Consider the following 65,362-nt stretch of genomic DNA (forward strand, 5'->3'; position numbering starts at 1 on the left):
GGATGCACAGGTGGGACTCAGGACCCATGGCAATTCAAATTAATTTCCAAGTACATATAGTTGTTGTTAATACTGATACACTCCCTTATAGATCAATTCTTCCAGAAATATGCTGTACGTAAGTCCGGAATATCAAGTAGCTGCATTGATACATGGTTTAGGCTATTATTGGCAAAAATAAGTTACAAAACCATCATACATTAAATAGTACTAATCAAAACTATCCCACGAAGTAATAATAATCCTTGCTTATTTTCGATTAAGATGCAAGGAGACTTTGGATTTCAGAATAAAAAAACAATCATACTACAAAATAAATGTTATTGTTAATAACATGAATTTTCTTTGCAACCAGTACTTGGTTTATTCCATGAAACCAAAAAGTCAGACTCAGCTGGAACAACAAATGCAGTTGAACGTAATAAGAGAGAAAACATGGAAAATATCCTTGCTCTTATGGTATAGATTTTCAAAGAAATCATCGCATGGGATGCCTGCAACAAGACATCAAGGGCTACATGCATTCCAAATTCAAAACATAGTGAAGCTTCTGGTCCAAATAACTAAGAGAAAGGAAAGAGAAGGTCCCAAACAGCATAACAGAGACGTATGCTACACTGCATCATAGCTAAAGAGATTCCTTATCTAGAAAAACCAACAAAACCAGCCTGCTGGTGGCCAGAGTTTCATGCAGATTTTGGTTTTCAAACTCATAACTTCCACTGCATTTTTTCAAGGGAAACAATTTCATGCAACATAAAATGGCGATTATTTTGTTTACAGACATTTGGAACTTCACTATTATTAGTGCTGACTTATCCAAAAGCTCAATTATAATGACAGTTTATGCATGTAGAGCATTTATCTTTGCAATGATAAGATAGAACCAAAAGAAAGTGGGCAAAGAAGGTATAGGAGCCCCTCAATCCTCAACCTCGACCCAAAATGTACCGCCCATGAGTTTGCCTTCTCTAGTAGGGTGGTCAAAATATTCTAGTGAAATGGCTAAAAAAGTAAAGGACGAATAGAAGTACATCCTACTCAATTATGACAAGCAGTGGTTCTGATTAACAGACACAGCATAAAGATGATTCCCAAACTGGTCCAATTGACATCTATTTCAATTGATAAATGCTGCTACAAATTCCTACATGAGACTAGTTTGCAAAAGGTTTACTAAATTTCATAATGCCGTCCTCGTAACTATATACACGGAAATACTGTTTACCTCTTACATTAGACTGTTGTTCAACAGAGAGAACTCAATTTGATTCTAGCCTTGCTACCTAGCACTTAAATGGACTTACAGCCCTTCTATAGCTACTCTACAATTGATCAAAATTCATTACCCTGCTTTATATATTTTTTGAAAGCAAGGGACCTGGGGACCTGCAAAAACTGTAAAATCTCCCAAGGAAATGTTACTGACAAGGAACTCAGCCTCCATTTAAATCCATCTGAAATCAAATGTCACAAGCTATTGCAAGACAGCTCATCCAAGGATGTTTAAGGAAAAATGTTCCATATGCATTCCAAGCCAAGCACTAAGGAACTGCCAATGAAACCAGTTGGTTCTCTACTTCTTGCCAATTATGAACCTTGGTCACCAGTGGGTGTGAAGCTGCAGAGTCAGACTTGCTCCAGGGATATGAGTTTTCATAGTCGAAGAGTAAGACTCTGATACCTACATCTGCACATTCAAGAGCATATCGGGGGTTGTCATCAATCAGAACTTGGGCTCCCAAAGACCTGTGAAGAGTACTTCAATATATCAGTATAAAACAATATGAAGTTTTGATGCCATTTGTGGAAATGAATGAGCAAAGACACATCTTGTTGGCGGAGGGAATGAATTCAACTCAAGAACTAGCCTGGTTTTTATGGTTGGAACTTGGGGTCATATTCAAGGAGTATTTTAGTTTGAGAAAAATAAAAGAAAATAGATGAAATGTGAAAGAGCTTGGACAAAAAACTCTTTAAGAGCATACCAGTACATGACATGAGTCGTGAAATTTATTAAAAAGGAATAGATGGTGAAAGAAGCATCAGATCAAACTTGACAAAAGACTAAAGTTACAGAACACCCTGTACTAAGACATGGTATTTGATTGTATTTTATTTACAAATCTTGAGCATGTGTTGGAATGAATCCTCATGTAGTCATGACCAATAGGTCATCAGATCAGGTGTATACCAATTTTATAGATAGAACACAAATTTGTAATATGCTTACATATAGAAGCTTACAGGGAGAATGAAAAGACAAAAATAAAGACACCAAGACCACACTCTGTGCTGTAACATAAGTACATTATATACAATTTCTTTAATAGTTCAATTCTACTTGTGCATTTATGAAGTCTATCAAGCACACTCATATTGCAGTACTAGCATCCATTGTCATGCCAGGCTTCTGAGAACATGGTCAGGAAATAAGTCCGCAAGTTGTGGGAGAAAAGCATGGTTCTAAAATTCGGTTGGTTGACAATATCTAATATGCCAGAAAAAATAGCTACTATAATTGGCAGTATCCAAATGTCTAGGATAAGGTTCATTTTCTAATAAGCATCTTTAAAATTTCCTACTCAAAACAATGAACAACATGCAAGCATACAGCATATAATAGAACTAATCATGTTTTAAGTTAAAGAGAGTATCAAACTCCATTAATATGGCTTACTTGCAAATCTCAGATTTTGGCCGTGACTGTCCATCCAAAGCAAAATGATTCCCAAAGTGAATCTCCTGAAACAACCCAGGATAATGCTCTTCAATCCACTTCAGTGTGTCATCTTTGATTGCATTCTGCCGAGATCTTTTCAAAGTAACAAGTCATTCAAAGAAATTGCATCACTTAAGGCAAGCAAAAACATAAATAGTTGCATGATTCAGAACAAAAATCCCATTAAAAATATCTATATAAAGAAGACGTACGTCACCACTGATAAATTGCAAAACGTGGACAGTTTGTGAAGAACATGTCGAGCACCTGGGATAGGATGGATACCCTCTTTGAAATAAACAGTTTTAAAGAACTCATGAACACGGATATCAGCTGCCACAATAAGCCAAAAAAAATGCTTTATACAATCAAAGAGAACAAGTGGTATATGTTGTCGAATACAAGAAATAAAATTCTACTAGTATGCATCAAATAACTCATTAATTTTGTATTACTTAAAATGTAACATGTAAAATATATGGGATATTGAGTGTGGTACCTTCCACTCGAGAACAATTCCATATCTGTTGAATTTCACATACAAATACATAAGCATTTGAGTTGCAACAGAGAACTGACCCAAGCTTCCATATACCCACCCGATCCAAAAAATAAAAAATAAAAATACAAAAGACATAAAAATGTGAAGCCATTGGATAATACCTTGAAAAACTCGTATACATAGTACTCTGTCAATGAATGATTTGAAGAGTAGTGATCCGCAATAAATTGGTTTAATGCTGAGAGAAAGCTTCCAAGGACTGCCGATCAAATAACCAGGGGAACCAAAAGATTAGACCATATATCCAGCAAAAGTTTTATAAAGAATACAGTCATTTAACCATGACATTAATACATAGCCTCATTTGGAAAATGGAACTATGATACTTAGAAAAACAAAGAAAACTTACCTCTTCATTTTTTGAGAAAATTACATCCTCAGCTTACAGCAAAAAATGCTGAATGACGAAATTAAATACTATAAAGTTCCATAAGAACACCAGTGCTCATATTTTACATTTGAAATAATCTACAACATCCATCAAAGAGCATAATGACACCAAGATGAGAACTTTCACATAATGTCAAAAAATTTATAAGCAATCAACTAACTCATACATATATCCAGAGTTTGCACCAAGACACTAGACACTGCACTAAAGGGACACCATTCTAACATGAACTGCTTAAAGTCAACTCTAGTTTTAGAGGCTTATTCCTTGCAAGTATGATTGCTGCATTAGCAATTAAAGTTGGACTTAAATACTTACAGGTCCTTGAACTTGTACTCAGGGGTTGCAGTTCCAAGGAACAGAAGGGATCAACAGATATCATGGATGGCTAGCATGCTATAGCACATGGCATGGACATTTTTTGTCAGATCTTGGATGGAGGTTTTTACTTGTGCAACTGACCCTGACTCACAAGTGACACTAAGTGTACAGCTTAAACATGACAATAAGGACCCAAGTAGAACTTCCAAGAATTCTGCCTTGCTCCTATAAAAGTTTCAAGACTTTTACAGTTTATTCACCATAAGCAAGAAAAATGCATTCAAAAAGAAGCCAACCCTCCTAAAGCATCAAAGCATGAAGAATTGAAGGCAAAGAGAACGGAAAGTAAAAAAATAATGCATAGAAAATGAATGCACATTTCAGCATGACAACTGCAAAATATGAATTCATTTTTTTACAAAAAAAAATGTTAATGTCGAAGTTGTCAAAAGCAAAAGGTGCCCTTATGTCGATGGAACCCCGTATCTCCTGATGCGCTAAGTACCAAAAAGACGCTCGCTTGAAGAAGGTGCTAATTCATGAGATAAATAAATTCATTTGCAACAAATGGCATGTGTATCTAAAACAACATAAATATCACAGAACTAATCGCTCGAGTTTTGACATCCTAAATCATAATCATCTTTAACAATGGATATAAAACTCCACATCCTTAAGAACATCACATCAAAATACCACTTTCTATTAGATGCTTTTAAAAAAGAGCAGCAAAAATAACCCACTAGAAATCCTAAAATAGCTTCAAAATTCAAATATGGCTACAAAGTAACCCTCCCCCCCCCCCCTCCTCAAGTTTTTTATTTAAAGAAAAGTAAATCATAGAGCATGTTAAAGTAACCCGTATTTATAAGGGCTCTACTAGAAGAAGATGCCCCTTAAAACAAAGTTGATGGAGCTCTAGAAGGATGACAAAAGAAGAATAATGATAAGACATTGGGGAGGCGCTCACTTGAATGCCTTTTGCTTTGTCCAAGGCAGTCACCTAGGCATTGCTTTAGTGAAGTCACCTCAATCAAGGATTGTCAAGGCACTCAAGTTTCCTCCTCACTTGAGCATTTAGGGAAATGAGCACAGCACCTTCGACAATAATGCTTGATGTTGTGTAAATAGACATCAAGGAACACGAATACTAGCTGTATCGGCCAGGACATAGTACAGAAGCCACGAACTAGTACCCACTAACCCATTGGAACAATTTGTGGGCAAATTGACCTGAACCAGCCCTAAGTTGACTCCATACAACTGAATACCAAGCCTAAAGTTATTTACACCCTCTATCTCCCCCCATTCTTTTTTTTTCTTCTTCTTTTCCTTTTTTTTTTTGGCTTCCACTTGATATCATGCCGGATGTACTATACTAGCCAGTGTTGAATATGGACCTATACTCTGCAATTTGTTAAAACCTAAACAGAAACTACATATAAGGACATATCCAGGAAATTACCTTTTGGTGGATTCTTCTTTCCAAGATGAGAGTTTAGAGATCTCTTAACAGAAAGCATGCCTGATTGTTAGAGGACATAAAAATTACAAGAGCATATGGCTAAAGTAATATCAACAGGATTATCATCCCAATCATTATGACATCTATGATAATAATCTTTCAAATAGGTCTACCATTGTATTGTGTCCTATAAAACATGATTGATAAATAATCATTAAATCACATTTAGCTTTTCCCAGAAATATTCTGTCACATAATTGCACAACAATAAACTTACAGATAAAAAGGGACAATTATGCTTACATATATTGCCAAATATAAGTAGATGACTATAAAAGGGTATCTCACCCAGATTTTAGACATATATATGAATCCAGTTAGAAACCCAAGCACAGAGTTGAGCCTTTTCCCTAAAATTAAAAAAAAAAAAAAAAGGCAAAATGCAGCATAGGTATTTAGTGCAAGACATCGGTATACTAAGATCTGAAAGAAGTTGATAATTTATTTTACAGCTCTAATTAGATGACCTTACCTACCTACTAAACTTATGGGCCAACCACCTAGACCTCCCCTGCATGCAAGCCAGCTGCTTATTGGGTGTCCAAGCACCATGCCAAGGCCGAGGCAGCCAAGGTAGATTAGACTATCTTTCAGGTGTCTGATATAGTGGGTAAGGCAATTTGAGGTAAGATGACCTATGCCTAAACATCTTACTTAGCTACAACTCATGAATATTAGTAATAATGGACTCATTGTTTGCTTCAAATTTCGCATTTATTATTCATTATTTGTTAGAGTTGCTTGCTAGGTTGCTACATAATTAATCCTATAGTATGCTATGCAAGACAAATTTGCATCGCTGCATGTTGATATGTCATGTTACACTAAAACAGGTCCTAAAATAAATGCCATCTTTCTAGAATATTTCCATATTTTGTATTTATGTTTTTAATCCACCTAGTCACTCACCCAAGCACTATGCAGTCCCTTGGCCACCTGTTTACAGGTAACATAGATCAACATTGACTAATTTGGATCGATGGTATGATTAACTTCACTTTTTTAATAACTATAGACTTACTAGTGATGCATATGATGAAGTTGACTTTGTTTCAATTATTGGCAAGCATGCCTTATATGATCTACCAAAAGTGGTTTGGCTTTGGTGGAAAATACCCAATTTGAAGCACAATATGTGGGTCAAGAAACCTTAAGGTCTAAGTTAATGTTTCTTGTTTGTCTTTACATTTTAGTTTTCTAAACAATACCTGTAACCAACTTCACATTCCAGTGGTGCCATGTAGGTACCACTGATGCTATTTAAATGCACATCAGTTCTCTGATAATAATTTAATTGATCATCACTTATGTCCATATTATTTGTAAATAAAGCCTACTGAAGGTGATTTGACATCCACTTGCCATCAAAGTTAAAATAAGGTTTTATCTGAATCAAAGTTTATTGCACTGATATTGCGCACCAAACTGGTACCTTACTAGTGTAGTAGGGTCAGCACAGCATGCTCCTGTACCGATACATGGTACACTGCTAGAGGTGAGATGCCAATTGTACCCTGTGTCAGTATAATGTCGTATCAAGCCCCTTTACCTAACTGATGCCTTGATGCCTTATCGGTATGATATGCCTAATTGCCTATTATGGAACGGGATGGCTTAGCAAAGCAAAACTTGATCTAAATAAAGAGGACAAGGTTGCAAAATCATTGTTATCAAAATCTTATGATTCTAATCTAAATCAAAATAACCCCAAATAATCTAGATCTCATCCTTTGATCAGAATCAATTATTATCTTATGACCCTCTGCAAACCCCATAGTGGCAGAAGCCTAGTGCACTGGGCTGCCGTTTGTATATATCTAGATCAATATTATAGATCTCGCAATCCTTTTAATCATCAGATCTCACTTAACCATTTTTATTTACATAATCATGTGAAAGTCCATTTCCTATTGTTCCATTTGGATTGCTGCGTTTAAAATTAATTATTTATCACTAATAAGCCTTGAGCAGATAGAATCGACGAGCCCATTGGAAGAGTTTTCAACTAAAAACATATAGAAAAGGAAAGTTTGAGTTCATGAATTAAAAGGAAAAGGCAAAATTTAATATTTTCACAACTGTTTGTTCAACTTGATACTCATTTTCCCTAAAGTATTGTACATAAAAGGATAACTTGGACTGCAAATAGTATGGCTACATAATCGAGCATGTTTATTTTTATCAAACATGCTACGTATGGGCTTATGATGGTGGAAAGTGGAAACATCTTATATCTATGGATTTTTATATTTAATTGATAGTAATTTAGCATACTCTTAATTTTGATGTGTCCCTTATCATTTTAAATTTCTAAAAGAAAATTATGAGGCAATCTAGGGTCCTCTTAAAATAAAATCAGCAGGGGGAAATCTTACCATCTGTGGTTTGATCTGTGATCCAATCTGATCTGACCACTCATAAGATTTGCAATTAAACCTGATCTTGACAACATTGTGCCAATGAAAATGATGCTTAGCTGAGAGAAATACTGGAAACAAAAAACAATACTTGTATGACCGGAAGAACAAGGACTCGACTACAGCCATAAAAGGCAAGAAACTTCCTATGCCTATATCACGTGATCATGCAACCACCATTTGCAAGGCCAAATTGGCCATTTAGAATTTTTCCTCCTCTAGGAGTGGAAGTTCTAATTATATTACCATAAAGGCTGAAACCATTTCAAAGCACCAGAAAGAGGACATGTTGCTCAGTTGAAAGGATGTAAGGGGATAGTAGTGTTTGATGAATTTTAGGCTAGAGTTAAGCTTCCTACTTTCTGAAATGCATATATACTACCACTTTCGAGAACAACAATTAAAAGAAATAGTGAAATAGGTCCACCTTCTGGACTTCAAGAAAAGCATTCAAATTGTTAACCACATTAGATGCCTGAGTCAAGAAGATCCCAAAACCTACTTTTTTTAGATATTTCAAAATCCAGTGCAGCAACATAAGGGGAAGGAAATCCCACTCAACATCTTCTACTAAATTCCTTATCCGTTCTTTGTTTCCTTTTCTTTTTCGTTTCTTCCTATTATCTTTACATTTATGAACTGCAAAAAAATCCCTTAGATTTTCATCTTCCTCCATTAAAAGCTCAAAGTTTGGTAGCAGTGTCAAAATCAATGTATAATCAACTCATACAAAGCATAGAATTGCTATCAACCAAATTACTATGGTAACAATAACAATGAATGTCTTTACCCCTGCAAAAGTAATCTGATTTAAAAAAGCAAAAAATTGAAGCTTTCAGAAGACAGGTTATGCACAACTAACAACCAGAAACTACTTGCAAAGGTCTATAAAAGCTATTCTAGTTGGAACATCTGTTGACAGTGTTCTCTAAAATAATAATTAAGCACAAGAACAAGTCAATCCCAGGTTGGTGCAGCCTATTTCAGTACAAGGGCAAAATGCTCTACAGGATAAAAGTAATCTCTTTTGCAAATATATAACGTGGCAAGGAATCATTCTTTTCTAAAATTTCCTTACAAGATCGAAGCATCAAACAGAACTTAACATGTAAAGAAAATGTTGTATGCATAGCAAGTTGCAAGCAACCTAGAACTACAGAACTTTATATATAGATAAAATACTTAATTCTTACTAAAGCTTCCGCAAATATTAGTACAGGCCATAATAAAAAGTTTATCATGGCAAAACAACCGCATGCCTCTCCCTCAACCAACAATGTACAACGAAAGGATTATATAAACAGTAATAATATCAGTGACAACAATAATCAAACACATGCCATAGAAGCAAATATACTAATGCATGCTAAGGGCTTATAACAGATACCTTCATCAACATCAACGGCAACCACCAATTTCTCCAGCATGGAATGGTCAGAGAATTCAAGGGGATTTCCATGTCTGCATGCTCCATTTCCATTCACCAATTCTGCACCCACCTCCTCTCTAAAGACCACTTCAGAATCATGAAGGGATAGGCAATACGGTGGCATAGCATGAGCCTTTCCTGTTTCATCATCTACTCTTCTAAAACCATCCTCATGGCGACCCATACAGCTTCTCAATCTCAAGGCATTGAACGAAATTTTTCTGGAACTAATTCCCATATCAACCCAACCCTGTCTACGGTGTCTACCCTGCTCGTAAGATTCACTCGACTGACTGAACCCACAGAAGCTTGCAGAAAATGGATGCTTGGTTGAAGCCATCGACGCACGAATACTCCAAAGGGTCTGGAATTGACAAAAGAATAATCGCAAAGCTTCTCTCTTTAACATTACTTGGTGCACATTCTAGTGAAATCCAAACCCTCCAAACACTCACTACAGCCCAAATATCCAGAACAAGAAAACCCCAAATAAAAATCAATAAAAATTCATCATAAAATCCATAATTTTTGCTGCAAAAAATACCAAAGAATCAAAACGCTAAAGAATCCAAAAGGTAGAGCAACAATGTATAAATCAAAAACGGCGGCTTGAATCAAAATTTTTTATTAAAAAAACACTCGCTATCCTTTCAAAAATCAATGATTTCTATCCTCAAAGCACCAACTTTCCGACTCAAATCAAGATTCTACAGCCAGAATCGAATAAATATCGCTTCAGACGCACTGAAAAAAATGGAAAAAATGGAAACCCAACTGAAAAACCTTCTGCTCCAGGGCAAATATAAAGAGAGACGGGATCGGTTGGTGCTATAGCAACGCAAAATCCCGCAATGTGGCAACACGGGAGACACCCGGGAAACAAAAATATCAGAAGAAAACAAAAGGAATAAAATTCGAATTAGAGACGGTGAATTGAGGGGCCGCAACTCCTCTGGAGGAAGAATTCTCTCTCCCAAGAGGCGTTTGGAAATCGAGAGTTTTTTTTTTTTTTTTTTCTTCTTTCTGTTTTAGGGTTTTGGGGCCTAATTTTTGTCACTGGTTTTGGAGATTTTCTCCGTGAATTTCGATCTCGTGCTTCTTCCGGACTCTTGGTTTTTTTTTTTTAATTTTGGAAAGAGAGAGGATGGTTGGTCCCCTGGAGGACGATCTGGACCGTACGATGCACGGGGACATCTATCTGCACAGCTGATCCGAAAAGGACATGGATGATCCAACGGTCAGGATCGGCAGAAGAGGTTGGATTCAGTGGGAGTTCTGATTCAAGTGGTCTCTTGAATGATATGAAATTCAAGGACAGCAAAACGGATCACAACCCTAGTTTTAAAAAATAAAAAAAAGAATAAAAATTATAAAATTAAGTAAAGGAAAAAAAATGATAGACAAAAGCTAAAAAAAATACTTGATTAATGAACTTTCCAAAAGCCTAAATTAGCTTGCACTAGCAAGTGGATTCCACATGCCATCAACAGCTTTTTGACTTGTATTCTGAAAAATGGGCTCCTTTGGTTTTGCTTGGGTTGACGTCAACTTGCAATTTTTTTAATAAAATATTTTAAGCACAATCCTATCGTCAAGAACATCTACAAATATCTTATTAGTTATTATGTGTGAAAAAAATGCAAACATTCATATGATATATTTTATGGTTCAAAGAGTATATGATATGGTACTCCTTAATGCTTAGTTATAGAGATTTAAGTTAAAACTTACATTTGATTGTAAGGGAATATATGAAAAAGAAAAAAATAAAAGTTTTTATAGAAAATCTGAAATACAATAATGGAATTTTTAAATTTATTAATTTTCAGAAAAATTGAGTTTTTTGCTTAATTTTTCTAACAACCAGATATATTTGGATATATTGAATCTAGTCGCTACTTTGTGAATGATCTTGACTCCAGTCACATGTCATTGTCTAAGATATTTCAAGGAAGATCGTTGTCTAAGATTCTCACAAGTTTTATTGCGTAATCATAATCATGTAAAAACATGTGTTACAAGTGATATATGGACTTTTGATTCCCACAATACAATTTGCATCATTCATTTTATACGACCCTTTATTTTAAGCAAAATATAAAGAATCAACATATAGAGTGATTTTTGCACCATATAACTTCAGGTTTTGGGATTTTGACAATAAGATAATTGGAAAGCATGCCCAGATTACCAAATACATTTATATGATTTTTTTCACTTAATAATGTTAAAACTTTTGTACATCAAATAGTCAAACGTAATACCATATTTGAAACTCCAATGCTAGTCGTAGAGATCAACTATTTTTTTTTCAATTTTATATGCAGTCTATATTCTCTTGTTCCATAGTGGCACCAACTATAAAGGAATATTATCCAAGAGTAGTGGAGGATATCTTCTATCGACCTTTGTCTTCGTTAATTCCCATGTCAAAGATGGCATTTTGGTCGTTATTATATTCAAAGTTTGCAATAAAGAAAAGACAAGATTAGCGGTTTGGTATCTTGTTGCATGAGGAAAATAGCTTTAATTTGACTTCAGTTATCATGAATCCTCTGTCAACAAGATAAAAAGCGGATTTCTTTCCCAAATAATTTAGAATTAAAAAAAATAAAAAAAATATTTGACCCTCTTATGTATCAATACATATAATAAAAATACTAGCTTAGAACTCCATGCGATGCACGGTATATATTTATTTTTTTTAAATCATATTTTTATAAATTAAAAATTTAATATAATATAAAAAATATCATATCAAATATTATAAATGATAATATAAATATTTAAAAATATTTTAAAAATATAATATTCAAAAAATATTTTATTTTATTTAACTATTCTATTTTATTTATTTTATATTTTAAACCCATACCAATTTTGAGACATGAAAAGGGTGTTGCTCTTCTCATCGCCCATAAGGGGGACGCCCCAGATGAACACCTCCTCCGGTGCCATCACGACCGTCGGCATTTTACCAGAGGCCTCCTTTTCCGACTCTGCAGCTAGCGCTGCCAGAGTCACCTCCTCTATGGCCAGTGGAGCGATGGGGACCATAGTCTCCTCGATCACCTCCACTGTCTTGGCCCCGTCCTCATCCACCACGATGGCCTTCTCCTCTATTGGTGGCAGCAGAGAAGCCTTCTTCTCGACCATCGCCGTCTTTGGGGGTTTCTTCAATTCTACTGGCTTTAGGAGCTCCTTTTCTGCTTCTACTATCTTTGGAGGCGAACACCTTCTCTGGTGCCACTATGACCGTCGGTGTTTCACCAGAGGCCTCCTTTTCCGGCTCTACAACCGACACTGTCGGAGTCACCTCCTCTATGGCCGGCGGAGCGATGGGGACCATAGTCTCCTCGATCACCTCCACTGTCTTGGCCCCATCCTTGTCCACCATAACGGCCTTCTCCTCCATTGGTGGCAGCGGAGAAGCCTTCTCCTCGACCATCGTCGTCTTTAGGGGTTCCTTCGATTCTGCTGGCTTCAGGGGCTCCTCCTCTGCTTCTATTGCCTTTGGAGGCTCTTCCGACTCCCTCTCGGCCAGAGCGGGGGCGAATGGCTCCTCGGCCTTGGTCTCCTCCTCCGGAGCGACAGCGACGGTGGGAGGTGGAGATGGCGGGGGAGGATAGGCTTCGGGTGGAAGGCTTGAAACGAACGAAGAGAAAGCACGTAACTCTCTCTCCTCCCCCACCGCCGCCGCCGCCGATGACGGAGAGGGAGAGGCCACTGCCAATGACGCACAACGGCTGCCGTGATGATGCACAATGGCCGGTATGTTGAGCTCAGCTGGCACTCCGACAATGGCTCCAGCGTGCGATGGCCTCCGCTCCTTTTCTATGAGCTTTTTTTTGTCTTTTACATGGTAACGTTGCCAAAAAAGACCTTGTATTGCTGCCACATGGTGGACGGGGGCTTCTCCATTGAGAGGCCTCCATATATATATATATAGAAAGAGAGAATAGTTGTTTTTTCTATATCTATTGGTAGTTTTTATTTTTATATTATTTTTAGCCACTATTTCTGTAAGAAAATTACATATTTATTTTAAAGCAACCATATCAACTTTGTGAAAAGGACCTGCACGTATCTTTACTTTGAAGATGAAAAGAAGAAAAGAGAATAAGTGGAGTTGCAGGGGATGTGTTATAGGTGGTCCATCGAGCGAAAAAGAGGATAAGTGGAGTTGTAGGGGATGCGTTATAGGTGGTCCAGCTGATGGCTCGGTGGACCCGGACCTGGAGCTGATATTTTAATGAGCTGTATGGACCTTGGGTCACATTCTCGAAGACAAGTTTAACTTTGGTTGCAAAATTCTCTGTACACCGCTCCCGATGCAAAAAATCTGACATGAAGCGCACTATATTATCTGATTAGTCCACATAGCATCCTCACAGTATAATGTGATAGGTCATCTAAAGACATTAAGAAAATGAAGACAGTATATTATTCCATCGTCGAATGTGCTTAATGTACATCACAATCTACTTTTCAAATTAAACATGATAAAAATGTGCTTTCCCTCCAAAATAAAATATTTTTAGTATTTTGAAGTTTGATTGGATATTACGAATACTATTCTTCTCTCTCTCTCCTTTCTCATTTTTTTTAGCTTCGACTTAAGCATCTTGATGTACTAGGTTTATTCTACGGTGATAATTATGCATCTGAGATTGTTGGCTAGTATATAGATAATATTATCCATCTAAGATATATATTCTACGGATCAAGAAGTAAAATACGATATGTAGATCCTTTATTATAATTTTTTTATAGTTTATTTATTATCGTAGCTCCTTTGGTAATTAAATGAAGTTAATCCGTTTGATAGATTCAAATAGAGTTCTTTTTTCAGTTTTTAATACAGTATATTATATAATTTTTTTAAAAAAATCATATAATAAGTCAAGATATCATGATTTCTATTCAATACAGTTTTTGATAATATTATGACATGCAAGATCAAAATTATGATATTATAGATTTATGTTATGATATTATAGGTTAAAATTACGACATCCTATATTTTAAACACCTTTCGAATATAGTTTTGACAATATTATGATATCTTATATCAAAATTATAATATTATAGATTGATGTTATAATTGTCTATACTTAAAACATCCATCGAGTATAATTTTTGATATTTTCATAATATTTTAGATCAAAATTATGATAATTTATGTTAAAATTATGATATCTTATATGTAAAACATCTTTTAAAGATAGTTTTGATAATATTATTACATTCTAAATCATAATTATAACATTATAAGTTAATATTATATCAATCCGTAGGTAAAATACTTTTTAGATATATTTTTTTTGATATTTTTATGATATTTTGGATCAAAATTATGATATTTTATGTTAAAATTATGACATCCTACAGGTAATACACTTTTTGAAGATAGTTTTAACAATATTATGATATCCTAAATTAAAATTATGATATTTTACATTAATATTATGATATCTTATAAGTAAAAGATCTTTCAAGTATATTTTTTGATAATTTTATGATATTCTGGCTCAAAATTATGATATTTTAGATTAAAATTATGACATTTTATAAGTAAAAAATATTTCTGAATGCAAGTTATGATATTTTAGATCAAAATTATGATATTATAGATTAAAATTGTGACATTCTAGTTTGAAATTATGATATTCTGTAAGAAAAATAACTCCCAAAGTAAGAATATGTTATAGTTATAATATTTTGAATTAAAATTATGATATTTTAGGTTAAAATTATGATATTTTGTAATATATTTTCAAAAAAAATTATTTTTTGAAGTAAGAATATATTATAATTATAATATTTTAGATTGAAATTATGATATTTTAAGTTAAAATTATGATAATTTATAGTATATATTCAAAAAAAATTATATTTTTATTTTTCATATACATTTTTTGACTTTAAAATTTTTTTGTATACTTTCTGCAGAAATTTTTATAAATGATCAGTTAGATGAGGTTTTATATAATGATTATTTTGAAAATCTATCTTCTTCTAGTGCATTGAATGTAGATAATAAATTTGTGGAGTGTGAGAAAGGAGGATCTGGATATCATTCTTTGTCACTACTGCAGGGCCACCAACAGACCAAAAGATCTAGTACCTAGTTTGTAAGAGTAATGGTTTATAACAAGAAAAGGAGCACAGAAGGAACAAAAGAGGAGATGGCCAAAGATGAAAATAATATATTATAAATTTTTTATTAGATGTCATAATTTATAAATCAAATATTTTAATTTCATCAAAATATAAAATATACTGTAACAGATGGTTTGAAAATTCTATTAGTTTAATAAAATATGATCATAAATTTAAAATATATTGCATGGATTGATCGTAATTATGTAATACTTTCTATTTCAAAAAAATTTTCTACATATGATTTCATAATTTTGATATAGGATATCATATTTCTGCAAGTACTGCATTCAAGGACGTTTTTTGTATCAAGATATCTTAATTTTATTTATAATATCATAATTTTGACTAAAGATGTCATAATTCTATATTCAGAGATGCTTTCTATACTAAGATGCCATAATTTTAAAATATAATGTCATAATTTTTACTTAGAATATCATAATTCTATGTTCGAAGATATTTATTATGTTGGATATCATTATTTCAACTTATAATATCATAATTTTAATTCAAAATATCATAATTTTAAATTTAATAATATTTTTTATATTAAAATATCATAATTTTAATTTATTATATCATAATTTTGATCCAGAATTTCATAATTCTACATTCAGCAACATTTTGTATGCCAGAATATCATAATTTTAACTTATAATGTCATAATTTTGATTTAGTATTTATAATTCTATATTCGGAGACTTTTCTATGCTAGGATGTCATAATTTTAACCTACAATGTCATAATTTTGATTTAAGATTTATAATTCTACGTTCAAAGATATTTTCTGTTTAAACTTAGTGCTTGGTGGGGGGCAACCTAGCTTTTACATTTGAATCTTCTTTTTATTTTTAGCTTACTTTTTTTTGAGTTTAGGATTAAATTGGAGGAAAAAATAATTTTGAAAAGATTTCGAGTAGAATCATGAATGCTAGACTGAACCAAGTATATATCTAGGTCAGGTGACATCTCTTCTTTTCTTCCTTTTTATCTTTCAGACTTTATTTTTTCTACTTTATCGAGGACAATGTCAATTAATTTGAAGAGAATAATTAAAAAAATATTTTAATAAATCCTCAACTAAGTTCGTTACAAGAAAAAGAACCATTTTCGAGAGATTTTTCGAAGGAAAAAAAAATCCATGAAAAATTTATATTTCCGACAAATTTTCAATGAAAATAAGGTCATTGGAAAAACCCTCCTCAAAAATATTTTTCGAGAGAATTTATTTTTTGAGGAATTTTGCGATGAAATTTTTTTCTTGAAAACTTTCGATGAATTTTCTGAGGGAAAGTTTCCAAAGAATTTTTCGAGAGAATCTTTCCGAGGAATTTTTTGAGAAAATCTTTTCAATGGATTTTTCAAAGAAATCTTTCCAAGAAATTTTTCAAGGGAAATTTTTTGAAGAATTTTTTGAAAAAAATTTTTCGAGAGATTTTTCAAGAAAATTTTTTCGAGGAAATCTTTTCGAGAGATTTTTTTAAAAAAAATTTTTGAGGAAATTTTCAAGTGAATCTTTTCAAGAGATTTTTCAAGGAATTTTGTTTGTATTTTCAAAGGATTGTTCAAATTTTCAAGTGACTTTTCTGTATTTTCGAAGAAATTATCCCTCGCTAAATAATTTTTCAAGGAAATAATCCTTCGCAAAATAACTTTTCGAAAAAATATAATAGTAAACTAGACAAAAATCTTCATTTTATATTTCAAATTAAAAACAGCCCCCCACTTGAGTTTAAATTAAAAATAGCTCCCCATTCCAAACATAAATTAAAAATAACTCCCTATTTTTAACTGAAATGACCGTTATATCCTTGTATCCTCATACGGTTATACAATAAAAAAATATTATTTTATAATAACACAGTACTGATTTATAATAAGATAGTACTATTTTTTAATATCACAGTATTATTTTATAATACGTAATGCAGTACTGATTTATAATAAGACAGTACTATTTTTTAATATCATAGAATTATTTTATAATGTGACAATGCTATTTTATAATAAAATAGTACTGTTTCATAATAGTATTATATTACAATAAGATAGTACTATTTTATAATAAGACAGTACTATATTATAATAAAAAAATATTATTTTATAATACCCTTGCATCATAATAAGATAGTATTGTTTTACACTAAATCAGTATTACTTTATAATAAAGCAGTACTATTTTTTAATATTACAGTATTATTTTAATATTAGTTTATAACTACGGAAGCAATTTGATCATTTATGCCAATTGAGGTGTTGCTTTTAAGTGAAACTCAACTGGAAAGCTACTTTTAAATTTAAACTCAAAATGAAAAATTTTCACTAATTTATCCAAAAAATAATCTTTAAGAAAAATATTTCACTATAATATTTAAATCTGACTATTAAAAAAAACTTAAAATATTATTTTTTTATACACTTGATCATATATAAATAATCCATATAACAGCAAATTCATATTCATAAATAGCACATTAATCTTAATAAAAAATTATAATCATCACAAATATCATTCATCTCATATATCCAAGTTCATAAATAAAAAAAATTCCACAAGAATCATCATCCTCATCGTATCAAGTCCATAACCAAAAAAAGGTATCTATAAGTATCATCATCCACATTATATCCATATCCATAACAAAACAAAAAGTATGACAAGCACCATCATCCCAATCATAGCAAAAAAAAAAAAAAAAAATCATAAGTGACCATCCTCCTCCTGATCATCATCATCATCATCATCACAATTATTGCAGGGGTAGCAGCTGGAGGCGGTGCTGAAACTATGGACGAAGATTACACTAAGATAGATGAATTGACCTGCATCTTTTCCATCATAAAGTGCATGAACTCTTTTGTTCACTCCAACTATTTCTTTCCATACATGTATCATGGACTGAAGCAATTGCTGTGATTTTTCTGCACCATCATCTCCAATCGAACTCTGATTTGATTGTACCTCTTACCACTTCTATGTAAAACTAGCCTGCGAAAGACATTAAATACAATAAGTAAACATATAGATTGTTAGATGGCCTTTTTGCATGCGGCTTGTAAGTGTGCCGGAACACAACAAACATGGTACGCATTAAAACCCAAACTTTTTCCAAATAGTTGAACAAGTTGCAGAATAAAAATTAAAAGTCAAGTCACATATATCCTGGCATTTACTTGTCTTTATCTAGCAAATACTTAATTAACATTCTGCAGAATAAGTTCCAACAGCTGCTACTAAAATAAATTATAATTAAAGAGAATTAATATGATGAGCATGGAACTCTTCAAAGAACAAAGATAGAAAGGACCAGATTAACAAGAATATTAGCGGTAACAACATAATTTTAACAGATGCAGTTCACTTTGGTCAGATTTATAATTCACTTCAGAAATATAAAATATATAACCTGAGGTAAGAAAACATATGCTAGTAAAAGAATTGGTCAACACCCCAAGGTGCAAGCATGAGGACTGCCAAAGAGGGTTGGGATCATGTCATGCCATGAAGAAGGTGCTTAGTCATTTCGCGTTTCGCCTGAGCCATTCCATGCATTGGATGCTTTTAGTGATCAGTCAGTGGAAAACCTACGTGTCAGAGCAAAAGGGCGACAGACTGTCTGGCAAAGGTGGCTAAGTTGTGGCGCATCAGGCCCATACTTTTAAGACAAAAACTTCCTTTATCATAAACATGCTTACTCTCACAGTTTCCTCAAATCTAAACTACATGAAACAAAAAGACCTCTCACAACCAATTCTAAAATGCTAGTGTTGGCTAGAGCCAACAACAACCCTTTAAGCCCCAAGACTGAACCAAATCAATTTCAGGCTTGTAAAATAATGCCCATCCATGAGCAAGTAACTCCAAGTTGCTAGCCTAAGGCCAAGAATTTTTTCCACTTGTAAACTTTTCCATGTCTCCAACACCTCTATGATGCACAGCTAAAAAGAAAACAACAGTAAGCATATTCTTAGAAGTTGCAGGATGCAGTGGTCTCCCTCTCAACTATGCAATCATAATGGACTTGAAGGATTAATTTATGATGACTAAACCTTAAAAAGGATTGACATGGAGAGAGGAGAGACAGATGAGAAATAAATTGTAATTTATTGAAAAAGTAAAGGATCCACCAATAAACGAAGGATGGAAACATAACTAATATATAAATAAAAAAAACACTATAATACCAAAGGCTTTTCCTTTTTAAAGTGGGCGGACACACAAAAAAACACAGTAGACTTCATGGCAACCTTTATATGACAGCCACATCTTAATAGAGGTTAAATCTGGTATTCAATCATGTGAATCCTTGAGCATGAATTCTATCACATCAAGAAAAAATGGAGTCAAGTGTACACAAAAGAGGAAGAAGTAAAAATTATAGTAAAAGGATTCTTAAAGAAGGTAGACCCACATAGGCACCTTGGTAAGCCTTCCCATGCAGAAATTATAGTAAATTCCAGCATTTGATCAACTGAATCTTGAGCGTAAATGATCAAATAAGAATGTTTTCAACTGTATAAAAAATGGGAAAAATAGAAAATACAGTAAAAGTTTCCTTAAAGTAGGTGGACCCACATATGCACCAAGGTAGGCCGAGCCATGCGAGGATTAAAATCAGAAATAGCAGAAAACCATCAGACCTTGAACAGAAAAAAACCAATCTTATACTTGTCCATATTAAGTATATTATTACCTCATGGTATATTATGCAGAGACTAAACATTTCACATAAAACATCCATGGATATGCAGCATAAAAGAAAGAAAGGACATGCAGCATAAATGAAAATCTAATAGTTGAAGCACATTGATATCCATATGGAGATAGATTGGAGTGTAGAAGTACTTGAGCTTGGCTTTGTAGTTATCAACGATCCCTTGTTTCTCCTCCTTTGTTGAATACCATATAACACTGGGGATGACAAAATAAGATATCTTTCTGCATATTGGACAGGCCCTTACTGCATTGTTGACATCCATGCCAGAAGCAGGAGAATTACTCCGCCAATTCCAGATGCATGAAATACAAAATGGATGGTCACATTCCGAAAGCAATCCAAACTTCCATTCAGCAGCAGTGGGCTTAGAGAGCACTTGATCCAAGCATACACTGCATTTTATCTCCTGACAAAGCTTCAATGCTTCAAGTCGTTTGTTATTTTTCTGACAGAGCTTTATATGTTCCTCTCTTTCATCCGGACGGTGTGGATGTAAGCAATGCTTTCCACAAATGGAACACAAATCCCCATGGATGTGAGGGCACTTTTCCCCATGAGGACAATTACCAGCAGCAGCAAATGAACAGATAGGCAGGTCAGCCAATCTGACAGACATGGGCACATGACCTCCCTGATTTTCTGGAAATGTATGAGTTGCAAAATTTTGGGTCCATGCTGGTTTACCAGGAGGAACAAAAGGTTTACTTGAGGCTGTTAACTCTTTTGGAGCACTTGATGCTGCTTTAAATTCTCCATTCAGACCATCCATAGGAGGATGTGTGATTTGAACAGAATCTGATGCTACATATGGAAGAGAACTCGATGACGATGATGAGGCAGATGCCTGATGACAAGAAACTTTACCATGGTCATACCTGCATCGACTACCATAAGAGCACACCCCTTTCTGATAAAAAGTGCATACCTGCAACCATAAACAGTACCAAAAGGAAAATATTAAATGGATGAGCTATGCATTCTAGGTTGAAGTAGCTAAACTGGATGACAAGGTTAAAGAGTTTAACATTGTTACATTGTTCGGTTGGGCTTTCCAATCATGAGAAATTCACAATACTCCCCTTTCAGGCATGCCCCATATGCAAAATACTTGCAAAGAATCCTAGAAGAATTGACAAATATAAAACTGAGGATACTGTAACTAGTTTATATAGATGAAGGTCTATGATGTTAGGCTCATTCAAAAGTGACAAACACCTTGAGACACCAGTAAGCTTCATAGACTTTTCTTATTTACTAAAGAAATGTTAAAGTGGTAAATTCATGTAAAATGCACGATGAATGCATGATTTTTGTGTTTGCACTTGGATATTGTACCAAACAATGGTAAATATTTACAACAGCATACCCAACTGGAAAAAATAAATAAATAACTAAATAAAGGAAAAGGATTAGGAATATTCCCTAATAAATAAAAGAAAAGATTGGCAGTATGAAGGCCAGGCATGCCTTCACTCTGCAAAATGACAGTCCAGCAGTTCCCAGTCAGCATACAATGGAATGCACACATTGGCATATGATTTTCCACGACAATAACATAAAATGATATATTGACGGATGGTCATGCGCACCGAAAGAACATATACCCTAATGATCAGTAAAATAGAAAGTGAAGAAAGGAAGATTGTTATCATACAACGAAAGCTGTGAAAAAAAGATAAATAATTGCTACAATAAACAGCTTAAGGACCTCTTACTGGACCTTGAAATAATACGGTAAACTCCATGTCAAATGCAAAATAGTTGCATTAGATGGAAGAAAAAGATGCAAGCATACTAAAACATTCGTAGCATCCTCATACTTACAATTCAGAGCCACATCTGGATAAGTAACTAGTGCAGGCTTTTCATGATCTCCAAACACAGCAACTGATAAAGAAGGAATTTGAAGCACCCAGTTGAGTTCGGAGAGACCAATGGGAAGGCACAATTTCTTCCCCAAAATCCGTTCTTCTTCTTCATTTTATATATATATATATATATATATATATATATATATATATATATATATATATATATATATATGATAGATAAAAATCTGAAATCATGTAAAAATCTGAAATCATGAAAAGAAAAAGAAATGAAAAGGAGAAAAAAATAAATGGAAAAAACCAAAGGAAAAAAAAGGGGAAACGACCTTGCTCAGTTTCCGTGCTCAGCGGTCTCGGTCAGGTGGGAAGCTAGGAGCGGCCGAACAGGGGCGCTTGGAGCGGCAGAACAGGATGCAGCCGAACAGGGACGCTTGGAGTGGCGGTCGAACAGGGACGCGGCCGAACAGGGATGCTTGGAGCGGCCGAACAGGACGATGGCGATGGCGTGCAGTCTCGATCGGGTGGGAGGCTTGGAGTGTCCAAATAGAGATGCTTAGACGACCGCTAGGGTTCCGACGCCGAGCTGCCGCCGCCGCCGCCACCGCCGCTAGGTGTGGGAGAGGAGGGGTTCCGCCGAGCGAGAGTGAGAGCGAAAGAGCGGGGGGGGGGGGGGGGGGTGCGTGGGTGGGTGGTGTGGGGCGGGGGGCTGGAGGGGGAGTAAGGACCCGCTTATTATATCTAAACTAATTTTTACACGTAGATTAAATCAATAATTGACCGATCCTATCCCAATCTATTTTACCATCTTCTGCTCTCGCACCTCGTACTCTTCATATACTTGTCCAACGATGAGTTAAAAGTCACTGTAAATGCTCAGATGTCAAACTCTCAAATTTTTTTCTATTTTCAGATTAGTTATCAGTACCTCATACTCAATTTTATTATTTAAGACAGAAAACTCAAAATACAGTGCATACTCTACAACTACTCCATTTAAGCCGGTCAAAATCAATCCAGCTCCTGAGCCGATGGAGGAAGAGGTGGGGGTGAGATGGTTGAGAACATACTTTCTAATTATTGATTATAAATTAAATTTTAATTTTAAATAATTAATTATTAATTATAAATATGTATTAATTATTATATCTAAACTAATTTTTACACGTAGATTAAATCAAAAATTTACCAATCCTATCCTAATCTATTTTACCATGTTCGGCTCTCGCACCTCATACTCTCCATGTACTTGTCCGACGATGAGTTGGGAGTCACTGTGAATGCTCAAATGCCGAACTCCCAAATCTTTTTCTATTTCCAGACTAGTTATCAGTACCTCATACTCGATTTTATTATTTGAGGCAGGAAACTTAAAATGTAGTGCATACTCTACAACTACTCCATTTAAGTTGATCAAAATCAATCCAGCTCCTGAGCCCTCAGTATTAAAGGAACCATCCATATGAAGAATCCAACATTCTTTGAGTGTCGAAATTGTCAATCCATCGCTCTGCTCCTCGTTCGAGATGGTGCATTTCAAAATAAAATCAGCTAATGCCTGGGCTTTAATTGATGGTCTCAAAAGATATTTTATGTCGAATTCTCCTAACTTGACGGCCCATTTAGCTAACCATCCTGAAGTGTCAAACTGGTAAAGCACGCATCTGACCAGTTGGTCGGTGACAATAGCAATCGTATGTATCTGGAAGTATGGACGTAACTTCTCGAAAGATATCATGAGAGCGTAAACCATCCTCTCCAGCTTTATGTATCTTGACTCGGCATCATAAAGAACTTGGCTGACATATTAGATCGGCTTTTGCACCTTGACTTCCTATTGAACGAGGACTGAGCTAATCACCGAAGGTGAGACCGCAAGGTATAGGTATAATACTTCTCCAAGCTCTGATTTACTTAGGAGGGTTGGTGAGCCAAGGTACCTTTTCAGTTTATCAAATGTGACCTGACACACATCTAACCATTGGAAGTTTATTGCTTGTTTGAGAGCTTTGAAGAAGGAAAGATTTTTTTCAACGGACCTTAAGAGAAATCTACTGAGGGCTGCAATCCTCTTAATCAGGCACTATACCTTTTTGATCATCTTTGGGGGTTTCATCTTTTGGAAAGCTTGGATCTTCTCAAGATTTGCTTCAATCTTCCGTTGTGACACCATAAAGCTCAGAAATTTATCGAAGGTGACGCTAAACATGCATTTGCTGGGATTGAGCTTCATTTGAAAGCATCGTATTGTGGTGAACGTCTCCTCAAGGTCGGTGATATAGTGCTCGCTAACTTTACTTTTAACGAACATATCATCCACGTATACCTCCATATTTCTGCTGATCTACTCTTTGAAGATTTTATTGATTAGTCATTGATAAGTTGCACCTGCATTCTTTAAACCAAATGGCATAATTTTGTAGCAAAAAAGATCTTGATCAGTGACAAAAGAGGTCTTCTCCTCATCTTCAGGAGCCATTCGAATCTAGTTATATCTGGAGAAAGCATCCATGATAGATAGGAGCTGATGCCCCGAGGTTGCATCCACCAGTTGGTCAATCTAAGGTAGAGGGTAGCTATCTTTGGGACACGCTTTATTGAAGTCAGTATAATCGATGCATGCACGTCACTTCCCATTAGCCTTCTTGACCCATACGCCATTGGCTAACCACTTCGGATAGTAGACTTCTCGAACGAACCCCACCTTTAGAAGCTTATCAACCTCTTTTTGTATGTTTTTTTATCGCTTGGGGGCGAAGCTGCACTTCTTATGTCTGATCGGGCGGTGCTTCATATCTATATTTAGCCGATGTACTATGATTTTTGGGTCGATGCTTGGCATATTAGAAGCTGACCAGGCGAACACATCTGCATTAGTTTGAAGAAAAGAGATGAGATATCGACGATCCTCTTCACATAAATTCAAACAGATCTTAACAACTTTGCTTGGGTCTTCATCAATCGGTATTGGGATAAGGTCTTCCACTGGCTGACCTCTCTATTCCGTTAGCTCATCCCACACATCAAGCTCATGCATCGACTGTTCTCCCAATATTTCTTTACATAAAGTTGCCACGTAACATTCCCTTGCTAACTACTGATTTTCTCGAAGCTCGCCGATTCTATAAGGAGTAGAAAATTTTACAGTCAAATAGTAGGTTGGCACTATGGCTCAGAGAATATTCAATCCAGGCTAATCTAAAATGATATTATATACCGACGGTCTTTTTACTACAACGTAGTTTACTTTAACAATAGCTTATTTTGGAACTCGTCCAGCTATCACAGTAAGGAGATGGTTCCTTCTATGAGGACTAAACTATTCGACAATTCAATTAGAGGTGAGTTTCTCTTCACCAACCGCTTGGAATTTAAGGCCATTCGAACAAATGCATCATAAAACAAAATATCTATTGAACTTACATTATCAATCAAGACCCAGTGTGCATCATAATTTGAAATATTTAGGGACAAAACTATAGGGTCACCATGTGGGCATTTTATTTTTTTCAAGTGATTTCATCACTGACTTTTCTCTTCTTTAGCTCTTTTTCTTCAGTTCGGCTTAGTCTAGAGGTGTCGTGGTCGAGCTACCCCCCAGAGATGGTATGGATCTCATCCGCTATTGGTTGATTTTTATGGAGATTTTCTTGTCATGAAAGATCATCCCGCGGGTTCTCCTAGATTCACCGTTCATCAATATAGCACCGAAGACATCTTTGTTGGATAAGTGCTTCTATCTCTTCTTTGAGCTACCAACATTCCTCCATATTGTGCTCATGATCTCGATGGTACCTGCAATATTTTCTCGGATTCCTTGCTCACAATGGAGTAGACATCCTTGGTCAGGGGAGCTCTTCTTGGCATTCTATCTCCATTAGTATCTGGGCTCAAGAGGTGTTCAATGGAGTGAAATAGTGAAATTTCTATGGAGGGATTCTAGATCGATATTGCCTCGCGAGAGATCTAGCTCGATTTCCCCAAGGTGGAGTCCGAGAGTGACAAAGCCTTTGCTTGACGCATCGATATTGCACTCATCGATAATCTTTTTTCTTACTTTGTTCAGTGTTCGGCTGCGATCTGCTACCTAGGTTCTCCCCTTGTTGGTCATAGACTTTCTCTGCTTGAGCATACCTCTCCACCCGCTCCAACATTTTGACAAAGTCTTTCGGATATTTTTTGTTGAGCAAGAAGAATCTTTTTTCTTACTTTGTTTAGTGTTCGGCTGCGATCTGCTACCTAGGTTCTCCCCTTGTTGGTCTTAGACTTCCTCTGCTTGAGCATACCTCTCCACCCGCTCCAACATTTTGACAAAGTACTTCGGATATTTTTTGTTGAGCAAGAAGAGGTCATTTTAGAGAAGTTCGGCCTTTAGTAAGGTCATTGCTACGGATTGGTCCAAGTTCCGCACTTCCAAGGTCATAGTATTGAAGCAGTTGATATAGTCTCGGAGTGGCTCATTCTCCCATTATTTTATACTGACGAGAAAATCTGAGTTGCGACGCTACCAGCGACTGCTGACGAAGTGTGCGATGAACATTCGACTAAGCTGGTAAAAAGAGTCTACGGTATTTGGTTGCAGGCTTGAATACCATTGGCAGATAACCTTCCTCAAGGTCGAAGGAAAAACTCGATAGAGGGGTGCATCAGTTACTCTTTGCAGGAGCATGAGAGATTTAAAATTTTCTAAGTGGTCCACTGGATTGGTAGTTCCATCGTATGGTTCCAACTATGGTGTTTTGAATCGGGGCGGTAACGATTCGTTCATAATCTTTTGGATGAATGGAGGATCTTTGTTAAAATATGGATCGACATCTTGCCGCTATGGTGTTTGTAGCACGTCAATCCACTACTGCATCTCCTAAAGTCTCCTTTCCAGATCGTCTTCTCAAGTTGGACAGTGACAAGGAGAAAAATAACCCTTCTCGAGATCGGAGTGGACGATCGCCTATACCTCTATCGAACCGGGCTATCAGGTCGGCTAAGACGATTGGCACCCATCCTTGAGCTACAGGGAGGTTGGTCAGTTGACCTTCCTCTAATCGGTTGCAAAATTTCTAAAACGGGATGAGGCTCGATGTTTTGCTATATTCCCCTTACCACAGCTGAAAGAGCTTACACTTGTTAGACAAGGTTGTTGTACTGGTCTTGGGAGACCACTGATACTGCTGGTGGGGAATTTTCTTGAATCGGTGGTGGTAGCGCATTCTTCGATGGGATGTTGTTGGCTCGCATGCCATCAGAACGGTGAGACACATTCGATGAACCTCTTCATATCCTCATGGTGATCTTCGGTGAACTCTCTCTTCTCAAAATAGGACCTCGAAGCTAGTTGGGGCCTTTCCTCTAGCACCAAATATTACTCCTGATCTTCGCTCTTGAGGTCGTACAGCTGAGGTGAAGGTAACGAGGTATTATTGCCACTAGAGCTTCGTCCGAGAACCTACAAAAAATTCTCACTCGGGTGTTCTCCAGTGAAGACCCTCCGATGCTAAAGTTAAGAGATGGAGAACAATGAGAATAAGAGAATAGGAGTAGAGAACTTACTTTGAGGGTCTCTGTGCCCCTTTGTTTATAAGGAAGGAGTTGAAGTCGTATACGTCTCAGAGTCTCAATTGCCTTCTAGATTTTACAAGTAGATTGGTTTGAAGAGAGTTCTTTTCTTTTAGAAAAGATTTGAATGTGAAAGAGTTTTTCTCCATTTGAACTTTCCTGATTTGGCAGAGAAATGGGTTCTGTCAATGTTAAAAGACCATATCTTGACCATGGGCGATCTCAAATAATTCATCCAGAGCCAAAGTGAGGTCCTCCGTATGAGCCGAAGATCGAGGACAGTCTCTACTTCTAGCTCAATATGATATGTCTAGCAACTTTTAGGTCTTTGGTAGATACGTGATCCGATCAGGTTCATCTTTCATAGTTCGGATGGTGTCGAGGATGCATCTGATCAAGGCCAAGATGGAGATCCACAATAGCCACCATCTCCCTCTAGATTGCCTGCACCATCCTTTGACCCCCCTTTTGAGATAACCCACCCCACCAATCTTGATCGTGCCCTCTACCTCGCCCCTCTTATCCTCATCTTCGACCACTTCTACATCCCTTGCCGCCACCGCCTCACCAGCAATCCCATCATATTTTTTTTCTTCTTTCTCACACGTAATGGGCGAAAACTCTATCAACACAGTTGTCACTCTTTTAATACATTATATATATATATATATATATATATATATTGGGATAAGTTAATTGACCTCCGACTCAAGTCAACCGACCCCCGACGTCGACTCAACAACAGCCGACCGACTGAACATACAACCCCGACTCTACATCGGCTAACTGAACAAATCACACCGACTCTCGATCGGTTGACCGACATACAGTCGGCTACTATCAACCAACAATAGACGATTTGAACAACTTTCGACCTAAGACCGTTAGCATACCAGAATTACTTACCGATAGTCACTTGGATATTCTACCGATATATCAATATTACCGACATATAGTCGGCCAATCTGCTCAACATACTGTAACCATTGTGAACGGTTATTGACTATGTATTATGGCAATTAGTGAGAATTAACGATCCACTAACTCCACAATTATGGCTCGATAATTTAGCACCATAAAAAGTGAAACCACGTGCTTGACGGTTACATCAAAATCATCTATAAAAAGAGAGTAAGTGAACAGTACCGGTAAGATACTTCTGAGCCAGAGCTCTGCTACTCTAGACATTTTACTGTTCATCAACTCTCTCTCTGACTTAAGCATTGAAGGATCCCTACCGGACACAACTTTGATCTGTGAGGATGCTGTTTTGCAGGTGCTCATCACTGATGACAGGCGATAAGGGAGTTGGTCGCAACAGATTGGCGCGCCAGAAAGGAGAAAAACTATAATTAATTATGTCGAAAATTAGAGCTCAACATTTAACCAGATTGGTGAGACACTCTTCTCGCTGGGAAGATACTCCTCCCCCATCTTCAGTAGTAAAGCCCAGTTCCTCGCATCTTGTGGTTACTACAGACGTCTAGATCGTTGCACTTGTGCAGCAGATGAATATTTTGATGGAGATGGTCAAAAGTTTTCAACAACAATAAACTCAGTAGCAGCAGCAGCCGTCAATGGAGCAATCGATGGCACAGTCGATGCCATCCAGGTACAGCCACCGTCCTCCATGGCGATCACTTTCTTTCTCTCCGGAGCGACCATCTCGATGCTCCTATCGAGATGGACAACCGCATTCTCAGCACTCTCACCATGCCACCCATCATTCACGGTGTTTCCCCTCTCTTTCTCATCTACATAGTGTTAGGAAAGGAAAACGGCCGCAGACACCTTCTGCTTCTCCTTCAAGCTCGTCGAGAGGTTCTACCTCTAAAGTTTTCCAGCAACGGCAGTTAGACGACTATGAATGCAAATTTTAAAAAATCGACCATCTACTTGTCCGACTTCAGATGGAAGGTCGAAAGTCCTCTGGTGAGTATGACTTCCATACTGTCCAACCTCTCTCTCAGCACATCTTAGACGAGTCGATCCTGTCTCGGTTCAAGATGCCACAAGTGGAAGCATATGATGGCTCCACCGACCCAATCAACCACCTAGAGAGCTATAAAACTCTTATGATGATCCAAGGGACAACCGACATCCTCTTATACATTGGCTTCCCGACAACTCTTCGAAAAGTTACTTGGACCTGATATTCCGGGCTTCAGTCAGAAAGTATTGACTCTTTCGAGCAGCTCAAGCATTTTTTCATAGCCCACTTCAGTACTAACCGAAGGCCGTCACGAACATCCGATAGTCTCTTCTCGATCAAACAAGGAGAGGCTGAGATATTAAGAAACTTTGTGGCCCGTTTCAACATGGTCACGCTTGAGGTCAGGGATCTTAATGAAGACATGACTATATCGATCATGAAAAGGAGTCTGTGAAGATCCAAATTTGTATACTCTTTAGACAAAACTCTTTTTTGGACTTATGCTGAACTTCTTGAACGTGTGTATAAGTACATCCATGCAGACGAGGCTGCTTCTGACCAACGCCAGACAGAAGGTAAGGGTCAGAAGAAAAAATAGAAAAAAAATGGAGCTCCGATCGAATCAAGTCGGCCACCTCTCAATAAGTGAGCTTCACCCCGACAATAAAATCTGAACCAAATTACGACAGGTATGACTCCTATACTCCTCTCTTTGCTCTCCGAGCGTAGATTCTCATGGAGATTGAAGGAGCAGAATACCTATGGCACCCCCCATCGATGAAAATGCCATCGAGGAACCGTGATCGAAGGAAATACTATCGGTTCCATCATGATCACGATCACGATACCGAACAATCATCCAGCTCAGGGATGAGATAGAGGCCCTAATCCGATGAGGCTGCCTCAAAAAATTCTGAAGGGATCAACCAACTTAACCTCCTGCTAATCGACAACCTCAGTCACAACCTGAGGAGATTATCAATAATCGACCGACTGCAGGAGCCATTAATATGATCTCTGGATGACCAAACTGGGGAGGGGATAACTTTTGAAAAAAAGCCGACAAAAAAGCGATAATTTGATGATGTAATAACTTTTTCGAAAGAAGATGTTCGGAGAATTCAAACTCTCCATGACGATGCTGTCATTGTCTCGATAATAATTAGCTAATAAAAGCTCGACAGATGTTTTATTCTACTCGACTTTCTTCCGAATATGACTACTCGATGAATTCAATATACTACATCGCCCACATCTGTCAATAAAATACTGAATTTCAGAATCACTAAGTTCGGCTAACTATTAAGTGATGGACGGTCAATTCTATCAACATCAATATTTCGATTTTCACTGTAAAATCCGACATATAGAATATATTTCGACTTTCATTGTAAAAGCTAGAAGATCAACTTTATCTCGGCACCGACTATATTTCGACTTTCATTATAAAAGCCAGAAAATAAACTTTATCTCGGTACAGGCTATATTTCGGCTTTCACTGTAAAAGCCAGAGAATCGATTTTATCTCGGTACAGAATATATTTTGACTTTCACTGTAAAAGAAAAACTATCGACTATGTCTCGGTGTGGAACATACCTCAATTTTTCACTATAAAAATTGACTTCAACTATACTTTGACTTTCACTGTAAAAGCCATAATACCGACTATGCCTCGATACCAAATATATTTCGGCTTTCCACTGTAAAAGCCAATTATGCCGACTTAGTCTTAACTAAGCAGAATCCTATGCTAATACGACCAAGATCGGATTAGAATCATACCGACTCGACTACGGTCGGTCAAAGGATATTCAGCTTGCCATCGATTATCAAATAACCTGACGTACTAATTTGACTAAGATCGGATAGAGGATATTCAGCTTATTACCGTTTATCCTAATACTTAAAGTATGTCAAACGAATATGTGACTAACTGATGATCCTACAATTACTATCGAACATTCGGTTCACTGATTGAGGTTCGATAATTAAACGATTACTCTATAACATTGCAGACATACAAAAGAAAGAGTTTGGACTTAGAAAAAAATTCTTTTCATTCATTGCAAAAAAGAAGATTACAAAATTAGACCGAAGTCCGATTACAAAATAGTTTGATTACAAAAAAAAAGCAAAAAATTACACCGATCACCAGTTGTCATCTCCATCTCTTTGCTTTGGTGTAGCATCGATGATTTGAACAACTTCTAGTATTGTCGGTACTATTTGCAGTCGATGCGACTTCTTCAACAACTCCACCTTCGGGAGCAAGAGGAATGATGCTGCTTAACTCAAGATCCGAATACAACTTTCCGACCGCCTCACCTGGCCAACCACATCAACAGCCTGACCCCTCTCGTACGGAAACAAAGAAAGGCTTCAGATTTTTCATCCACTGTCATTAGCATCCTTGGCTGCATGGCTAAGACAAGGATATAAAGTATATAATGGTAGCTCATTCACCCACTGCAAGTAAGACAGGAGTGAAATGTATCTAAAATCCAGTAATAATCTTCGACCGTCCCGCCTTCAATGGATGGTACCTCAGGGAGCACTGTTCGAGCCGACAGTACCAAAACTAGCTCAAGAACTGACGCCGTTGGTAAGTCGGATTCCACCGGCATAAATGAAGTAGCTGTCCGATCCTTCTTCGGTTGGGAAGGTCCAGCTTTGGATGCTCCCCTCTTTTTGGCAGTATGCTGATAAATATTGACGTCCGATACTCTTGCCCTCGGCTGCATAGCTACAAGCAATACAAAGGCACTACCATGCCCTTCAATTGGAGAAAGTCTTCCTGATCGTCGACCTTCATCCGACTATTTTCGTTGGGGTCGATCCTCGGATCATCCCAGCACGAAGGGAAGCCTCAAGAAAGACAAAAGACTTAACCTGAAAGCAAAAACAAAAAGGCGAAAGAGGGTCTTTTGACGCTGGGATGATTTTCCGACAGAATTTCTACAGTAGAGATGAAGACAAAATACAAAAGACTTGGTTGAAAGCGATCCTATATATATAGGATCTCTCAACGGCCAAGATGAAAGCAATCAAATCGAAGTCTCATCAGATGACGATACGTGGCAACATCCAGACTAATCATAAATCGGAAGGTTCGATGCACCTACTTCTGATTATGCTACCTCACCATCATCCGCGTGAATAACTCCGGCTCAATGTCGTTCTGACATGTGGATGAAATCTACTTATCAGAATCGTATCATCTGATGCTAAATCATCTTTCTGAAACAACATTCGATATGAACATCTGATACAATTGTCCCATCAACATGACAGTTTAATGATAGTTATGTACCCATCAAAACGATAAAACAGCCGATGCTCATATCCTGAAGAAACTAGCAGCCGAATCGGAGTTCAATATGACACAAAATGACTCCCTTTGTCCAACGTGACAAACCACGTAGTGGCACATACGTCGGATCACCTTGGACTTGAGAGTGGGAGGCAACTGTTAGGATAAATCAATCGACCCTCGACTCAAGTCAACCGATCCTCGACGTTGACTCAACAACAACCGACCGACCAAATATACAACTCTGACTTTATATCGATTGACTGAACAAATCACACCGACTCTCGATTAGTTGACCGACATACAGTCGACTATTATCGACCAACAACAGATGATTTGAACAACCTCTGACCTAAGACCGTTGGCATACCAAAATTACTTATCGATGGTTACTCAGACATTCTACCGACATATAATTGACCAATCTGCTCAACATACTGTAACCGTTGTGAATGGTTATCGACTACGTGTTATGACAATTAGTGAAAATTAACGACCCACTAACTCCATAATTATGGTCCGATAATTTAGTACCATAAAAAATAAAACTACATGCTCGACGATTACATCAGAATTATCTATAAAAGGAGAATAAATGAACAGCACCAGTAAGATATTTCTAAACCAGAGATCTGCTACTCGACATTCTACTGTTCATCAATTTTTTCTCTAACTTAAGCATTGGAGGATCCCGTTGTGTCTGGTCTGTGAGGATGCTGTTTTGCAAATGCTCATCACCGACGACAGACAATAAAAAAATTGACCGCAACAATATATATATATATATATATATATATATATATATATATATATATATATATATATATATATATATATATATATATATATATATATATATATATAAAGCTTCCTTGGACTTCTTTTGCCCGTATTATTCTTCTTATTCTATTTTGTACCATTTTACCTTTCTACTTACCTTTTCCTGATTCGGTCTCATATACACGTTACTTTCACTAGCTGTTTTGTATTTCGTACCCAGACGCCCTTATAATTCTACTAAAGATTTGGCCTCTTAATTACCCACCTAAAAAAGAACAAGGCATTCTCACCCCTTCAGGCAGGAACTCCGATCTCGTCCGCTAGAGGAACTTCCAAGGGACGGCGGATTGATCCAGCCTCTGGAGAAGAAACCCGTTTTCTTACGGACCCGAAGCTCATCTCTTCGTAGAAGTAAGAGCTCTACTTGTTCTTTGGAGTTCTTTGTTCATTCTTGGTGCTCCTTGCAATCTTTGTTGAGTTCTCGCAATAAGATTTAGCTTTACAATTTTTTTACCTTCTTCCTGACTTAAGGGTTTAAAGAAGAAATTAGGCATTTGATGCTAGATGTGCTGTGAAATGTACGAACATCGTAATGCTGCTGGACATGATAATAGTTGATTCGTAGACGAGCCAGGCTCCTCTCTCTTCTGGAGATTTATCAGCGTTCTCAGATAAATGTTTCGAACATTTCTATCTTTATCTATGCCGATTTTAAATCAGCGACCTTGATGGCTTTTGGACCCATACAAGTATTTCTAGAATTGTTTGCTTTTTCCTGATTCGTATTCCGGATTTTTTGCAGACGGTGGATGACCTGTTTAACTTGCAAGAATTTGTACATAAAGGAACATAACTAAAATCCTGGTTTCACATAAATGAAGAAATTTCACCTCACAGAAAATCCTGCCTTCCAGAAAAGCAAGTAGAAATTTGAAAAACTAGCTACAAACAAATAAAGAACGGAGGATGGTCAAAAAAAGTAGTAAAAAATAGATAAATAAAACTGAATACCGACCCTGAATATGGATTCAAGCAACCACTAATTCCACAGTATTTCTGATAAAAAGCTGCTGGACTTTGCATCTAATCGTCTAAATAGTTAGAAGTTTGACATTGGGTGGTGGATTATTCATTGTACCAGAGATAATTCATTACCATAGTTTTTCTTTGATAGGAAAGATGAAACTATAGTATATCCATAAAAAAAGGTATACAGAGTCCAGTCACACAACCTAACAAAGCTGGGCACGCTGCCGTGTAAACAAATGAACCAGCCCAGAAAAACTGACAGCCCAACTGTATGTATCAAAGTAAAATATACAGAAAGAAGAGAGGAACGCCCAACATAGGATACAAGAACAGCTTAACCCAAGAAGGGCGTAATAGAGAGAACAAATTCTAATCATATCAATATAGTAGGCAATCAAAGGACCTCATACCCATATTGCACATTTACAAAAAAAAAAAAAAAAAAAGATTAACCCAAAACCTCTAATTTGTGTACCAATACAATATTAATTGTAAGACATAAAGAAAAAAAAAAGCATAAATAAAAGAATAAACCTTGATATATCAACAGCTGACCCAAACCCGAAGTATAGATACAAGCATCTATCATAATCCATTTTGTGCTGGTTTATTTGAGGACTACAAGCTCAGTTTGTTTCACCCCTGCATTCCCTTTCATATTGTCATTTAAACTTTGCATCACTTATATGACAGTGTATTTTATCAAAAAAATAAAAATAAAAAAAGTCCATCTCAAAACCCCCTCTCACCCTCTCTCTCTATACCTTAGATGGAGATTGGAGGAAAAATGTGTGATAAATGCGACAAGTGTGGAGAGATATTCAACTCACTGAACCAGAAAGCAGATCATAAACCATCCATCTGCCGTGGAATGCAGGTGCAAAAGACCAAGCTGGAAGAGAAGAAACACAAAAAGCAAAGACAAATGCAAACATCAAACCCCAGGAATCTGAAGAAAGAACTAAAGAAAAAAAACGAAGTTGGAAGAGAAAAAAGATAAGCAGACTAAAGGAGCCGGGATAAAAGGGAAGAAAAAAGCCAACAAATAACTAAGGTATTATCTTAAAATTTGGTTTATTTAATTGTGTTGTCATGGAGTACAATTTGATAAAAAAAAAAAAAGCCTCAGTCCCAACTAAACTAAGTACAAAAAACATACTGCATTATATTGGATGCATTATATTGTCCTAAACTTATGCATTATTTGTTATCTTTGATTGTGTTGTCACTTAGTACAATTTGATCTATTTTTTTTTTAAAAAAAACCTAGATCCCAACTAATTAAGTATGAGAAACATACTGCATTATATTGCCCTAAACTTAGCAGAAACTAATTTTGGTAGGAAAGCTTATATTTTCACTATGATGGATCCTTAACATCAAGGTTCGCTATAACGGTACCAAAGCGCGAACCGATCGATCGACGGTACAGTTTGATACAAGCAAATATCATTCTATACTGGGCTCAAACGGACACATAAAGGGCAGAGAGAGAACAAGACAGGAAAAGAGAGAGGAGAGAATGAAAGAAAGGACGGGCCTCCAAAAGCCACCGAGGGCAGCCAAGCTCGTTGCACCATCGCCGAGCTTGATGAAAGTCTGAGGACAGAGGGAGGAGGAAAGGAGAGGAAGAGGAGGCCTCCTAAGGACTCATGAGGCCACCATGCCGCCGATGAAAGCCGAAGTAAAGGCAACCCTCCTCCCAATCAAAATAGGAGCTTTGGCCCATGTTTCTTATTTTTTTTGGATCTTTCTTTTTTTTTCTAGATTTTCAATTGAAGTCAAAAATCCCCTCCTCCCAAAAGAGAAAAATAGTGAAGCTGGCAACACTTCCTGACTTCACTCAATGAATTCAAAAAAATACAAGATAGGGGCTTCAATTGGGAGGAGGGTGGAGCCCCTCCGACCTTCATTGGCCTCGCTGGTGGCCTCTAGTGGCTTCCTCTTTCTCTCCCTCTCCTTCCCTCCCTCCACCCTCCTCCCACTTCTACCGAGCTCAACTCTCCTCCAACAGCCCTCTCCTTTCCTCCCCACTTCTTTCTCTTTCTCCTTCTCCCTCCCCCCCTCATCGCCGAATTCTCAATTCACATGCCGAAACCAGATGGTTGGGGGTGATTTGGCAAACGATGCTTAACATTCTTCAAAGTTATTATAAAAGAATTTTTATAAAAATAGAAACTCAAATCACTAGCAAAAGACAATTTACATAAAGATATATTCCTTTAATCATTCTTTCCAAAGTCAAGTAGAATACTCTATTATCCCTCTAGTTAAGTTTAAAGAACGCCATCTTTAGAAACAATAGCTCACTATAGATCAAAGATTCGTTCCTGATAAAATTATAACATCCATTCCTAATAAAATTATAACCACCATTTTCAATAATCCAGCCTCAGAGCATAGACAGAATGACAAGTTCAACATAACACTACATACAATAGGGATCACAAGGTCCAAGGTTCAAGGATTTTGTATTTGGAGTATGCTAAGTACCACCCATGGGTGACCCCTATAATTAAAGATTTTCATCAGTTACTGGAACACCATAGTAGTTTAAGTCTATGAAGTCTACAAAGTCTGCATCTCCCACTTCTTAGCAGTAGTTAAGTCCAATCGACACAACGAGCTTATCTAGTCAACAATTAACCTTTCTACTAATGTGGCAGAAGGGAATCAATTTTATGTAACAAATGGCCACCATTGATGATATTCTAGGGCTTGTCACTAAAAGGGGCATCTCTTACCCTATTGCACTTCTCAGCAAGATCATTCAAAGCCACCATCAATGGGAAGGTTCATATGACTCCTCAAGCACCTCCAGAAGATACATGGTCATGGTGCACTGAAAGCTAGGATGGGCTGTGCTGGGCAAAAGATATTGAAACAGCATGATAAATAAAGAAAAGCCCAAACATGACTATAGGATGCCAAACTCGGACCTTCATCTGGAAATAAAAAAAATTATATAATCAAATATGATTATTTACAACAAAAAGGTCATTAATGGTCCCAAGAGATTACTTGAGAACTTAATTTGAACACTACATACCAGTTGGCACCTTTTCATTATCCAGTTCTAGAATAGTAAGGCAGATTAGTTTGGTTTGGTCCCTTCTTTGGTTCCCCTTCCATAAAATTGTGAACAACTTCAATTTTGATTTCTTTTTTTCTTTTTAATCATGATACATAGGTTTCAAATCATTTTATTAAAATTGCTTATCTAATAGTCTTGTCAAAAATTTATATACAAGCAAATCTAATGCTTGCATTATCGACTAGTGCATCTCAAATGTTCGCTTTATAGGATTGCATATTTCTTCCATGCTGCACTTACAAATGTGTCTTCATTAGCTTGCTTTGTAGAATGTTGCCTTGTCCATATTTTTATCACGCCACATTTACAAATTACCTTTCCTTTCATTGACATCATTCTAGGTTACTAAACAATTCAATCTATTGTTGATTATTCTTGATCTTTTGGGATATATTTTCTGTGTGTGTTGGCAATGTATGATACGAATTTGATAATTTGGCACATTTTAAATTTTCATCATCAGTTTCAGTTTATTTACTAGGTTAATCCCTGACCTAGCCTATGTTTAGGGTTCTATCAGGTTTAGCATAAAAGGTTGGCTGAAGAATACATTCAATTATAGAGCTTATTTTCAGGTACTAATGCCAAAAAAAGAACATTGGAAAATAATGTATTTAAGACATTTTCAGAAGGGAAAATGCATTTTTTATACCATCTACTTTTAGGCTACTAGCAATCGAGCCATAGCAATTTAATCAACAATCTTGACAAATCACACGAAATCAAAAATCAAATGAACAAAGCTCAATGTCCTTTAGTGCATGTTACTTTTAAATTTGTGGATATGACATTTTAAGGATTAAAATAATATTCTTCCTAGTAAATAAAAAAAAGTCTAGATTTCGGATTTACTCCCGCATTCTTCATCAACCCTCCCTCTAAGCCCTCCGTGACCCCTTCACCTTTCTCTTGGCTCTGACCGCAACATGACCACTCTGCCCTCTCCTCCAACTTTACCTACTCCGCAACCCCTCCCCTTCTCCGCTATCTTTGCTCATTTCGTCCTCCAAGGTCTGCAGAACCAGTATCGGTGACCGGATCGGCCGGCCGACGGTACGGTTCGGCACGCCTCCATTCTATTCCGAACCAAGACGAACCGACAAAGGAAAACGGAGCCGAACCGGAGAAGAAAAAGAGAGAAAGAGAGAGAAATAGAGAGAGAGAGGGAGGAAGAAAGAAAAAAAGGGAGGGGGGTCCGCCGGAGGGGCCGTCGGAGGGCCTCCGGCGGGCCGTCGTGGCCCGTAGGCGGCGTTTACGGCCCCTGCGGCTCCGCAGCGTGAAACAGGGGCGATCCGCCCCTGTTTCAGTATTTTTTTTTTAAAAAAATATTTTTTAAAATAAAGCCGGCAAACCCCATGCTGACTTCATTTAAAAAAATATTTTTAAAAAAAAAAAAAAATGGGGGTGGATCGCCCTTGTTTCACGCCACAGAGCCGCGGAAGGTGTTTACGCCACCCGACGGCCACGACGGCTCGCCAGAGGCCCTCCAACGATCCCTCTGGCAGACCTCCCTCTCTCTTTTTCTTCCTCTCTTTTCCTCGTTTTCTCTCTTTTCTTCCCTGGCACCAGCATGTGCCGTTTTCCATGTCGGAACCATCTCGGTTCCCCTTCGGGACGGTTTGACACTCCTCGTACCGGACCGAATAGCATTCCTTGCCGTTCTCAACCGGCTCCGCATGCTCCTCCCTTAGCCGAATCCTGTTCCTCCTCCAACCACTCATCAACCTCCTACATCACCTCCTTGCTGCAGGCCTTCTTTGGCACAGCTTTGATGTTACCGAGGTGAATCGCGTTGATGATCAAGCTGAGGGCAAGGGAACAGGAAAGCTCAACATCAGTGAGGTCGGAGATGCGATAGACAGGGGAGTTCGAGTGATGATCGAGGCAATGAAAGTCAAAGAAGAGGTGCCGCTTGACCAAGTGCCAATGGCCCAAGTAGCAGAGGGCACCATCAGGGGGTTGGGTGGCCTCAAGGTTGTGGGCAAGGAGATAGCTTTGAATGATAGCATAGGTAAACTTCTGGGGAGGTCTTTGACTGATCTTGGGAATAGGACAACTGGAGGCAGCAATGATGGCAAAGAAGAGTAGTGGGGTGAGAGAAGGGAAGGCGTGGAAGAGGGATAGAGGGCAATGCGGGTGACGGCAAATGCAAGGGTGGGCTTGAGGAGGGAGTGGTGGGCCACTTGGGATTGGGTGATGGTAAGGGTTTTGGTGGTGAGCATGAGGGGCAACATGGCTTCAGCTGCTTTCGAGGCTTGCTCTAGCCGAATATGTCAGTCCGACTCTCAACTGAGGAAAAAACCAGCACATTATAGACTAATAAAAAATGGAGGTAGTACTGTTGAAAAAAAAGGAGATAGATGGTAGAAAGGAGAAAGAGGATGGTAGAGAGCAACTTTAATCTATAAGATGCAACATTTTACTCCTTAAAATGCCATGTCTGCAAATTTAAAAATACGTGACACTAAAGGCAAATGAGCACCATCTATCAAATTTTCTAATTTTGCATGATTTGCCAAGATTGCTGACTAAATTGCCATGTGCCAAAATTCACAGACTTGATTGCTTATAGTCTAAAAGTTGATGGTACAAAGAAATGCAATTTACCCCTTTTAGAAAATAATTGTTCCAAAAATGAGAAAAAAGAATTTTTGCATCATCAACTTTTGGGGTACTAGCAATTGAGTCAGTAAAGTTAGAGGTGTAACAATTTTGTCCAGAATGTGGGAAATCACGCAAAATCAAGACTTCTCAACACATCTAGCCTTTAGGGTCAGGTGACTTATAAATTCGCTGACATGGTATCTAATACATTATAACACCACCATCTGGAAAGAGAAAAAACTATAACTAATTTTTTTAGTCCTCTTTTAACTTAAATACTTTTAATGAAAACTATTATTAAATAAATAGTGTCATAATGAATTAAACAATCATCACATAGCACCATGAGTGCCGCCCAGGCTGATGGCTTGTATTGGAGGTCAAGCTCTAGCAAAAGAGCGCACCTGAAGTCCCCATTGCTATTGCTGAGCAGCAGAACCTGCCCTTGACCTTCAAGCTCTCCTTTTAGAACCTCATTCTTTATCTCATTATCGTCCTCACATCACAACCCTAAAGCCATAACCCCAACCCTGCCTCTCTTTCTCCTCACTTTTTTCACTCGAGCACTATTCAAAGCTCTCCCCCCTCCTTCTGTAGTACCTAAAAGCGAAACCCTAGAAAAAAAAAGGAGGTGATTCTCTCTCGCCATTCATGACCCTCTTCTCAAAAGATTTCACCGTACTCCCTTCTTCACGTGTTCTTCTCTATGTTTTCCATTTCATTCATTTGTGGATTTTGTTGGTCTTTTTTTTGTGGAGAATGGATGGATTCCAAAGGTTTGGCTCTAATCAAGTCTAAAAAATTGAATCTTTTGACCTTTTTCCAACAAAACCTCACCGACCATGTCCACCAACCCGAGGAGGTGCTTCAGGTGAAAACCTGCCAACACGATGAAGAGGACGAAATTTTTGCTCTTGGTGAGCTCCAGTGGGGTCTAAGTAGACGAAGGTGGCATTTGAGAGCTTGTCTCCAACGAGGATGGTGGTTGTCATGGCTAGGTAGTGGCGGAGGCAGAAAGCCCCCTAATTGAGTAGTAACAAGAGCAGAAGGGCAAAAGGGATGAGAGAAGGCGAGGGATGCAAGCGAAAGAGACAGGGCGGAGGGAGGCAAGAGAGGAGCAGCAACAGTGGTGGAGATCCATCTGATCAGGTGGTAATGTAAGTAGAGAGGCGCAGGAGATGAGAGGTGGGGGATGCATGCGGAGGAGATGGGGTGAAGGGAGGCAGAGGTAGCGACAAAGATGGTAGAGAGAGAGGTAGGACGGGGGAGGGCATCTGAAGAGGGGAGGGCAGCCATTACGAGGATAGGTTTCAGGTGGAGCGGAGGAGGGGGAGCAGAGGGATCTTATGGTGGTGATTTTGTGGGGCTGGATTATTGAATGGTGGAGAAGATGGGTTATATGTGAGTGGGAGGGATGGTTGCCACTATTTTATTGAGTGAATGATAGGTAGACATGGAAAAATCAACGGATGAGGTCTTTAAGCTGAGGTTATAAATACTTAAAATTATTTAGTTACTATAACCAAATTTTCCCCTTCTAGATGGCATTGGATGCCATGTTAACAAATTTACATGTCACATGCGGTCACATGACACTAAAAGGCAAACTGCATTGAGCTCCATCTATTTGATTTCCTGATTTTGCATGACTTCTTGACATTGTTGACTAAAATGCCACTCTCCAAACTTCACTAACTCGATTGCCTGTACTCCAAAAGTTGATAGCACATACATTTAACCTGTTACAGAGATGTCAGCATTCTACTTCAACTGAAAGATTCAGTGTCATAATTTTCTCATAAATGGAGGCATCCATTTTAGTTATGAGTCTATTATTTCAGGCCCTAACAAAGTCGCTAATATTCCATAACAAAATCTTGACTGCCGACAATCATCTCATTGCAATTGAGCATGGCTTAAAACTATGTTTCTGTGATAAAGAAGATGAAACAACAGATCACCTCTCTTTATCAATTGTTTTTATGCTTAGCTAATTTGGCATTAAGTCACAAAAGTCCTGTACTTTAAAACCCTCCCCACTGCACAGGAACTTTGGACAACTTAGAGAACAACAATTTGTATTGATTTATGAAGGGATGGGATTGCTTAGGATCTATTCGTGTCTTTTGTTGGAAAGGGACAACAGCCTGTTCTATTTCCAAGGTGAATCGCCACGACTCCTAATTCAACATACTCTTCCTTCTAACTGACTGAATTAGTTCTCTTCTTCTCCCACTCTACACAAGCTTTCGCCTCCTCTTGCCGATTTCAACCCCACCTATTCTGTAAACTACACTCTCTAATCATCCTCTTTTACTCTCTGTCTTTTTCTCCACTCTTTTAATAAACAGGGCGTAGCACCCATAACTCTTTTTTTTTTTTAAAGCAAAAAGGGTATGTCAGAACTAGTTTTGGAGCCCTAGATACAGAAAGGGAGGTCAGGATGATGCTAGTAAATCAGGATGAGTATTAGGTTATGTATAAATGATATCCTTCTCCTTTGTGTTTGGCTTAAATGTTTTTTTCACATATGTTCTTAGTTTTTTATGGTTTTCAATTTCTTTGCAATGACTTTTGTTTTGACCTTCTCTAGTGCTTGGTTAAATGTATCTATGTAACAGGTATTGAAGGCATAACAACGAGTAGAGAATTGTGAGATAACAAGACACCAGTTTACGATTTTTTTTCTTTCCAATGTCTGTTATGGATGTTACAGGGCATCCTTGCCCTAACCTTTTATATTTTTCTTATTGAGACAAGTAGATCAATTGCAAATATTTTCTTTGTTGGATATGGTTTACCTTTGAACTCAACTACAATAGTTCAATTGTATTAAAGGTTTTAACCCCTCAAACTTGGCCCAGCACTACCACGCCGAGCCTAGTGACCGTAAGTAAAATAGGTGTCTGTTAGGTTCTAATGATAACTATGATGCATAAACAATATAACAGTTCATAATATTTAAACTGAACCAAATCATTAATTGCATGTAGCATAAGACTGGAGGGTTTCATTCAAAAGAAAAAACTTTTCCCCAAAATTAAAATGTTATTTTAGTTAGAAGTTTAAAAAGTGGAAAAATTAATAAAACCAACAAATGGAGATGAAGCTTTTACCTAAGACTTTAGTAGGGCACTTAGTGGAGTCATACAAAGGCAATGCTATGTATTAGAAGAATTAATAAAACCAGCAAATGGTGATGATGCTTCCACCAAGGACTCCTAGTAAGGCATCAGCTAAGTGATACTAAGGCTTCCTCAATTCATTTTAGGAAGTAATAATTAGAAAAACAAAGAAATCAGCCATTCATGCAAACATAACTAACAAATGAGAGTTTAAAGGATGTTTTGGAAGTCACATTCTAATTGCATAATAAGGATGGCATTATCGGGGTGTGAAATTTCTAACATAAGGACTTCTGGCACATCTAGTTCAGAAGAATTGTACTTTGCGAATCACCACTTACACTAGGACCACTCATGGAAAAGTATAGCTATTCAACAAATTACGAAGCAAACATTCTCTGCGGTTAACAATTCCTAACAATTCACAAAACAAACAACTAGTAACAAAGATATAAGGTGGTCTCCTAAAAAAAGTAAAATAGATGGATTACAACCCAATTTACTTCAAACTTCCTCTCTCTTGGAACTTGTATATGCAAGTCCAAGTTCTTGTGCCCTCCACATGCCTTTAAAGGCTTAACTCCACTTTTTCATAATCATTCAAGTTCTCCCACAATAAATTCCAAAAAAATTCAAAATCAAAATCAAAAACATAATATCTTTTATTCTATAATTAATTATTATGTGCTTATTATATTCATCACCACTGATATAGATAATATAGAACGTAAAAGGGGACCAAAAATTACGATGGGCTCTGAAACCATATCGAAATTTTGGGTGAAAGAATATGCACGAGTAACTCCAGGCCAAGGGAAAATACTCAAACCTAACAAAGAAGAAAGTACGAGATTATGATTGGAAAATGTTCAAGTTTTCTAAACAAGGGTGAAAGATGAGATGAGAAAATTATCAAATTGTCAAAAATATGCTAACATTGCCCCTCAACTTATATAAGCACACAACAATCCTACATGATCTCTTTTATCGAAAAAGACAAAAGGTAGGCCAGACTAAATTGAGCAACCTAGATATAATTTCCTTTAATGTCTTATTTTCTTTCTCCTTTCCTATATTTCTATTTTTGTTTCAAGGCATGTCTTCTCCTTTCATCTCCTTCTCACTTCTTTCCTAAATTTTGGGCACCCATGGAACAAGTCAACTCCCCATTTCACATAACTCCTAAGGATCTTCGCTCAGAACTAGTGGCTCAAAACTAGTGGATCCCTCAGTATTTACCACCTAAGCCAATGCCAATTCTAGTATGTTATGAACTATATACATTGATTACAGCTATCTGAGAGCTAATATTAGCTGTTGGAACAAAATTTTAATATTAGAAATTTATAAATAATAAGGGAGCATATCCTTTATGGAGAAAAGACTAGAAAAAATAAAAAGAAAACCGACCTTTCCATGATAGAGAAGAATACCACATGATCTGCATGAACTTCCTTACATGATAACTGCTCAGTGCCTTCTTCATCTTGTATTTTCACAATGAATGGCAATGAAAACAAAGAAAAAAGAAAAGAAAAGCATATCAGAGATGCATAATTAAAATAGGGGAACAAAAAGACATGATTTGCAAAGAATTATGAATTAGCAATCACATAATGTATCTTCATTGGGAATATTTGAAGCTCTCGAAGTAAATCAAACATAAAGCTACACAAGGGATCCCAGCTTCCCAAATTTCAATCAGAATATTTCCAACAAAACACACTTTAGATTTCTCATTAGAATTCAAACAAAACAAACATGTCATGCATTCTCTCACAACCATCGAGGAAAAAAAAAAAAGAAAAATCAGCAGAACAGCGACCAAATAATGCATCAAGTGATTCATTGGTGATACTCGATGCTGGCATACAAAAAATAAAAATATAGCTAAAAAGGACAGCTAGATCCCCAAATTCCAAGGAAGAAGTTTTTCCAATAAAACTCTGAGATTCTTTGCCAGTATTCAAGCATAACAAAATTTTCATTCATTTATTCCATCAAACAGAAAATCATTTACGATAGCAAAAGCATCGCATCAAGCAGATCATGCTTCTCAAGGAAACACTAATCGGGCTTTCATAATGCAGGATCTAAAGAAAAGGACAGGCATAAAATTTCCTTGATTTGTTAACTAGGGCGCTGCATCCCGGACCTCTGGCCATTTAACATGGAGTAATTACCATGTCCATGTGCCAAAAATTTGGATTTGGGATGTGTTAACTAAAGTCTAGATTTAAAAAGATTTAAAAGTCATTGTCATGTAATTAATTTTTCCATTGTATTACATCTCATATTTGTTTCTTGGTTTAGAATTATCTCTCTTCCTCCGCTACAGAAATACTGAGATATTTCTTTTAGAAGTTTTAAAATTCTTTCTTTCTTGCCAAATCAGATTTTCTCTAAAGGTCCATCGATGTCTAGCATGTTTCAACTCTCTAAGAAATATATAACTAGAGTTATTATATAAATATTTTAACTTTTTTAGAAAAGGTAACCTGATTAGGATTACTTTTGGAGTTGAAAGCATAACTAGATCTTTTTTCTTTTTTTTTTTTTTTGGAGGAACTCAGAGATTGAGAAATTAAGCCGCTTTATATTATTTAAGGATTAAAGGATTAAAGAAATATTGTAAAGCTGTAAAGGAAAATGTTTATTATAAAAGAAGTAAAAATAACAGGAAAGAGAGGGAAAAAAAAATCAGAAAATCCTTTCTCTCCATATCTAAAGGAGCAGAAAAAAGAAATCATAAAACATTATGAATCACAAGGAAAACAATAATAACCAATCACGTCGATGAGGAAACAATTTTCAAATATAGGTTATGTCATTCAAAAAGAGGAATGCTTGGTACGTAGAGGAGGATGGAGATCTAAAATATCTCTTGAATCTTACACATTAAGAACTATGAAAGAGAAAAAAGAATTTTTTAACGAAAAATTATGCAGTAAAACAGATAATAGTGAACTAGAAGTTAAACAAAACATTTTTTTTTATATTCAAAAGCCAATGAAACAAATAACATAATCCAAAAATCTGTTTTTTTTTAATTTGGAACGGATTGTGAGGAAGGAAAAAAAACTTAAAAAAAAAATTGAACCTTCCACCTCTAAGGACTTGAAAGAAAACGGTAGATCTTTTTTTTTTTAACCAAAAATTTATGCATTAAATAAAATAAAATTGAATCAAAAAAGCGCACAAACAGAGAGATTAAAGGATTAGGGGAAAAAAGAGATCTGAATAAAACGTTTGACAATTCCAAGATCGGGTCACTGAACAATGAAGGAAACATACATCACTCCTACAAAAGGTACGAAATCTGGAGGAAAAAATTAACAGAGAAACAAGTTGAGAAAGACAAACAGAGATCTGAGAAGAAGCCTATTATATCTGAAGATCTGAAGCGTTGGATGGAGGGGGGGGAGAAAAGGAAGGGGAGGGGGGGGGGGGAGAGGGGGAGAAAGAGATCTTTACACTGAGAACTGTGAAACCAAAAGAAAGAGAATAGAGATATAGATAGCAAGAAAACATCCAAAATTTTTCCTCAAGTCTCCATGATCTTGCAGGCTGTGAGGAAGGGAGAAAAAAATCTCATTTTTACAACATATCATGACTCAGAAATTAAAGAGATCCGAAAGAACACAAAATTTACCAAGATCTGAAGCAGAAGATTGACAAAAAAAAAAAAAAAAATCTTTTACGTAAAGCATATAACAGAAGATGATGGGGCAAAAAAAAAAACATACACTGAAATTTGATCTCCATCTCTCCTTCATCTACCGTCTTCCCATCCAAGCTACCATCTTATGCGTGGATTTTTTTTTTTTATTCATCAGAGAAGAAGAAAAATCGAAAATAGGAAGGGAAGAGAAAAGAAGTGCAGGGAAGAAAGCGGCGGGTTGGGTCGGCCTTGGGGAAGGTTTCGGGAAGCAGGGGCGGAGGTGGGGGCTTCCACGTAGGCACGTTGTCCGACACGTATCTATTATCTTTACTTCATTATGAAATAATTTTTCATCCAGGGTCTTTGTCACGGCCCCCATTGCGCCCGTTTCCACAGGTTGGTGGGCCTGCGTTTAGAGAGCTCCAAGGGTTGCTTCGTGGGTCGAACGGTTCGTCTAATTAGTCGAGGCCAGGTTGAATCAGGTCAAATCAGAACTGCCAGAGATGAAGCCTGCCTCTGCTTATACACGAAACACGTAAGTTAATAAATTGTGTGTCGACAGATGGATGGATAAATGGTAGACGCCAATACGGTGTCTCTCGCCAGTTCGGCTCGTTTGATATTGCGAATCACCATTCGTGAATTAAGTGCCCGACGGATGCGGCGGAGGTTGATTTAAAAAAAATTAAATTATTTGGATGGTTCTTTTATATTTGATGATGACATTATTGGTTGCTAGCATATAATCCATGCTGTGCTGCGGGTTTTAACTGAAAAGGTGAAGAAATTTTTGAACGTACGCTCGTTTCTCAAGGATGAAGATTTTTCACTTGAATTGGACAATAAAGTAAAAAATAATTATTAGCTTCTAATTCGATTAAAAATATCCTGTGATAGATAATAAATAGAAATAATTAGAATCATGAGTAAATAATCAAGTAGAGGTTACATCGCCGTTTGTCTCCTGAAAAGGCCAAATCGATTGGAGTAGGGATGTAGCTGACGTCAGCAGCAATAACTCAATCGATCAAAATGGATCCTAACGAGGATTCTCTTATGTATAAAATAGAGAGAATAAATATGTATTGAGAGAGAGAAGATTATGTATCTTGAAAGCCCTTTTTGATCTTTATTTATAGGTGCCGATGGTAGTGCCGTGGTAGTGCCGTGAGAAGAAAAAAATATAGCCAGACAAGGCACTTCTTAAAGATAAACTCTTGAAAATTCTATTCTCGGGATATAATACCCAATACAAAGATAATTAGCATAGTGATCAGATAATGTTCGAATCTATTAATTTTACAAATACTAAAAAATAATCATCATCATAATAAATTTCAACATAAAATAAATTATAAATATAATAATTTAGTTTGTAATTTAATTTGAGCAAACTAAAATATTTAAAGCAATAGTTTAGATCAAAACAAATTGAAACAGTAAAATTATTTAAAAATTAATAATTTATGATATTTATAATGTAGTAGGTATGATGAACTATAGAGCATAATCTTTGGATCTTAGTATATAATATTTTATTTCAAATCATTCAATCTCCATCAGAATATATGATTACAGTTTTTTTTAATTGTTTCAATATGGTTGATAATAATAATAATATTTTTTATGTTATTAATATTATTAAGTCCAAAAATTAAGGATACTATAATGTAGGTTTGTAGAAAATATTTTAAAAGTATGAAAAATAAAATATAAGTTATTGGATATAAAGAGAAAAGAAATTGAGAATCTTCAAAAAAAAAAAAAGAGAAATAGAAAGTTAGTAAGTCTATTAAAAAAAAAGAGATTAAGAAAAGAATGAAACAAATTTTGATCCATGATAGTTTTTGAAGCAATAAACTTTATATATTTTAAAGAAAAAGAACATATGCATATACAATATGGCTATTGAGACCACTCAACTGAACTTATTGAAAGATGACTTCAAAGCATCAGCAAAAATTACCCATGAAATACGATCAGAATCTTATATTTCTCTAAAGATTTGATCATTTTTTTATATTAATTATAGACTGCCAAACCTACTATGTCCAATGTATCCGATCTTAGCATCATGCAATATAGTAGCAAATCTCATACTTCTACTCAAGAAGTGAGTCGAAATATTATGCACCACTCTCTCTTGTGAAGAGATTTGATGCTATTTTTTTTATTACTAAAATATAAAATAAAATAATAGATATCAAAGTTAACTATCATCAACAGTAACATTTTTTCTACGATATAATTGATAACGATTAGTTCCTAATCAGTATGACATTTAATCTAACTAATACAAATTTATTTAGACAATTGGCATGGATTCCAGCATAATGATGATAAGGATTAATTATTCATAGATTGAAACATGTAAGATTTAATCAATAAATCAATATCACAGATTATCTAAATTGTTTGTGTAACACATCTGTTTGGCAACTTATTTTTAGAACTGAATACATGTTGTAAAGGATGATCCTTCTAAATAAATCATAGTTTAGAAAAAAAATTATGATTTTAGAGAATTTATTGAGAACCAATTACTTGCCTATGATTTATAGTTTTAGATGCAGATACTTCCAAAATAAAGATTCATTAAAATTCTATAGTAAAAAGACTAATGTATGATTTTATATTTGTATGCACTTAATTTCTGCATAATCTCAATCCTTGAATATTAGAAGAGGCAAATGCAGGCATGTTTAAAATATATTTAAAATAAATCAAATCAAGAATTAAATTACCGTAGCTCTATTGGATGTAGATCTACGGATTTTACCCTTTCTGACCTTTGTGCAAGTTTCTTTTGATACAAAGATCATTGAAAGCAAATTCAATATAAATAGACTTCAAAATTTTGAGAGATTTCAATGCAAAAACTTGAGAAAATATAGGATCCAAGTAATATTCATCGAAAACTTTACTGTCGTCTGAAAGGCTGCAAGCATTGCCACAGAAACAAAAAAAAAAAAAAAAAAAAAAAAAAAATCGATCAGCATCCAGAAAAATCAAAAAAAGTAATTTATCCTTACCCCCATGCGTTCTCTCTCCGAATGTCTAAACCCCCCACCGCCCCCCACTCCTCCCCATCCCCGAGACATGCACAAGAACACCCACCCAGGCATTCACCCCGATGTGGCTGCAAAGGTTGCCGATGACATCGACGCCGACGCCGGTGAGGACATCCCAAACGATACCACACACACAATCCTCATAGGCTTCCCAGGCCTCCCATGCCCCCCGTCACGATCGGCGGTGATCTCCTTCACCTCCGGCCCCAACTCAATGGTGGCCAGCACTAAAACATCGGTCGTGACCTCCTGCTTCTTGGGTGGGGCCTCTTCATCCTTGCGGGGCTCGAGATCGCCCAGCTTCCTCTTGTGATCCATAGTGGAGGGCGTGATATCTCTCGGCATGGACGATTCCACGGCAGCCATGGTGTCCTCGTGGAGAGCCTCCGCTTCGTTCACCGCTGGCACAAAGCATCGAGGGATCCCAATCATCCCTGGCAGAAGGCATGGAGGGGTCTGGCAGAAGGCATGGAGAGAGTCCCAATCGAATGAAGCGACCGAGCGACTCAGGAGGATACTGTGGGAGAAAAAAAAAAAAATAAATTAAAACTAAATACATTACAAAAGATTACTATAGCCATGGGTGTCAACATAGAATGCAACCTATAACCCTGGTATTACTTTGCTATTTGTTGTGGCCAATCTCCTGTCGTCTATCATTGATGAAAAGTATCTACAAAACAAAGTCCTCATACATCAAAATTATGTCCGGTGAGGACCTATGCTTAAGTCAGAGAGGAGGTTAGTGAACAGCAGATAAAGAAAATTGTGTGGTAGAGTCTCAATCCAGAATCATCTTATTCATAGTGTTCATTTATCTTCCTTTTATAGATATTCTGATGTAACCGTCGAGCACATGGTCCCATTTTTTATGACGCTAAATTATCCGATCATAATTGTATAGTTAGTGGATTGTTTATTCCCACTAATGACTGTGATACGTAGTCGATAATCCTTCACAATGGTTAGGGCGTGTTGAAAAGATAGACCGACTATATATCGGTAATAGTGATAAATCGATAATCTTGAAGATCCGAATAAGCATCGGTCGTAACTCTGATATGTCAATGGTCGGGAGTTAATCAAGTTGTTCGTTGTTGGTTGATAATAACCGACTGTCGATAGATCAATCGATTGTGAGTTGGCGTAATGTGTTCATATGGCTGATGTAGAGTCACAGTCGGGGGTCGGTTGATTTATCTCAACAGTTGCCCCCCACTCCTAAGTCCAAGTTGATCCGACATATATATTATTACGTGGTCTGTCATGTTGAATGAAGAGAGTCATCACGTGTTGTCTCGAGCCACGACTCAGCTGCTGGCTTTTATAAGTTTTTGGAATACGAAAGATCTTCGACGGTTTTACTATTTTGATAGCTGTGAAATCATTATCGGACTGTCATTTTGACAAGATAATTTGGCATCGGATGTCGTTTTAGGAGGATAATTTGGCATCAGATGATTTGATTTTGACTAGTAGATCTTGGCCACGTGTCCAAATATTATTAGGTCGGAGCTGCTCACATGGATAGTGGTGAGGTGGCGCGATCAGGAGCAGGTGCGTTGAACCGTCCGACTAATGATCGATCGGGGATGTTGCCATGTGTCGTTATCTGATGAAATTCAGACTTGACAAGTTCCATCCTGACCGTTGAGGGATCTTATATATATAGAGTTGCTTTCGACCAAACTTTTATTTTGCATTTTGTCACCATCTTTTGTTGCGGAAGGTTCTGCCGGCAGATCGCCCCAGTACCAGAGAGCTCCAAGGTCTCTTTTTTGGCTGTTAAGTCAAGTTTTTCTCTCTTTTCCTTGGGTCCTTTTCCTCTTTAGGTCTTCATTTTAGAGTTCTCTAGTTTTTCTTCTTCATGACTAGAGCTTCTTCTTCTCGGAATAGTTAGTCGGAGAACCTGACCGACGAACCTCCATCAGGTCTGGAGGTGAAAGCTTCTTTCTTATCTCAACCTAATGTTGAATGGCTTCGGAAGCAGTATCGTATCCCAGAACAGTATCAACTCTTCGCTCCTAGCTCCGATGGTCGGATGAACTCCCTTCTTTTGGATTAGGTTGCATTCTATGTTGAAGACCTTCAGACTGATCTTCAATTCTCGATTTCGAAGTTTGTCTGGAATCTTCTCGATTATTACGGCCTTTGTCCTACTGAGCTAGCATCAAATTCTGTTCGACTGATAATTAGTTTTGCGTTACTATGTCGACTCATACCGATTGAGCCTCGACCTTCTCTTTTTCGAACCTTCTTTGTTCTTTGACCTTATCCTAAGGCCAAGGGTTGGTGGTTCTTCAATCCAAAAAAAAATTTTTCCTTCATCACCGGTCTTTCATCGTCCATTCATAGATGGAAGAATCAATTTTTTTTTTATTTCTTCTTCTCTTCTCTGGGGCTTTTCTTCACGTTGGGATGATCCAAGGATCGGCCCCAATGAGAACAGTCGGGTGGAGGTCGACGATCGAAAAGACTTTCTCTGATTGAAAGACATGACAGTTCTGCCACAACGAGAATTGATGACCGAACAAGCTCTCTAAAATGCCGGCCTCAATTCGGTCACCTCCTTAGGTATAGCATAGTCAGTTGTTTATTTTTTGCTTTTACTTGCTTTTGAACTGCACTAACTTTTTGTTCTGATTACAGCTATGTAGTCGAGAGCTCGAGTGTCGGCTGCCGACATTTGTCAACATGCTGCCAAGAAGAGGGCAGCATCCGAAGCTGGACCCTCCCGACCATTGAAGAAGGGTCGGGTGGTTACTTTACCTGCACTGGCGAGGGAGTTTGACATTCTGTCGAGATCGACTCCTGAGCCAGTTTTGGTGCTGTCGGCCCCGACAGTGCTCCCTGAAGTGCCATCCACTGAAGATGGGGCGGCAAGAGAAGACGGAGTTGCTGCAGCACCATCGGTGTCTCCACCAACAAAAGTTCGGGCTGAGGTAGAAGTCACGGTCGAATCAGAATAATCCACAGCTGCACCGGTCGTTCCTCTAGCTGAACATTCTCAGGCACAGTCAAGTTTTGATTTTCCTGCATTCTCAAGCGTGGGGCTGCCGACAGGAGATCGAGGGAAAGCACCGACGATTTCAGTAGATGATGGATTGTCGGTGGGCCACACTGTTCTCTTCGACATCAGAGTTTCTGAGTATGAGTTAGCCTTGGCCAATCCAATGTTGGCCAAGCGGCTCATCCAAGCTGCTCTTCTTTCGATTGATCGAGAGAACAGGAAGAACAGGATGGTAGCTGAAATATTTTCTTCCTTCTACCTAGTGATACTCGGGGAAAGTTCTCTGACATATCTTTTCTTTTTATTTTTCTTTTTGATCTGACTTATCATCTGCTTTCAGTTGGTGCATGATATATTCGACTTGGAGGTCGGCTAGCGGAAGGTTGCTGACTTCCGTCGGATATGGATGGACAAAGTGGTGGCCGTCAATGCTGAGAAGACGGCTGTCCTTGAACAACTTCAAATGATGACTGAGCGGGAGGCGAAGCTTCGAGAAGAAGTCTCCCATTTGACCGTCGCTTTACAGTCTTTTGGAGTCGAACTTGAGTCGGCCCATCAAAGCATCTCATCCCTCGAGCCATGGATTCAGAGCAAAAAGCATTCCATCCATTGGCTTTGGAAAGAAAGGGATGGGTGTATTGATGAACTTGAAGCCGAGCCCTCGGGCCACCCTGAACAAGTTGGCACTGGCCGATGATGAGTCGGCTTCTGCAAAAGCTGATGCAAAACTGATGAAAGTGGAAGCAGAGTCAGCAAGGGAGGCTCTGAGCTGAGCCATCGAGAATTTTAAGAACTCGAAAGAGTTCAAAGAAGAGATCCTCGAAGGTAGGTTCATCTCTTACTGCGTTGGGTACGAAGACGATCGAGGTGCAATCGAAAAGCTGTACCCAAATCTAGACTTGAGCAGCATCATCTCTCCTACCCTGAAAGATGGAGCTGCTGAAGAAGGGGCCATGCCGACTGAAGATAGAGCACCGACTACACCAGAAGATGTCTCGTCATCGATGATGTATCGGAGCAAAGAGATGGAGACGACGATTGGTGATCGATGTAATATTTTTGCTCTCTCTTTTATAATCAAAAACTTTTATAATCAGACTTCATCCAATTTTGTAATTCTTTTTAATGAATGAAAGAAAATTTTTCCAAATATAGATTCTTTCTTGTGTATATTTTCATCGTCATAGAATTGTAGTCGAATAATCGAATATCGATCGATAAGTCGAACATCCGATGGTAATTATAGGATTCATCCGTTAGTTGAACATCCATTGACATTCTTAGGTATTAGGATAAATAGAAATAAGCCGAATATCATTCGACCGACTGTAGTCGAATTAGTACGTCAGGTATTTGATAATCGGTGACAAGTTGAATATTCTTCGACTGACTGTAGTCAAGTTGGTATAATTTCAATCTAATCTGGATCGTATTGGCATAATATTTTGCTTAGTTAAAATTAAGTCGGCATAAATAGTCGACTAGAGTTGGCTTTTACGGTGGAAAGCCGAAATATAGTCGTACCGAAATATGGTCGGTATATCAATTTTTACAGTGAAAATTGAGATATAGTCACTGTATCGATTTTTACAGTGAAGATTCAAAATACAGTCGATAGGAATTGACCATCCATCTATTGGTTTATTACTACTTTGTAGTTGACTGAAACTTTTGTGATTCTGAAATTCAATATTTCATTCCAAATAATGTATACATGGACAACTTTTTTGATAATACATTTCAAGTTGTCAGCATTCCATGTTTGAAAAATAGTTACTCCCTTTAGAGTTTCTAGTTGATATGCACCCGGTCAAAATATCTTCATTATTTTGTAAGATCCTTCCCAGTTCAGAGATAACTTTTTCTAGTCAAGAGGTCTTGAGACTTTTGCTTTTCTTAGGACTAAGTCTCCTGGATGGAAGACTTTCGATTTGACTTTTGTATTATAATATTGAGCTACCCTTTGTCGATATACCACTATCCGAATTTGAGCTTATTGTCGGACTTGTGGAAGTAGATCTAGATCGGCTCTTCGATATTTTGAATTGCTTGGCTCACTATACTACTTTACCCTTGTAGACAGTAACCCGATCTCAAGTGGGATCATCGCTTCTATTTCATAGACTAGATTGAATGATGATTCTTCAGTTAGTATGTAAGGAGTTATTCGATATGTCCATAAGATCGGATACAGTTCTTCCATCCAGAGATCTTTGGCTTCATTCAGTCTAGTTTTGAGATCATGTAAAATTGTTTAGTTTGTTACCTCTACTTCTTTGTTAGATTGTGGATGGCCGACTGATGTGAGTTTGTGTGTAATATAAAATTTCGTATAGAACTTTTTGAAGTTTTGATTGTCAAATTATCGACCATTGTCGGTGATGATGGTATGTGGTAGACCGAACCTGTATATAATTGATTTCTGAATGAAATCTTTCATCTTACTCTCAGTGATTTATATCAGAGATTCAGCTTCCACCGACTTAGTGAAGTAATCGATGGCGATCACTATAAACTTTCTCTGATCAGATGCTGGAGAGAAAGGATCAAATATGTCTATTTCTCATTGTGTGAAGGGCTATGGTACAACAATTGACATCAATTGATTGGCCGATTGGTGTTATATATTTGTATGTTTCTGACATGGTTCACACCTTTGGACAAGTTTAGCTGTATCTTTTTTTATGGTGGGTCCGTAATATCTTTGTCGCAAGACTTTGTAAGCCAGAGATTTGCTCCGCAAGTGATTTTTACAAATTTCTTCGTGAACTTCTCTAAGTGCATAGTTGGCATCTGTCGGTCCCAAACACTTCAGTAAGGAAAGAGAGAACGACCTCTTATATAGTCGATCATTCATTAAAATATATTGAGAGGCCGACCATCTGAGTCATTTGGCTTTTGAGAGATTCATAGGTAGAATTCCATCGATCAAGTACTGGACAATCGGATCCATCCAGCTTGGTTCATCAATGATTTGCAGTACTTCTTCAACTTCATCAATACTCGGCTATTCAAGGCATTCAATAAATATCCGACCCAGCGAGTTAAAGGAAGTGATTGTGAGTCGTAAAAGTACATTGGCTCAAGCATTTTTTATCCTTAAGATGTGAAAGATTTTAAAATATTTTAATATTAAAATTAGATCTTTCACCTTTTGAAGATACTTCATCATAATAGGGTCTCGGACTTCAAACTCACCTTTAACCTATCCAGCAATCAATTGTGAGTCGGTGAAGACCTTCAGACTGTCGATATCAAGTTTTTTGATAATTTTTAGGCCAGCTAAGAGTGCTTCATATTCGACTTGATTATTCGAAGCTTTGAAATTAAATCGAATGGCGATTCCGTAATAACCCCTTCAGAATTGATGAGAATGAGGCCAGCTCTACTATCTTGTGCATTGGATGCTCCATCAATATATAGCACCCATGCCGATGTTAAGTTAGGTTCAGGAGACGTAGCTTGCTTTATTTTGTCATCGAATTTATCCTTTGGATTATTGTCTGGTATTGTACATTCGATGACGAAGTCGGCCAAAACTTATGTCTTCATCGATAGATGCGGATGGTATTGTATATCAAATTTGTCAAGCTTTATTGCCTACTTTGTCATTCTATCCGATGTATCAGGTCGGTTTAAGATGCCTTCAATGGTTGATCTGTCAAGACAATAATAGAGTATGCTTGAAAGTACAAGTGAAGCCACTGTGATGATATGATTAGAGCGTAGATCATTTTTTTTGCTCTTGAATATCTCACTTTAGCATTGTGAAGTACCTTACTAACGTAGTAGTTCGATCATTGAATTTGATTTTTATCTTTTTGGATGAGTACCGAACTAACCACTTCTGTTGAAGTTGTCAAGTAGAGATACAAAGTTTCTCCCACCTTCGATTTTGTCAGTAGTGGTGGAGATGCAAGGTATCTTCTCAGATCTTCAAAGGGCTGCCGGCATTCATCCAACCATGAGAAATTCTTTGTCTGCCGCAAGATCTTGAAGAAAGACAAGCATCTTTCTGTCGATCTTAAGATGAATCGACTGAGTGCGGTGATCCTTCCATTGAGTTACTGTATCTCTTTTTTGGAGCTTGGATGCTTCATATTGATGATAGCCTTTATTTTCTTAGGATTGACTTCGATTTCTTATTATGACATAAAAATCTAAGAAACTTCTCGAAAGTCACTCTGAATGCTTAGTCGGATTCAACTTTATCCGATGTCGTCGAAGTATGCTGAAGACTTCCTCCAGGTTTCAAACATGATCTGAGGTTTAGGAGCTTTTCACCAGTATGTCGTCCACATAAACTTTCATATTTTGTTTGATCTGTGCCTTGAAGATTTTGTTAACTAGCCGTTGATATGTGGCTCCAGTATTTTTCAAACCGAAAGGTATTACTTTATAACAGTAGATGCTTTTGTCGGTTATGAAGACTGTATGCTCCTTGTCTTTGAGTGCCATCCAAATATGATTATATCCAGTGAAGGCATCTATGAAGCTCAAGAGTTGGTTTTCTGAAGTTATATCAACTAACTGATCGATCTTCAGTAAAGAGAAACTGTCCTTCGGACAAGCTTCATTTAGATTCGTATAGTCGATGCAGATTCTCCATTTCTCATTGGCTTTTGTCACCATCACTATATTGACGAGTCAATCGAAATAGACAGCTTCTCTGATGAAGCCAGCTGCGAGAAGCTTGTCGACTTCTTCATCGATGATCTTCTGCTTTTCAGGAGCAAAAGATCATTTCTTCTGCCTCACTGACTTGACCTTCGGATCAATGTTTAACCAGTGGATTGTTATCTCTAAAGGAATGCCTGACATGTCCGTTGTCGATCAAGCAAAAATATCAGTATTTACTCTCAGTAGATTTATTAGTTACTGTCACTCCGGATCAGATAGCTATGATCCAATTTGGATCATTTTCTCAAGATTTTTTATTTTTAGCAAGATGGAAACTAGTTGTTCGGCTGGTTCACCCCTTTCTTCATTCTTTCTTTGATCCAATTTATCGACGGATAGAGAATTTTCAGGTTGATTATTTTGTATGAAAACTAGAAAGCAGCGTCGAGTAAGTTATTGATCTCCACGCATCTCTTTGACTCCATTTCTTATCGAGAATCAAACTAATAGATAAAATATCAAGACTACTGCTCTTAGGACATTAAGTCCAGATTGTCTGAGTATAGCATTATAAGTCGAAGGAACTCGAACAACTGTGAAAGTTAAGAGAATAGTACTTTATTGTGGTTCAGTTTCTGTAGTTAAGGGGAGAGCGATTTTTTCTTCCACAGTAACAGTATCTCCAATGAAACCAACTAATGGCGTCGAGTCTTTTCTGAGTCGATCAATCAGTAGTTATATTTGAAAGAAAATCGAGTAAAATAAAATATCTATTGAGCTTTCATTATCTATAAATTTTTTTTTTGACATCATAATTCGCTATCATTGTCGAGACAATGGCATCATCATCATGGGGAGTTTGAATTCTCTAAATATCTTCTTTTGAAAAAGTAATTACATTATCGAGTCATCATTTCTTTGAAAGTTGTCCCCCAATTTGGTCGCTCGGCGATCATGTTGATCACTCATGCAGTCAGTTGATTGTCGATAGTCTCCTTAGTTTATGATTGAGGTTATCGGTCAGTAGGAGGTTGAGTCGGTTGATCCCTTCGAAACTTTTTGAGATAGCCTCGTCAGATAGGACTTCTATCTCATCTTCAAGCTGGATGCACTGTTCAATATCGTGACCATGATCATGATAGAACCGACAGTACTTCTTCTGATCACGATTCTTCGATGGCGCTTTCATTGATGGGGGGTGTCGTAGATACTCCTCTTCTTCGATCTCCATCAAGATCTACGCATGAGAAGCAGAGAGAGAAGTATAAGAGTCATACCTGCCATAACTGCTTGGCTTCGGACTTCATCATCGAGGTGAAGCTCGCTTATTGGTAGGTGGCCGACTTGATTCGATCGAAGCTCCACTTTTTTTCTATTTTTTCTTCTAATCCTTTTCTTCTATCTGTCATCGATCAGAAGCACCTTCATCGATGTGAATGTATTTGTACGTTCATTCCAAAAATTTAGCATAGGTTTGAGGAGGATTTTATCTAGAGAGTATATGAATCTAGATCCCCTCAGACTCCTCTTCATGGCCGATATAGCCATGTCTTCATTAAGATCTTTGACCTTAAGTGTGGTCGCATTGAAATGAGCCACAAAGTCTCTCAATATCTCTGTCTCACCTTGCTTGATTGAGAAGAGACTATCGGATGTCTGTGGCGGCCATCGGTTAGTGCTGAAGTGGGCCACAAAAGAATGCTCAAGCTGCTCGAAGGAATTAATGCTTTCCGACTGAAGTCCAGAATATCAGGCTCGAGCAGCCTTATGAAGAGTTGTTGGAAAACCAATGCATAAGAGGACGTCAGTTGCCTCCTAGATCATCATGAGAGCCTTATAGCTCTCCAGATGGTCGATCAGATCAGTGGAGCCATTGTATGGCTCCATCTGCGATATCTTGAACTGAGATAGAATCGGTTCATCCAGGATGCATTGAGATAGAGGCTGGACGTTATGAAAGTTGTAGTCATTGGAGGACTTCTGACCTTCCATCTGAAATCGGACAAGCTGACGATCAATCCTTTTAAATTTACATTCATAATTGTTAAACTGTCGTTGCTGAAAACTCTAGGAGTAGAACCCCCTAAAGAGCTCGAAGAAGGTGAAGCAGAAGGCATCCACGATCGTTTTGCCTTCTTGATACTATGTAGATAGGAAGGAGAGGGAGAATGCCATGAATGATGAGTGGCACAATGGGAGTGTCGAGAATGTGGTTGTCTGTCTTGATGAGTGTGTCGAGATGGTTGCTTTGGAGATGAGAAAGGTATGCATCGTGGAGGATGATGGCTGTACCTAGATGGCACTGATTGAGTCACTGATTGCCCCATTGGCGGCTATTGTTGTTGCTGGGTTTGCTGCTATTGGAGGCTCTGGATCGTCTCCGTCAAAACCTTCATTTGCTGCATGAGCGCAGCAATCTGTGCATCTGTGGTAACCATATGATGCAAAGAACTAGGTTCTGCCACTGGAGATAGGGGAGGACCATCTTTTCGATGGAAAAACTATCTCATCCATCCAGTCGAGTGTCAAGCTCTGATTCTTGACATGGTTGATTATGATTTTCTCCTTTCTGGTACACCAATCTGTTGCGGCCAATCTCCTATTGCTTGTTATCGATGAAGAGTATCTGCAAAATAAAATCCTCATAAATCAAAATTATGTCCGGTGGAGACCCTTCGATGCTTAAATCAAAGAGGAGGTTGGTGAACAGCAGATAAAAAAAATTGTGTGGCAGAGTCTCGGCCCAGAATCACCTTATCCTTGCTATTTATTTACCTCCCTTTTATAGATAATTCTGATGTAACCATCGAGCATGTGGTCCCACTTTTTATGGTGCTAAATTATTCGACCATAATTGTGTAGTTAGTGAATTGTTTATTCCTACTAATGATCGTGACACGTAGTCGATAACCATTTACAACAGTTAGAGTGTGTTGAGAAGATAGGCCGACTATATATCGATAATAATGATAAATCGATAGTCTTGGAGATTCGAATGAGCATCGATCGGTAACTCTGATATGCCGATGGTCAGGAGTTAACCAAGTTATCTGTTGTTGGTTGATAATAGCCGACTGTCAATCGATCAATTGATTGTGAGTCAGCGTAATGTGTTCATACGGCTGATATAGAGTCGGAGTCGGAGATCGGTTGACTTGTCCCAATACTATTATTAAATAGATGTAAGATTGCATTTGTTAATCATCTTTAATTAAGAATCCACACAAAAAAGATAAAGAGTAGAAAGAGGATTTTAAGAATGTATAGATCTGAAAAAGAAAGCAAGATAATTCTCGATTTTAGATATTCTATAGATTTATAAGAGTCCAAATACCATATAATTTCAAATGTGATGTAACCCTTCAAAAATCGAATGTAAAATATAATTCTTTTTAGAAAAGATGTAACTCTACAAATTATTTAAACGTTGTAAAGTTTCCCAATGGTTAATGACTACCCAAGAGTTTTAAAAAATTAAAACTTTAGATAACACATAACTTATCAGGAAGAAAATACTTAATAGAGTTTTATCTATTTAAAATTCTTATTATTAAAAAATATATTTATTGTACAGCAATCTCCCACTTATTTTCTCATAATAAAATCACTAGTATCAAAAGATAAAGAAAAACAAATTTTGGTTTAGTATAGGGCAGGCCTTAGGTGGATTGCCCTTGAAACTAAGGTTCGAATAAAAGTTATGATAATTGAAAAACTAAGAGGATTAGACCTTGATTTTAATTAGTCAAAACTCATATATTAATATTCACACTATACATGGGGTTTTTGTTATTAAGGCAGCACATTATGGGCCATGCACTTTATCCCGGTTTAGCAAGTCTACTAGTATTTTACCAATAACCCTTGGAAGCGGCCCCAACCTCCTTACTCACAAAGGCAAAACTCATCAAGAATATCCACAATCTCATTATTCACCCCACATAAGCTATGGGTCTGTTTAGTTGGAATGTTCCAGATTATGAGGTATTTCAATGATTTTGGAGAATTATTTATCGAAAAAAATGATTGTGGAGAAAAATAATTTTTACTATATTTGATTGATAAAAAAATTATTTTGAAAAATGATACTGAAAAAAAATTACTACATTTGATTGAAGGTAATCTTATATGGGAATATGATAAAATTTACTAATATATCTTCCAATATAAAATAATTTTTTGGTACCAAGATAGCATTGTCATCTCCATCAATTTTAATATAATGATTATCATTATATAGCCTTTTGCATAATGCCATTTCCATCTTAATTTTTTTACAAAAACTCTCTATTAAATAAATTTGGAAAGGCACCAAACAAATTTAATGATTATAGCAACTTTATTAGGGGTATTTTGTCCGGTATGGATTTTTACCACTTGAAAATTTATGAAATATCAACCCCCTATGGTATTTGTTTTACCTTTTTTCTACAAAAAATAAGCATGGGGCCCACTATTTTTTTATCCTCTCTCTTTTCTTTTTCATTCCAAATATGGTAATCTGATATGGGATTTATTTTCCCATACTAGATTACACCCAACCAAATGGACCCTATAAGTTTTGTTAAGGATATTATCCAGCCTATTTTATTGTAGATATCATAGTGCATTCACATAGACATGAAACTTTATATAGTTTTATACCTCCACTATTTTAAAGATAAAAAATGCACTGGAAATGCAACCTTCATGTTGACATTTCAAGGATAGTAACTTAAGTAAATTTTCTTTGAACTCCAAATATAGATTCTTTAGTTATTAAGTAAAATCCTAAATTGATATCACCTTTTAGAGTAGGCTACAGTTAAGTCTATCTCTTAAACCAGTGATATTCCCATGCCTCTATGATTTTAGTAATTTTATCATCAAATAAAGGCTTTGTAATAGGGTCAGCTAGCATTTGATTAGTAGAAAGGTATTCAAGTACCACCTTACTTTTCTTCACAAGCCTCCCAATATGATTGTATCTCATAGCAATATGCTTACTATTGCTAGTTATTCTCTTATTCTTGATATTGTGTATAGCAGCTTGGTTGTTACAATACACGGTAACAGGATCTTTAGGAATTTCAATGAAAGAAATACATCTCAAAAATTGCTTCATTCATAATATCTTTTTATTAGCTTGAAACATAGCAATATATTCAGATTCCATTGAAGACAATGCAACAAAAAATTATTTTTTTAGATGACCAAGCAATAATAGCACGAATAATAGTAAATAATCAGCCACTAGTTGATCTATAATTAATTTTATCTGAAGCCCGGGTAGCATCATATAGCATTCTAAAATAGGAAAGCTATATTTATAATGCAAACCATAATGTAAAATATACTTCAAATATCTCATAAGTCTACTAGTTTCTTTCCAGTGATCATGACTTGGATTACTAATAAATCTACTCAATATACCAATAGCACATATAATATCTAGTCTTGTACAATTCATTGCATATATTAAACTTTTAATTATTTTTGTATACTCTTCTTGATTTATGATCCGGATTTATAGGTGTTTTAGAAGGCTTGCAATCAAAGTAATTAAATTTTCTTAATAATTTTTCAATATAGCGAGATTGGGTTCAAATATATTTTCCATCTCTTTTAATTACCTTAGCTCTTAAGATAATATCTATTGGACCTAAATTCTTGATATCAAAATGACTGTGTTAAAAAATATTTTGTTTCATTTATTTGCATTCCATACTAGAACCAAATATGAGCAAGTCACCCATATAAAGAGTAATTAATACTTTAAAATTTTTTCTTTAGACACCACTCTCTACCTTGCTACTCTTAAATCCAAATTTTTTAATTTCTATTTTAAACTTTTTATACCATTGTCTTGGTGTTTGTTTCAATCTATACAATGATATGTTCAATTTATATACTTTTCCTCTTGACCTTTAACAACATAACCTTCAGTTTGATTAATATAGATTTTTTTCTTCTAAATCACCATTTAGAAATACTATTTTTACATCTATTTGGTATACTTTCAAATTACAAATAGATGCAATTGTAAACATTATTCTAATAGATGTTAATTTTGGCTATAGCCTTAGCAATCAATCTTGCCTTGTATTTTTCTATACTACCATTAGGTCTAAGTTTCTTTCTTAGAACCCATTTAAATCCAATTGGTTTTGCATTGGGAGGAAGATCACATAATGTTCATGTATTATTATCATTATTTTGTCATCCATAGCAATTTTTCATAAGTTAGCATCCAATAAAGACATAGCTTCTTCAAATATTTTAGGATCCTCTTCTAATAAATATGTAAACATTTTAGAACCTAAATCTTTTTCAATTATGCTTCTTTTGCTTTGTCTTAGGCTTGTGGTATTAGATTCTAAGTTATTTTTATTAGTGACATGATCATTAATACCTTCAATATTACCATCATCATGAGAATTATCAATATTAGTATCATTTTCTTCCATGATTTGTCCAGATTTTTCTAACTCTGTAATTAAGTCTTTTTCAAACTCTAATTTATTATCATCCTTAGTGGTCAAATGTTCAAAATATATAGCATATATTACCTCAAAAAAACTATTAGTCTTTAGATTTAAAAATCTACATGCTTTACTATGTAAAGAGTAACCAATAAAAATAGATTTTATAGCTACTAGATTTTATTTCTTCTTACCTGTGATTCTTTTGATGCAATTGACATTTCTTCTATTGTTGTTTCACCAGGAAACTCTTTTCAATGTAGCAAGATATCATACTCATAAGCATAATCATCATCCTCAGCAGTTTACATTTTCAGTACTTGGTATATTATGCGTTAATAGCTTTGCCTAGTACTTGCAACCATCCTTATGTACATCAAAGAAGAAGTCAGCCATACCCCAAGCAACATAGGACTAATATCGATGTCATAGAGATTCTCCTTGGTCACCAACTCTTTCAACTTTGATACCTTGACGTGGAGCAGACTATGGTAATCCTTCTTGTCCTCAGGAAGAATTGACTTGTCCTTATTCTAGGAAAATAGAATATTACCTTAGATCCAATTAACTCCCCAAAATAGATCTAAAGAAATAAAGAAAAAGTGGCTTTTCTAGTTGTGAACTGAAGAGGGGAGTCTAGTGATGAACTTGCACTCAGTTCGAAAAGAAAAATACCACCATCCTTTTTCATGAGGATGCTTCTTCAAGATGAACATCACTTTAAAAAGCAAGCACATTGGAAGAATGCTGAGCCAATTGCAAAGGATAATGAAGATGAGATCACTTGAGTAGAGTTCGAAGTGATTTGAGTGGAAAGAATTCTATAAAAATCAAAGCAACTCATCCCTTCGGAGCAGTAGTGACTCGGCCCCTCGATCAGAAACTGCTAGTCAAAAGCACAAAGGAATTGAGAATTGACTCCAAAACCTCTTATGATCGTCCTCAGTAATGCTTGACTCCTCATTGCTCAGTCCCAAAAATTTCAGGCCCAGCCTAGGAAGGTGGCAATTGAGGACTTCAGCTACCACAAGGTT

General features: G+C 36.8%; 2 protein-coding genes and 1 long non-coding RNA gene across 9 annotated transcripts; all 3 read right to left on the reverse strand.

Annotated features, from left to right (window-relative positions):
- Nucleotides 1–1,181: 1,181 nt before the first annotated feature.
- LOC105041973 (uncharacterized) lies at nucleotides 1,182–10,721 on the reverse strand. Of its 4 annotated transcripts, none has more exons than XM_073254015.1 (6): nucleotides 9,326–10,721; nucleotides 3,386–3,483; nucleotides 3,222–3,246; nucleotides 2,935–3,055; nucleotides 2,681–2,745; nucleotides 1,182–1,690 (listed from the first exon to the last, which is right to left on the reverse strand). In XM_073254015.1, exons 1-6 carry the CDS (start codon nucleotides 9,774–9,776, stop codon nucleotides 1,545–1,547), a joined length of 906 nt encoding a protein of 301 aa, XP_073110116.1. In that variant the 5' UTR covers nucleotides 9,777–10,721; the 3' UTR covers nucleotides 1,182–1,544. The 4 variants fall into 4 exon arrangements, with proteins under 4 accessions (XP_073110116.1, XP_029119437.1, XP_010917355.1 ...); XM_029263604.2 differs by having other exon boundaries at nucleotides 2,681–2,815; nucleotides 9,326–10,684; XM_010919053.4 differs by having other exon boundaries at nucleotides 1,182–1,749; nucleotides 2,681–2,815; nucleotides 9,326–10,652.
- A 7,311-nt stretch (nucleotides 10,722–18,032) lies between these two features.
- LOC105042058 (E3 ubiquitin-protein ligase makorin-like) lies at nucleotides 18,033–22,740 on the reverse strand. 3 transcript variants are annotated; one of them, XM_073254019.1, is made up of 5 exons: nucleotides 22,406–22,740; nucleotides 22,075–22,306; nucleotides 21,284–21,370; nucleotides 20,379–21,175; nucleotides 18,033–18,521 (listed from the first exon to the last, which is right to left on the reverse strand). In XM_073254019.1, the coding sequence occupies exons 4-5, from the start codon at nucleotides 21,017–21,019 to the stop codon at nucleotides 18,425–18,427; spliced, it is 738 nt and encodes a 245-aa protein (XP_073110120.1). In that variant the 5' UTR covers nucleotides 21,020–21,175; nucleotides 21,284–21,370; nucleotides 22,075–22,306; nucleotides 22,406–22,740; the 3' UTR covers nucleotides 18,033–18,424. The 3 variants fall into 3 exon arrangements, with proteins under 3 accessions (XP_073110120.1, XP_073110118.1, XP_073110119.1); XM_073254017.1 differs by lacking the exon at nucleotides 18,033–18,521 and having other exon boundaries at nucleotides 20,182–21,175; XM_073254018.1 differs by lacking the exons at nucleotides 18,033–18,521; nucleotides 21,284–21,370 and having other exon boundaries at nucleotides 20,182–21,175.
- Nucleotides 22,741–35,199: 12,459 nt separating this feature from the next.
- Nucleotides 35,200–47,448, reverse strand: LOC140850857 (uncharacterized). Of its 2 annotated transcripts, XR_012139774.1 has the most exons (3): nucleotides 47,252–47,448; nucleotides 44,916–44,991; nucleotides 35,200–35,574 (listed from the first exon to the last, which is right to left on the reverse strand). It is a non-coding gene; the product is annotated as an uncharacterized lncRNA (long non-coding RNA). The 2 variants fall into 2 exon arrangements; XR_012139773.1 differs by lacking the exon at nucleotides 47,252–47,448 and having other exon boundaries at nucleotides 44,916–47,245.
- Between the last annotated feature and the right edge of the window lie 17,914 nt (nucleotides 47,449–65,362).

Source organism: Elaeis guineensis, chromosome 3, assembly GCF_000442705.2.
Source record: "Elaeis guineensis isolate ETL-2024a chromosome 3, EG11, whole genome shotgun sequence".
Lineage (NCBI taxonomy): Eukaryota > Viridiplantae > Streptophyta > Magnoliopsida > Arecales > Arecaceae > Elaeis > Elaeis guineensis.

What these genes read in the sequence shown, in the direction of transcription:
- LOC105042058 (XM_073254018.1), bottom strand. Translation starts at nt 21,019, where the DNA reads ATGGATGGTCTGAATGGAGAATTTAAAGCAGCATCAAGTGCTCCAAAA.
- LOC105041973 (XM_010919053.4), bottom strand. Translation starts at nt 9,776, where the DNA reads ATGTTAAAGAGAGAAGCTTTGCGATTATTCTTTTGTCAATTCCAGACC. An exon ending in TGCAATTTATCAGTGGTGAC is followed by an intron (nt 2,816 to 2,934) that starts GTACGTCTTCTT and finishes TACTTTGAAAAG; the next exon opens with ATCTCGGCAGAATGCAATCA. An exon ending in CCAAAATCTGAGATTTGCAA is followed by an intron (nt 1,750 to 2,680) that starts GTAAGCCATATT and finishes TACTCTTCACAG; the next exon opens with GTCTTTGGGAGCCCAAGTTC.